At 36.5% G+C, this 71,296-nt stretch overlaps 8 protein-coding genes across 10 annotated transcripts; 6 read left to right on the top strand and 2 right to left on the bottom strand.

The window, feature by feature from the left end:
* Positions 1-5,045: 5,045 nt before the first annotated feature.
* On the top strand, positions 5,046-7,001 carry LOC112758244 (uncharacterized). Of its 3 annotated transcripts, none has more exons than XM_025806861.3 (6): positions 5,046-5,478; positions 5,570-5,674; positions 6,231-6,286; positions 6,470-6,525; positions 6,612-6,641; positions 6,713-7,001. In XM_025806861.3, the coding sequence occupies exons 1-6, from the start codon at positions 5,300-5,302 to the stop codon at positions 6,731-6,733; spliced, it is 447 nt and encodes a 148-aa protein (XP_025662646.1). In that variant the 5' UTR covers positions 5,046-5,299; the 3' UTR covers positions 6,734-7,001. The 3 variants fall into 3 exon arrangements, with proteins under 3 accessions (XP_025662646.1, XP_025662645.1, XP_025662643.1); XM_025806860.3 differs by having other exon boundaries at positions 5,132-5,478; positions 6,740-7,001; XM_025806858.3 differs by having other exon boundaries at positions 5,132-5,478; positions 6,737-7,001.
* Positions 7,002-7,260: 259 nt separating this feature from the next.
* On the top strand, positions 7,261-8,875 carry LOC112758243 (uncharacterized). Its single transcript, XM_025806857.3, has one exon. The coding sequence runs from the start codon at positions 7,743-7,745 to the stop codon at positions 8,703-8,705; it is 963 nt and encodes a 320-aa protein (XP_025662642.1). The 5' UTR covers positions 7,261-7,742; the 3' UTR covers positions 8,706-8,875.
* An 11,945-nt stretch (positions 8,876-20,820) lies between these two features.
* On the bottom strand, positions 20,821-22,733 carry LOC114925442 (uncharacterized). The gene is made up of 2 exons (XM_029293523.2): positions 21,466-22,733; positions 20,821-21,397 (listed from the first exon to the last, which is right to left on the bottom strand). Exons 1-2 carry the CDS (start codon positions 21,826-21,828, stop codon positions 21,341-21,343), a joined length of 420 nt encoding a protein of 139 aa, XP_029149356.1. The 5' UTR covers positions 21,829-22,733; the 3' UTR covers positions 20,821-21,340.
* A 1,120-nt stretch (positions 22,734-23,853) lies between these two features.
* LOC112758242 (DNA damage-repair/toleration protein DRT102) lies at positions 23,854-24,968 on the top strand. Its single transcript, XM_025806856.3, has one exon. The coding sequence runs from the start codon at positions 23,854-23,856 to the stop codon at positions 24,772-24,774; it is 921 nt and encodes a 306-aa protein (XP_025662641.1). The 3' UTR covers positions 24,775-24,968.
* A 670-nt stretch (positions 24,969-25,638) lies between these two features.
* Positions 25,639-29,933, bottom strand: LOC112758241 (FLUCTUATING-LIGHT-ACCLIMATION protein 1, chloroplastic). Its single transcript, XM_025806855.3, has 6 exons — positions 29,058-29,933; positions 28,164-28,266; positions 27,698-27,753; positions 27,168-27,332; positions 26,150-26,263; positions 25,639-26,063 (listed from the first exon to the last, which is right to left on the bottom strand). The coding sequence occupies exons 1-6, from the start codon at positions 29,700-29,702 to the stop codon at positions 25,971-25,973; spliced, it is 1,176 nt and encodes a 391-aa protein (XP_025662640.1). The 5' UTR covers positions 29,703-29,933; the 3' UTR covers positions 25,639-25,970.
* A 2,772-nt stretch (positions 29,934-32,705) lies between these two features.
* Positions 32,706-34,943, top strand: LOC112756778 (uncharacterized). The gene is made up of 4 exons (XM_025805398.3): positions 32,706-33,108; positions 33,387-33,574; positions 33,659-34,379; positions 34,477-34,943. Exons 1-4 carry the CDS (start codon positions 32,706-32,708, stop codon positions 34,941-34,943), a joined length of 1,779 nt encoding a protein of 592 aa, XP_025661183.3.
* A 3,262-nt stretch (positions 34,944-38,205) lies between these two features.
* Positions 38,206-39,867, top strand: LOC112758239 (small ribosomal subunit protein eS24z). The gene is made up of 5 exons (XM_025806853.2): positions 38,206-38,394; positions 38,470-38,511; positions 38,626-38,796; positions 39,365-39,451; positions 39,558-39,867. The coding sequence occupies exons 1-5, from the start codon at positions 38,323-38,325 to the stop codon at positions 39,597-39,599; spliced, it is 414 nt and encodes a 137-aa protein (XP_025662638.1). The 5' UTR covers positions 38,206-38,322; the 3' UTR covers positions 39,600-39,867.
* A 6,182-nt stretch (positions 39,868-46,049) lies between these two features.
* Positions 46,050-48,518, top strand: LOC112758238 (probable transcription factor At3g04930). Its single transcript, XM_072219937.1, has 2 exons — positions 46,050-47,668; positions 48,169-48,518. The coding sequence occupies exon 1, from the start codon at positions 46,364-46,366 to the stop codon at positions 47,648-47,650; it is 1,287 nt and encodes a 428-aa protein (XP_072076038.1). The 5' UTR covers positions 46,050-46,363; the 3' UTR covers positions 47,651-47,668; positions 48,169-48,518.
* The last annotated feature ends 22,778 nt before the right edge of the window (positions 48,519-71,296 follow it).

Below are 71,296 nucleotides of genomic sequence, written 5' to 3'. Positions count from 1 at the left end.
CCTGGGCAATATTAAAGAAGTGTGAACACAATCCTCTGAATAAGTTGTGGCTTTCATCCGATCGATTCTCGTCGTGGCTGCTCTTGATGTAAGTGTGTTTGCACTGTACATTCTTGCTCTATCGAGGGAAAATATAGCAAGATGGTACTCTGTCTACTCTGTAATATGAGAACACAGCAAGACAATGGCAACAAAGAATATCTCTTGATTCAAATATGTTGCACTCGTACCGAACCTTGTGTGTCAATGGGTCAAACTCGACACCATTCGTATAGTACCTAGACTCCCTATAAAGTAGGTATTACTCGTCCATGTTCACACAGAACAGATCACCCTCTTAACTCACACCACGGATTAAGTAATCCCTCTTTTTTCTTGAATTCCTATTAGACTTTCCTAAGAATAGAGTTTGTGTACTCACGTTGAAATTGTCTTTCAATTGTAGAGCTGGATGAGCAAGAGACAACTCCTTTAGAATCTGTAGCATCATCCTCCAGTTCCTTTTGCTCCTTGTTTTCAAGCACATTGTCATACTCATGTACGAACTAAACCAATCCACTCTTGAAATTTAAGAGACCCTCGTAAAAATCGTGCATACTTTCACTTCTCTCAGTACTCCTCAAACCAGTCCAAAATTCACCTTTGAAATAGACTAGAACCCACATTCATTGATCGTCATAAAGGTCTACAAAAATAAAAAATGCAAAAAATACCATCATGAACACTTAGCTACACCACTACACACATCTACAGACTTAGTGAACCAAAGAGCCATCGACCTTCAAATAGAGACATCCCATAAAAGCATCCAAATAAGTTATAAATCATCCAATGAGAACGGAATCTAAAATCGAATATACTCAAAATAAAGTTTCACAAGAAATCTACTCTCCAAAAAGAACATACAAGAACATGACAAAACGAACCTGATAGCCATCTGTTTTGCTTTAGGTTAAAGTTAGCAATTAATCCAGCCCAATCCTTCTCGAAAGATTCTACAGACCGGGCATTCCATACAGTGCCAGTCATTTTAGCATGTATTTCTCTGTACCGAGCATATCCTTTGAGCTTATGCAGTATCTTCTTCAATATGTGCCATATGCACCATCGGTGGCGAGTATTTGGAAGGACATTCCTAATAGCATTAAACATGGACTTGCACTGGTCCGTGATGATGGCCTGTGGAAAAGTTCCCATGCGCTTCAGCCATTGCATAAAGACCCACTCAAAGCTACGTATTTTCTCATTTCCCAACAAAATACATCCAAGCAGAGTGGACTTTCCGTGATGGTTGATACTAACAAAAGATGCAAACGGTAGTGCATGCCTACAATAAAAAGAACCACAAGTAAGAACTCGCGATATTGTCAAAACAATAAATCTTTCAATAGAGACACAAACACATACATACTTGTTTCTACTATATGTTGTATAAAATGATACAACGTCTCCATAATATTCGTAGTACGTCCTGCACCTTGCATCTACCAAGAGTGCACTTCTAAACTTGTTAGCTGCGTTGACATCTACTGCATAAAAAATTCGGGTTAATCTCTTTCATTCACAAGAAATAGCTCAACATTTCCTTCACATCCGCGTTTTTATCAGCACAGTGAAGATTGCTTGTAATGTAATTCTTCACGTCCTTCTTTGAGTAACCCAAATTTGATGACCCACCAATCTCGTTTGCCAGTGCGAGGTAAGTTTTGTTAGGCTGTATGCCAGTCTTATCGTTGTCTTCAATCACACACTTGGCATGCATGGTCAGTTCTCTGTACTCATAGTAATGGACAGATTGCTTAGCAGAACACGGGTGGGTATGCTTCAATTCTAATTTCGACGAGAATGGATCCTCTCAATTTTTTTTAACAATTGAGGGAGTAAAGTGTGATCTCTCACCATTAGTTTTATAACTGGGACCAAGAATAAATATGAGAGAGAAAGCAATGAAGGGTTAAAGATCACACTTTACACTCTCAATTTTTTTTAACAATTGAGAGGATCCATTCCCAATTTCGACACCATCCAATTATCCTTCTGCCTATCAAACATCACGTACATCCTTTCTCTGCATCTTGCGGTTGTTATTTTCTTTACCCGAGATATTGCTTTCACTCTAGACTCCCGATAACGTTTACGATTGCAATGTATCGATTGGTTAATGGGTATCCTTAATTCTTTCCTTGTCTTATCAAAATTAGTGTTCCTAATCTTCGTGACGAACCCAACTCTCTTTGCATAATTAGAATAGAATTCTTGTGCCTGCTGCAACGAAATAAATCGCAATCCTATGTAGGGGATTTTCTCCACCTGAATTCCAGTGTGATCCAGCAACTACAAGTTCATTCAGAGAAAATAACATTCAATGCCGAACACGCTTAAAAAAATAGCCTCCAATAACTCGTTAGTACTATGACAACAATCAAGTAAATGTCGCATCTCATGACTCAATTCCATATCATCATCCTCCAACTCAATAACGTCTACAGATTCTTTCCTCCGAAATCGAAAATACCCTACTATAGCTGAGCGGATCAAGCCAAAAACGTACCATAAAAGGAGATAAGCATCTACTATTCAACACCCGAAAAAACTCTCGCAACATTCACTTATTCATTGATAACACCAATGTATAAACAAACAAAAGTACAATAATTTCAAGCAAGAATATCCCTGTAATATTTAAAAAATAAAAATCTAAACAAAATTGCAAGAAAACATGCAACATGGAGAACAAAAAAAATTCAAAAAGACATAACATAAGTTGAAATTGTAGTATCGTGCTAGAATAAAAGAATATCTACAACAACTATACCTAAAAAAACAAAACCACAATAATTCCAACACAAGATTATCCCTGTGAATACCCCATAAGAAAATTTTAAACAAAGTTGCAAACACACATGCAACTTGGTTAACACAAAGAGACCAAAAAACACATCATATATCCAAGTTGCCCTATCAGGCTAATCATAGAGAAGATCCACACCAATTAAACTACTAACACACAACTTACCTTATTTACACGTTGAGTATCATCTTCACTCAATTATCGGACATTGACTTTGGTAGACTTAGAATGATCACTTACATCATATGAAGTGTCATACGATCCTGCTTCACAAATTAATGGATCCAACGATGCAAGGGAGCAACTACACTTTGTTCCTATGGAGGTGGAACGCTATGACTCCATGAGAGGGGTTGTTCACGTTGCCGCGGATATGTGAGGGCTGTTCAGTATAACGATAAAGGTGCATCCACGACGACAACGACAACTACGGTGGAGTTGGAATGCGATATCGGTGCGTAGGATGAATTTTTCTTTGACGGGAAGGGTTGTATCATAAACAGGATCGAGGGATTGCCCTCCGCGTTTAAACGGTCTCCGCGATAGCACAGTGACGGTGCAACTACTAGGACAGGAGATGGGAGAGAATGCGATCAAGGGTTAAGGGTTCGATGACTCCTTAAAGCGGACGTCGTTAATGTGCCGCGCAGTTACAATCCTAATGTTTGAAATTTCTAATTAATGATGATCAATACATCCCTATTTTTAATAAGGAAAAGTATAGGGTACCAATATACTATTTGCCAACTTATTGTCAAAAATAATTAATTATTATATTTTAAATACATGTATAAAGAGACACATCTAGAAAATACATCTATAAAGACACTTCCATTATACACAGTCATAAAAAAGACATTTTTATTAGACACATCCACAAAGACACTTCCATTAAATACAATCATAAACAATAGTTGGTAGAAATTGACAGAAATACTGTTGATAACGTAGTAAAATTGTTTTAATAAAAAATAAATAATTATTGTTGTCAAAAGTTGGCAGATTCTATCTTGCTCACCAATATTTTTCCATAGGAAAAGTATATAGAACCAAAAGGTTACCAGCCAAAAACTAAACAAAACTACATTAATTTATATTAATAATTAATTTTAAATTTTTTAAATTCAAAATTTAAAAAATTTAAAATTAATTAAGTAAACCTAATTAAAACCTATAAAAGCCTTCCTCTTCTCTTTCACATTAACCTACCCACCTCCAACAATCACACATACCTCTCTCTCTCTCTCTCTCACCAATGCTGTTGGAAGCGCCGGCGACTTCCATGCTCTCCGCGACGCCCTCAACAAGCGCATCCAAGACAACTGCTTCAACACGAGGGAGAGGTAGATGCCGAGGTCAACGCCGGCAAGTTTGGCGGCGGCGGAGAGGTCAGCAAGGACGTCCCCAGTGCCGGCCTTCCAGGGAGAGGAGCGGGCCGAAATCTCTGTGGCTGTGGCAATTGTGAGGGCTGCTAGAGCCACTCCCGAGGTTATTAACCGAATTAGTTTGTTTGAATTGTTTGTGGAAGAGGATATCTTAGTGTTATTTTGGCATTATTGGGAAATTAAATTCGTCTCTGTGCATCTCGAAGTAGTGTTTGAATTGTTTGAACCCCTACTATCACCAAAAAATTGAATTTGTTTCTTACAGGTTAGGGACAGTATGCTCTTCATTGAAGCAGTTTTGAGGGAACCGGATAAACACATTGTTGCACTGGCAGATGCTTATTTCTTTCCACCTAGCGTTTGGGAGGGGCAATATGGGAAGTGGCGGAGCCATTGAATAACAACAACAACATGGGAATAATAGTTCATCTTCAAAAAACATTCATTTAATATGAAAAAAAACATCCTAATACTTAACAAAAGAAACATTTAATTATATTTTAGCAAAAATAATTAAATATCTATAAAATTTAAAAAAAAAATATGAAATTTTTAAAGAAATAGAGACATTTACATTTGCAATACAAAAAAATCCGAAAAATATATAAAAGAACATCCATTTAGTATGAAAAAGAAACATTCTGATACTTAGTAGAAGAAACATCCATATATATTAATTCGTAGAGATTTTGAATTCACCCAAAGGTATTTGGCTGATTTTTGGCTAATATCTTTTTGGTTCCTAGCATTGTTATTTTCCATAATATATATCCCATAAATACCTACTATCCTTTTTAACGTTGAAATGCATGTTAAGTTGTTGAGATAAGATATCATATAACACGATTGTTAATACTTAATACCAAGACATAAGAAAATTGGTTTAAGGAAGGTACAAGAACATAACGATAACCAGCTGATGCTGACGGTGAGAGGCATGTTTGTGTTTCTTACCTAGTATTAGTGTTGTACTGAGATACCACAATATGAATAATAAACAAACAAATAAATAAGGAGCAAGAGATTTTTTTTTTTATGTCAAATAAAAATATCTGCGAATCCGATGATAAAGGATGCGTGGCTTACAGAAGCCCAAGAGGCCATAAACTCTTTGGAAGACTTAGAGACCAAACTCAATCTGAATTTCAATTCCAGTGCTGCTGAATCCATACTTGTGGACATTGGAGTGAAGCTCGATCGCCTTGAATCTCTGCTCCTTAATCCTCCCACTAGACCCATCTTGTAACACTATTTATTAGCACCAACCAACACATTACACATATCACTTGGTAATGAATGAGTATTAATCATATATGTTTCACCCAATTTGCAGAACTAATGAAGACCTGGATTTCCGTTGGAAGATGCTTTCAGACATTCAGCTAAGAACCAGAACACTCGCTCGTTCTATTTCTGCATCATTAACATGCCCAAACAGGTAGCCTTGTCTAGCTTGTTCATATTGAAACAAAGATCTTATATAATATTTTAGACTCTTTCATTACAAATAGATAAATGTTTTAGCTTCACACTTTTTTAGGCTAAAATAAATCTTAGCTTGTTTGGAGGGTGAATATGATGAGATGGGCCTACTTAGAAAGTTTTTGCAAACTGTTTTCTTGAACTTGATGCTATAATTCTGACTTAGCTGGTTCGGATGTAAAGGCTTACTGACATAATTGATAAGGTCCTTTTACTAAAAAGTGATACTTTGAGAATGCAAAATTTCCCCTTTACAATATCTATCCAGCATAGCAATCAGAAAATGATAGGAACACGATAATTAAAACGGAAAAGGGAATGATATTTGATGATAGGAAGGGGCTTAAAAAATTCCCTTGTCTTACAGCTTCATAAACCATCTTATGACTATACTAATAAATAACATAACACTAGTTAAACATGAATGATTATGTTATCATTATCCAGTCTACTACTGATTTTGACAGATAGGTTCACCTTTCAGTAATTGCACTACTTGTGCTTCTCTTTAGGCCAAGCAATGTTCCTGATATTGGTAGCAATGATAACACTGACCGTTATAACCAAGGTACAGTTCTATTATCTGCTAATCCAAACTATTCTGATTCAGTCAAGGAAGTCATAATCAGTCAATTATTGTTAATCTGCTATAGGCACCTTATAATTTGAATATTCACCCCCTAATCAGCTATAGGCTTTTAATTATCTTTGAAATTTAACAATATTATGTGTCCCTATATTCATATTGTAGATTTGATGAAAACCGTATACTCCCAAGATCAGAAAGAGTTGATGAAACCTCTTCTTGTAAGTTTTTTGCAACTAATAAACTAAACTATATACCACCATGAATTAAGGGCTACTAATTATTGCTTTTGAGTATTTTGTGGCAGTATGATGATGAAAACAGAAGTCAGGTAGAGGTGAGTACTCTAGACTTTGGTTATTTCGTAGTTAGTTATGTATTGAATATGTCATGATCTATTAACATTAGAATCTGTTTTTTGTGGCCTAACAGCAGAATGAACTACTCAGTTTTATGTCAATGATTTCACTAAGGAAAGCTTGCTCTACTTTCTTATTGTTCTTGGGACTAGTTGCACTCCTATTTCTTGTGGTTCTCCTCTGCGCAACTATGTAGCTTATCACATCCATATAAGAAGAATCATGATATGATGGATTTGTGCCATTAATATGTGTATATATTCTGTAAAGGGTATACATTTTATGTCCAGTATATTTTTCAGCTAACTTGAATGCAGAAAAACATTAACTTTTCGTTAGTCGTTATTGTAGCATCCAATTTTGAAGTATTCAACTTTATAACTATCGTTGTATACATCAACATTAGTCTCTTATTGTAGCATTGTTTAACAAGTTAACAATATAATATTGTGTGACAGGAACATACATAATTTTCTTTGGCCGTGAAAGAGAGAAAGTAATAAATATTAATTGGGGCAGTCCTTTTTCTTGAGGAGGGCCCATGTTCCACTCGGTTTTGAGATGAATATATGATGATTGAGAGAGCAAAATAATTTGAAAAAGCACCATTCTTTTATTATGCATTGAAAGAAAAATCGCCAAAGTGAGCAGTGGTGTGTGATGACTTGGAAAAGTGCCAGTGCAACACAGCTCACAAGCATAACACAAACACAAAAGATAAAGCTAAGAAGAAGCCATCATTCAAAGGCGTAAATCAAGGGATCATAAACATGAACATGAACCAATGAGTAGTTAAGTCTGCCCAATCACACACACATATATATAAAATTGAAACATTTCATCAATCCAAATCCAAATCATAACAACCCCGTTTCCCTCTCTGTGTATGTCTTACCAATCCCACAAGCATCCAAGTTGGAAATTTTCCATCCTACTCATTCAATCATCACAGAATAATTCAATTCAACAAGCTAAGCCAACTAACATCTTTTTCTATATATATATAACTCCATATATATTCCCTTTCTTCCTCTTCCTCCATCTATGGTTACAACTATTACAAACTCAAGAAATTAAAGATGATGATCCCTGCTTGTTTCAGCCAATCCACCACCACTTCTAATCAAACGCCGCCACAAAATGTAGTAACATGCATATACCAAACTCAACTCTTCAACTCATCATCTTCATCAACATACCTCACTCTCAGTTGGTCCAAAACCCCTTTCTCTCACTCCTTAACAATCTACGCTGCAGATATATTCACCACCACCATCTCCCTAAACCCTTCAACCTTCTCCTTCTTCCGATCACCGCACGGCTCCAAATCCATCTACTACCATCAAAACCACCGCCGCCACAAGATCAAGCTCCAATGGAACTTCTCCCGGACGAAATTCACTCAGAAATCAGCAGAGCCAGACTCGTGCTTCTACTTGGCGATCTTATGCAATGGGAAAATCAAATTCTTCATCGGTGACATTAATTATAACATTCTCCACAACACACAAGAGAAAAGCGTTGATCCGATCTTGCTTTCGAGGAGAGAGCACGTGTTTGGGAGCAAGAGTTACGTGTCAAGGGCGGTGTTCATGGGTTGCAAGCATGACATTGAGATTGAATGCAGTGGAGGCTCGCTCAGAGTCAAAGTTGACAGTCAACTTCGCTTGGTGGTCAAGAGGCTTGCATGGAAGTTCAGAGGGAATGACAAATTCTTCGTAGACGGCGTAGAAGTTGAGTTCTACTGGGACGTGCTGAGTTGGGTGGCCAACGGCGATAACAATGAAAATAGTAACAGCAGCAACGGTGGCAGGCACGGCGTTTTTGTGTTCCAGGTGGGTGGCGATGGCACCGTGTGGCCGGAAATGGTGGGTGCCGAGAAGAAGTTGATGAAGAAAGGATTGTTGCCGGGCTCCGGTGTGTTGCAGTGGGCGGAGGAGACCAGTGATGGTGGGAGAACCTCCTCTTCTTCGTCTGCAAGGTCTTCTGCCAGTAATGGCGGCGCTTTCTCCTTGTTGCTTTACGCTTGGCCCAAAAACTAATTTCATTCTTTTGCACATTTTTTTTTTCCTTTTTGAGTGGTTCTATAATTGAGCATTACTAACTCAAACTAAATTATCAAAATAGTCCCGAAACCCATATCATGCATCAATTTAATTTTTGAGATTTCAATTGTATTATTATCATTTTTAAAATTGATCTTCAGATATTACAGTGGTCTTCAATTCTTTTTCGACAATAATTTAATAAACAAAATTAAACAAGGCACTCTAACTAAACACTGGTGAAACCTTGTAGTTTTGTTTTTGATATCCAATAAAAACAAATACAATGTCTTTTTGATATATACAAAACCCGTTTTAGAAGTTAACATATATCAAATTAATACATAACGTAAATTTCAGGACCACTTTAAAATTTTAATTTGCTAACTCAATTCCAAAAACCAATTCCAAAGAAAGCGACTTACGAAATCGACTAATTAGAAACGTCACTGTCTTCTTCAACATAATTGTTTTTACTTACAGTTCGACCAACTTCATGGTGATGCTGATCTCTTGTGAGCATTTTACTGTTTGATACTTTATTTGCTATATTCTTTAATTTTTAATTTAGGTGCTTCAACTTTGGATTCTTCTTAGTTGGACTGTTAATAATTTTTTTTTTATGTATGTATATATTACAATATACACTACGCATCTCTTCTACCTGTACAAAATTATATTATATTGAATTGTTTATCTTCCATACTAAGAAATAGATGCCTTTCATGTTCAAATATTAAGGTTATTTGCGTTGGATACAAGAGTTGTATTTTCTAATAGCTGTCAGTACTTTGTGTTTTCTATTTTACCAGTGAATCATTTAGACCAAAGACAAGATTCCAACAAGGTAAAGTATTAAATTGGTCCATATATTTGGGTGTATTTATGTTTTGGTCCTTAAGGTTTAAAGTGTTCTATTTGAATTCAAAAAAATTTTATTTAGCATCAATTTAGTCCCACAGTAAGGTTAAAATTAAATAATTAATGAAATATCCTACATAACAATAGTATAAGAACAAAATCGATAATCTGGAGAACAAGTATAAGTTCTAGAAGCACAAAATCAACCGTTGATACATCAATACATTTATTTATTATTTTCTTTAGTTCTATAGAAAATATTTTATTTATATTATAAAAAAATAATGAATAAATATATTAATACATCCACGGTTGATTTTGTGCCTCTAGAACTTGTACTTGTTCTCTAGATTATCGATTTTGTTCTTGTGTTGTTATGTAGGGCATTCCGTTAATTATTTAACTTTGACCTCATTGTGGACTAAATTGATATAAAATGAAACTTTTTTGGATTCAAATAGAACACTTTAAACCTTAAGGACCAAAACAGAAATACGCCTAAACATAGGAGACCAATTTAATACTTTACCCTTTGAATAAAACTTATATTTTACCTCCTAATAATATAAGGAGAATAATTATGTTTTGCCTTGTTTTATTTTTTTTTTCTTCAGTGAAAAGATATTTTTTTTTATTAGTCATAATTTTATTGATACTGACACGGACACACGACAGGACAGGATACAGAACACGTTGACACATAAATTTTAAATTTTTATAAGATACAGAAACACGCATATATATATATATAATCAGAAGTATTTTTAAAAAAAATAGTAATAATATTTTGATATTTTATTGATATTAAAATATAAATTAATTTTTTTATTATTTTTAATATCTTATTTTAATTATATAAGGCATTTAAAATATTTTTTGTTTTAATAAATAATAATATATAATATTTTAAAATTTATTTTAACAATATATATGTTAAGAATAAAACTGGACACGCTGATATGTGATGGTAATTAAGTGTGTTCAAGTGTATCCGACGAAAAAAAATTTTATTTTTTATTAAGACACGGTTGGATACGGTAGACACGCGTGTTGGACGAGTATCTAAGAATGTTGTATCCAAAATATATTCGACATATAGATACGACAACTCAACAAGTTTTATAGATTTTATTAATTATTAGCTTATTGCATGTGTGTCATTATTGTCATTATTTAAGAATTATGTGTGTGTAGACATGTTTCAAGTTCACACTTGAGTGACAGTTAGTTGTGATGAGATTAAATAATCAATGATGTTTGAGAGTAATAGAGTAACTAGGCAAATTAATCAAGATTAATGTAAGATCACTTTATTGTTTCAAGAAGTATTTTTTATTATAAGTAGTTAACATTAATAACAAAATGCAGTTATATTCTATTTTTATTACTCATTCAATTACTATATATAACATCAAAATTTAAACTATGAGATAAATTTGACTTGTAATATTGCTCATATGAGTCATAACTCTATACGTTTTCGTAATTTCTTTATATTTTTATTGTATTTTTTTATCATTCATATTAGTTTACTTTCAGAAAAATAATAAAAAATTAATTAAAACAGTCAAAATTTATTTTATTATAAACGGGGCCATAGCTCCAAGAAAACAAAAAAAAAAAACTACATTAGATAACATCTATTGAATTTCATTCCGGTGATGCTGCAGTAGCGGAGGGGTCCTCAAAAAATTGAATTCCTTAAAGGTGGTTCTGTCCAGCTTTTGCAAGACAATCAAGGCACCTCGCAGAAGATATACCTTACTTCAATCCTCACAAATTTCACTAGGAGCTCTTGAATGGAACGAATTAAGGATGAGTTTCCATGTCTCTCTTGCGATACCTTCTGAACCAGCGATACTACTTTAGTGATATTCAACTCGGCAGTCAGTTTAACCCCAATATAGAAGTCCCATAACTCCGTCAAAGTTATAGTGCAAGTCCCAATATAAAAACGCCTTATTTAATATTTATTAATGATAGTTATAATTAATAAATATTAAATAAAGTAAGTTTAAATTATTTATTTTATTTTTCTAGCATTACCGATAAATAATTTAGAAAAATTTGTCATCGGTCTCTCTGGCAATCATTATTATTCATTAATCAGATCTAAGCCACGTTGAGATAGATCAGCAATGCTGCAAACACATGGTGTGAATGGACTTTGTGATTTCAATTATTAAATCATTGAATAATGGATTGCCTTTTATATTTTAATTAATTAAAACATGAAATGAAATACATGGATATCATAGAACACAAACAATTTTGGTCATGTATGGTGTGACATTTCATGTACCAATAATATATAATGGGGCAATACCTCCAGCGAATAGCATTATTGATGACAGCATATGATCCGAAAATTCCTTCCAAACGAGAAGAATGATGATCAGTGTTAAGAAAATGTAGATTCCGGGCGTGCCTTGTTACACTAAAAGACATGAAAGATGCACAATCACGAGAAATAATGGTTCCTATAATTTTCACTTATCACACGCTTAGTTTGCTGCATCATTTGCCACATTTTTCCAAGAACCATAAAATCCTGGTAGAAAATCTTGAATTATGTTAGTTCTATGACTGTAAATTAAGCCATTTAGGTGAATGAGTATGACAGACTCTTGATTAGTTAGTAATTCAAATATCTTTTATGATTTTCGTTGAATGAATGAATGTTCATCCCGTCAAGGGCGGGGAAAGGTGTCATTGCTTATATCCTTATATAGTTATTAAAGGTGTTATTGTATGATTCCCCTTATAAGGGGATGACTTCTGACTTGTGAGACACCTCATTAAGAAATCAAAGGTCTTTTCATAAATAATGACTAATATAAATGGTTCCAGCACATAGTCATAGCCCAGAAGACCGTTTACAAGCTAAGATAAACTTCTTTTTTGGGGCCTAGTTTACTAACTTGAATACAAAGCAACAGTGTTACCAGGTGTGCACGCTCCAGTACTATTCCACCTTGGAGTGCCATTTATAGAATAACAAAACCCTTTCTTATTATGCAGAGTACAGATAGAAAGGTGATCCTTTCTTATTTCTCTGCAGCATCAATGTGAGCTGTTTCCAATTCCCCTATCATTTTTTCTAATATCAAAGTAACCTTTTGCTGCTGTTGATATAAAATTGTTTTTAAAACAAAGCTGCTGCATTGAATAATCTTATGTGAATTTTAAAGCATAAACAATCTTGGGAATTTTAAATTGGTAATGTTTGAAAGAAAAAAAATCAGTCTAAAATTTATCTTATTTAATATTTATTAATTTTAATAACAATTAATGAGTGCAAAAAAAAGTAAATTTTGATTTTTTTTTGTTAAAAAATTAACTTGGAGTATAGCCAGTTAAAACCAACTAATTGAAAAATATGCTAGTTACATAAAAAAAATAAAACAACTCTCCACTATCCCTATTTTCTAGAATTTCAAAATTAAAAACAAAGAAAAGTTAACTAAATTGGTTTATACTATAGTCCGGTAACTTCTCTACTCTATTTAGTTCAGCTCGAACCCCGCTAGCTCATTCGTCCACGCCAAATGCATCACCCACGGCCACAACACTAGAGAAGGCATCTATTCAAACTTAGGGGAGCAATGGCGGAAGTACTCACCGCTGACTCTCAGCTGCTGAGATCAAGCAACGACGTGATAAGGGCCTTTGCTACCATTGTGATGAGAAATATTCAATGGGACACAAATGCAAATCAACATACTTTTTGCTCGTGAGTGGGGAAGAAATGGAAGAGCTGCTGCGTGGGGGACCGAGTGGGGAGCTTGGCGGGGGCCTGCCAAACCCGATAGCAACACCGACTGACAAGAGAGTAATAGAGATAATAGAGATAAGCTTCAATGCCATGGTTGGTGTGTATCATCCAAAGACAATCAGAATTGCGGCGACTTGTGAAGGGCAACCCATAATGGTGCTGGTGGATGGGGGCAGCACCCACAACTTCATGAAGGCCTCGACCGCCATGATGTTGGGCTTACCAATCACTCTGGTATCTCAGTTGAATGTTTATGTGAGCAATGGAGAATGTATTGGATGCATTTCTAAATGCAATGCCGTTCCTCTCCAGATGTAAGGTTTTAGGTTTCGCCTTGAGATATTCATACTTGACATCAAAGGGGCTGACGTGGTCTTGGGGGCATAGTGGCTGATGCAGTTAGGCGACGTCACTATGAACTATTTGAACTTGACCATGAAATTTAAGGTTGGAAATGTCCCTGTTAAGCTTCAGGGTGAGCGATTGTTCCAACATGGGGCAATTGGAAACAAGACCCTTAATAAGATGGTGACGGCTGATGTGATTGCTTCCTTCCTCCACTTACGAGTGCTTGAACCAGCTAACCCTGTTTCAGAACCACCAAAACAAGATGAGAAAGTGCTATAATTACTACATGAATACCAAGAGGTGTTTTAAGAACCTAATCAGTTACCGCCACCACGGGACATTGAACATCAAATGCATTTGCAACAGGATGCTGATCTGGTGAATGTTTGCCCCTATCGTTACCCCCATTACCAAAAAGAGGAGATTGAGAAACTAGTGGCAGAGATGCTGCAAGCCGGGATCATTCGGGAGAGTCACAGGGCCTCCTCTAGTCTGGTATTACTGGTACAGAAGAAGGATGGGAGCTGGCACTTTTGTGTTGATTATTATGCTCTCAATGCCATTACAATAAAAGACAAGTTTCTAATCCCCACCATTGATGAAATCCTTGATGAGTTGTGTGGTGCAGAATATTTTTCTAAGATAGACTTGCACTCGGATTATCACCAAATTCGAGTGCATGACAGTGACATTCCAAAGACGACTTTCCAAACTCATTTGGGACATTATCAGTTTGTTGTTATGCCCTTTGGTCTCACCAATGCTCCTTCCACCTTCCAAGCCACTATGAACAAAGTCTTTGGCCCTTACCTTCGAAAGTTCATTGCTATATTTTTTTATGATATTCTAATTTATAGCAAGTCCAAAGAAGAGCACTTACATCACCTTAAGACAGCCCTCGTTGTGTTGCAGCAACATCACTTCATTGCCAAGCTCTCCAAATATGTTTTTTTGTCAGCAACAGGTTGAGTATTTGGGGGTATATGGTGACTAAACTTGGAGTTCAGGTGGATAATTCAAAGATTGCTGCCATCGTCAATTGGCCTAGGCCTTCCAACCTGAGACAGCTGCGTGAGTTCCTTGGCCTCATAGGGTATTATCGTCGCTTTGTGGCTAAGTATGCGCACCTCGCTGCCCCATTGATAGAACTCCTCAAGCACAACAACTTCCACTGGGACCACACCACTAACCTTGCCTTTGAGAGACTCAAATCAGCCCTGACACACACACCAGTGTTACCTCTTCCTAATTTCTCTCTACCTTTCACGGTTGAGACGAATGCCTCGGGTCATGGCATAGGAGCAATACTCTCACAGTAGGGACATCATATAGCTTACTATAGTAAAAATCTTAATCAGTGCTTGTCAGTTGTTTCGGCTTATATTCGAGAGCTTTACGCTATTACCCAGGCAGTGGCCAAGTGGCGGCACTATTTGTTAAGGCGTCGATTCTGCATTAAGACTAATCATCAGGGTCTGCATGAACTCATGAACCAAGTGGTCCTCACACCAGAATAGTAATATTACCTTACAAAGATATCGAGATTCGACTTTGAGGTAGTGTATCGATCTGGCAAGACGAACTTAGCTGCTGATGCCTTATCAAGACAGTCATTGACTCCATCACTCTTACGGGCTACGAGGGATGACCCTGACACTCAGTTATTGATTGAGCAATATCGAAAGGGAGCGTTGCCTCCTGAGTATATATTGCAAGAAAGGCTCCTTATGTATAAAGGAAAGATATGGGTGCCGGATTTTGAGGGCCTTCATACCTAGCTACTTACTAAATTTCATGTGACGCCTATGGCTGGGCATCGGAGGGTACTTAAGACTTATAATAAGGCTGTTGGTGATTTATTTTTTTGGCCGGGCCTGCGTAGGGATATATATAAATTTGTTCAGCAATGTAACACATGCCAATCTACCAAATACATGACTTCCAAATCTCAAGGACTCCTCAATCCTTTATGTGTGCCGTGTGGACCATGGACAGAACTTTTAATGGACTTTATTGTTCAATTACCCAAGTTAGTAGGCTATACTGCCATTATGGTGGTGGTTGATCGCTTCAGCAAAATTGCTCATTTGGAACCCCTGAGAGGCGGCTTCGTTGCGAGTTCAGTGGTGAAGGTCTTTATTGCATCGGTGGTTAAATTACATGGATTTTTCTCTATCATTGTTTCTGATCAAGAGCCCCTCTTCCTCAATCACTTCTGGCATAATGAAAGAGTATTTTGCGTTGATCTAGAATTCCTCAATAAAATTGAATCACTTCATTGCAAGTATAGTCTAGACCAACAATCAATCCCCCATCAAAGTTTAATTTTTGGTTGTCACAAGTCCAACCCAATAAAAATAACCGAGAGTATTAGTCCCGGGTCGTTCTCCCTAAGAATCACAATCGAGTGCTCAATTATTGGTTATGAGTTTCACAGGTTGGGTTGATAAAACAAGAAATTAAAAAGGCAAGAAATGTAAATCAAACAACTAAGGAAAGTGATTACTAAAAAGAGGCATCCATGGCAAGGATTGAGAATATAGGCTTTCTATCCTAGTCATTAATCATAATACAATACTTAACAAGAGCTAATCCTATTTCGTCATTTCCAACATAGGAAGAAGGTATAATGTTATCTTCATATTGAGAGAAAGTCAAATAGGTCTAGTTAATCTCAATCCATAAGTCCTAATTAGCTTACTAATTAAATTAGCAAGAGATTAGAGTCAATGGAAACAATATTAACTAACAACTCTAGATCACCAACATAAGTTGGGTATTAATGACTCAAGATTTTCCAATTTCTCTTTCCAAGCCAAGAATGCTAAAAAACTACTCTAAAATCCAACCAAGCATTTTATCAAACACTTGGAAGGCACAAAAGGAAAGCATAATAAAATTGCAAGGAAAGATAAATTCTACAACTACCTAATGCAAGGAATCAACAATGACAACTAAAGAAAACATAAAAAGACATGGAAACATTAAATTGCATTAAAAGGAAATCCAAATCCAACAAGAGTTTATCAACATAAAAAGAGGCATAAAAAGGGAAATTAACAAGAAAACTTAAGAGAACAAAGATGTAGGAACAAGAAATTACAAAAAAAACTAGATAAAAACAAGAATTAAAGACTAAACCTAGAAGAGATCTACCCTAAATCTATCATAATTCTAGAGAGAAGAGGGGGTTTCTCTCTCTAGAAACTACCTAAAGCATGATCCTAACCTATCTAATTGCTCCCCCATTGTTCTCTCTTGAATTCTGCATCAAATAGCTTCAGAAATGAGTTGGATTTGAGCTTGGAAAGCTCAGAAATCGTTCCCAACATATTCACTTTAATGAGGTCACGTGGCCAGCGTCACGCGTGCGCGTGGTCGACGCGTGCGGGTCGCTGGCAAATTCCTTCCTCACGCGTACGCGTTGATGACGCGTGCGTGTGGCCTTGAATTCTACAAATGCTCATTTCTTCATGAATTCTCCACTTTGCATGCTTTTCTCTTCACTTCTTCCATCCAATACTTGCCTTATAAATTTGAAATCACTCAACAAACATATCAAGGCATCGAATGGAATTAAGTGAATTAAATTTAGCTATTTAAAGGCCTAAAAAGCATGTTTTTACTCTTAAGAACAAATTAGGAAGAATTCACGAAACCATGCTATTTCATTGAATAAATGTGGGATAAGTTGGTAAAATCTCCTAAACAGCACAAGATAAACCATAAAATTGGGGTTTATCACGTAGCCTCTTTGAGTTTAGCGGCACTTAATTACGTTATAGTACGGCGTATCATCAGCAGAGTGACGGCCAGACTGAGGTCACTAATTGTTCCCTTGAGCAATACCTACGTGCTTTCTCTCATTCGCAGCTGCAACAGTGGGTGGCCTTTCTTCCCGGGGCTGAAGTTTGCTATAATAGCTCATTTCACTCTACAATACAGATGGCACTGCATGAGGCATTACACGGTTTTCCCATGAACTTGCCCCCTGGCTACTGCCCTAGTGCGTCCCCTGTGCTAGAAGTCGATCTCTTTTTAAGAACTTGTGAGATATTAAATGATGAGTTGGGTTTCTACCTGCACCAAGCAAGAACTCGCATGAAGAAACAAGCTAACCGGCATCGTCGTGACAAGAAATTCAAAGAGGGGGATTGGGTTTTGCTAAAGTTGAAGCCTTACCATCAAATATCCCTCTTCCATAAGGAGCATCCAAAACTCAGTAGGCGCTTCTTTGGCCCTTTTCTCATCCTACACTGTGTTGGAAAGGTGGTGTACCGCCTCGAGCTTCCGACCGGTAGCACGATTCACCCCATCTTCCATGTCTCCATGTTGAAGGAGTTTCATGGAGAACTACCAGCGGCAACCCCAATGCTGGCTACAGCACCCGCGGCATTTCAACGCGCACCTACGATGATTTTAGGAAGGCGCTTCATCTCAAAAGATGGGAAACAAGTGAAACAAGTCCTCGTGGATTGGGAGCGCTTACCACGGGAGGATACAACTTGGATGGACTTTGACCAGTTGTTGCATATGTTTCCAGAGTTGGACCTTGAGGGCAAGGTCATTGTTGGGGAGGGGATAGCTGATACAAGCACTCCAATAGCTGATACAAGCACTCCAAACTCAGCCCCACAAACTAGTCCAATTGAAGAGATTGCAGAACCTAGAGTTGGATCAACTAAGGAAGCAGGCCCAGTTGGCAACAGAGTGAGAAAGGCCCCAATTGGATAAAGGACTACCATATGAAGAGGTAAATAGGAAGCATTGTAAAGGAAGCTAAAGGAGTTAGTTAGGAATGGAATATTCAGGAAGGGGTTATATTATAATGGAGAAAATAGAATAAGGGTAGAACAGAATAACAACTTGAGAGTGAGGAGTCCAATTTTCCTAGACTCGAAGTAAGGAAAAGTGTGACCATCATATCTTTGCATTTTCTAAATCTTTCAATACATATTTTCACAGATTTCTTTATTCAATTATTGTTGCATCATAATTCTATTGCTAAGCTAACATGACACATACACTTATTCACACCTGCAAGATGGTATGCTAACTTAAAACAACAAGTATTAGTGAAGAGATTTGGATGCTTCTGAAAAAGGTAGCTTGGGATTACCTTGTTGAGGGTTATTTTAAGCTTAGTAACACTCGGTGACACAGATGAGATACCTGAAGGTTATTTTTATAGTAGTCGGTGATAAAAAGAAAATGGAGAATGGTTGAGGTTAAAGTTGAAATTGAGGTTGAGGTTAATTTTTGTTGTGCTGTGTAGGAGTTTAGATTTGCATAACCATATTAATTTACAGCATTAACTAATACTTATATACACCCTCTTTTTTTCAGTTAAAAACTCACTATTCTAATTTTTTTATTATTTATAAATATTTTTAGCTACGAACATCTAAATATTCATAATATAATCTCGCTCGTATTTTTTCTTACCCTTATTTAAAAGGTCCTGACTCCTGAGCAGTAACTCTGTTTTTTTTTTTTTTTCTGAAAATGGTAACTGTATGTTATTTTATTTTGAAGTGAAAACCTATCCACAGCTAGCTGAGTGGTGAGGGACACAATTCTAGAATATTCACACATACATAAGCAAGACGGGATATTTCAATATACAAAATAAATAAACAAATAAAATTACATTTTTTTTTGTGCAATTAATTGATAAATATGTTACAATTGAAGCAAATAATCACATAAAATAAGTTTGAAATTATCTCAAATAAATAAAATTTTTAAAATTTAAAAAATAACACATTTTTAAAATAATATATAGGCTCATTATATTGATATGTTTGTGTGATAGATGTTAAATAAAATAAAATAAATAACTAGTTTTAATCTTAAAACACTAAAATATTCTCAACCAACTAATAATAATAATAATAATAATAATAATAATAATAATAATAATAATAATAATAATAATACATTCTACAAATATTAACTAAATTATAAAATAATAAGAGACTTTTTAAATAAATAAAATAAATATAACATTTATCAATTTATATAAATATAAGAGTATTTATATTTTTACAATATATATATATATATATATATATATATATATATATATATATATATATATATTGATCCGTATCGCACAAATCGATCTGACGTTATACCATACATAAACCAAGTCAAACTCGTTTGCATCAACCAAACAAGATACGCGCTATACTTCGATTAAAATTTCAGGATTTTTGGAGTCACAACGGCGGCACTCGTTCAAGCATAAATAGGCTAATACGTGTAACACACAATAGTTACACACAATCACAACATATACACACAAAACTTGGATTAGTTTCATTAGTATTATTAATCACGAACTGACTTTGGCATCGGAATTTTTTTTGCAGGTTTTTCACACCGCCCAGACGAGGAAGGAATCACGGTGCAGCACTCAGGAGAAGGATGTTATCAGCGCTCTTCCAGCTGTCACCGATCTATACCTCGGAACCCAGTTCTAGACAAGAAAATTTGGCACTCATCGTGGGGCACAAATTTTTTCAAGTTAACCCCCACATACACTCTACTCTATTATTTTTTGCAGGATCATGACTGACAACGCCGTGCCTCAAACCCCTCTGACTAATGACGAGCTGGTGGCTATGAATGCTACCCTCCTGGCTGAGGTCAAGCGAATGGCTGACCTTTTGGAAGCATCCCAAAATGGGAAGTCCAACACGGACAACCCTAAGAGCGCGACCCCAAATGGTACGCGACTTCAAGACTCGAGTTCCCAGGAGGTCACCCCACCAAAAGAAAAACTGACGATAGATAATCCCTTTTCGGAAGAAATCTTCAAGTTCCAAATGCCAAAAAACTTCGTTTTGCCTACAGCGCTCAAGCCATATGAAGGGTTTGGAGATCCCCATGTCCATATTAAAAAGTTTCAATCCATGATGTTCTTTAACGGTGCCTCTGACCCTATACTCTGTCGATCTTTTTCAACCTTTTTAGATGGTCTTACTTTACTTTGATTTTCTAAGATTCCTGCAGGTTCAATCTCTTGCTTCGAAGAATTGGCAAGATCCTTCATTGACCACTTCAAGACCATCAAACAACAATCAATCTATCAATTCATATATTTTTAGAAAACAGCAAAAGTGCAATCAAAATAAGCAACAAAACATGTTGCAATGACATACGAGGTCATAAGTCGTTCTTTACAGAAAATGTTCGCATAAACAAAACTAAAGTCTAACTGTCAAACCCATACAAAATATAAACTAAAATCAAAAGTCATTTATCAACTGCATCTACAGTCTCATCCTAGGCCTCACGCTCAGGTTCATCATCAACCAATTGTCCATTTACCATAATCTTTGTGACATCAAAGCGACTGACATCTAGATCAGGAGCAAACACACCAACTTAACCTATAGCATGGTTAAACCCTGCAGCAAATAATTCCAAACCTTCCTTTTCGAGTTCTCGGATCCGAGACGCCGACTTGCCTTTCTCAACGTCGACTTCCTTTAGCTACTCTTGAAGAGATCGGATCTGTTCTTGCAGAGTACTAACTTCATTCTCCATGTCCTTCATCCTCTTAGTTAGATTGATGATGACCTCATCCCTCTCAGCATTTGACTTCTCAAGCTTGTTAACCTTATCTGCTTCCTTCTTTTCCTCAAACCCCCAGCATCTCAGTGCAGCGACCAACACAGAGTAACCTAGTAGCCATAACCTACAAACAACTCAAGTTCAATTAGCTAATTGAAAAAGGAAACAAATACAAGCGATGAGGAAACTTACTTGCATATATTGCCCAATGATCTCTTTACCAATAGTCCTCAGTAGTTGGACATCTTGGGTGTTTTGCGTAACCCTATATGCCAAGGCGGCAAAGGGAAACTGATCACTCCAAACAGATTCAGCACTACTACCAGAGACAAATCCATGCAAACACATCTGTTTCTTCACACCACTTCTAACCCTAGAACTAAAAACCAAGTTAACACCAAACAGAACCTCAACCGACCCTTCAGGTTCATGGCTTTTTCTTTTTTCACCTCGAGGGTGAGTAGTAAACTGAGCGGCATCAACATTGGACTCCTTAACAACCTTATTCACTGAGACCTCCTTCCCCTCCTTCTTCTTCTCCAAAAATGACCTCATTTTCGCCGAGGATAAACTCGGAACTCTTCCTCCCACGATAAACAGAGTACATCAACATAGGCAACAATGTAACAAACCAAAACAAAACTATCAAATCCCTTACCAATATATCCTTTCAAACCTTCAGGATCATTTTCAAATTTCAAAACGTTGTCAATACGCAAAAGTTTCCCACAAGAGAAACAGTCAACATAATCCAAAAACAGGTCCTCTTCATCAGACCTACTCACTGCTTCCAGAATCTGCATAGGTTCAGGACACCAGTAAAAGGGAAAGTATTCTCCTAATTCTGAATCTAAGAAGAACGGATATTCCGTCTCACGAGAACGAACCTTCGCAAATATCTCTTTGAAACTCTTAAATGATGATTTATATAACATAAAGATGGAGCGACCAGGAAAACTACTTAAGTTTATCCATAGGCCTTTACGGACCCCTTTCGCTTGGAAAAGTGAGAAGAAAATATCCAGTGTAAGAGCAATTTCCAGGAAATGCATTATACACTCAAAAGCACACAGAAACGCCCAAGAATTTGGGTGCAACTGTGATGGAGCACAGTTAAGCTATGTTAACACTGAACACTCAAATTAAGAAAAGGGAAGTTTCACACCCAGTTCAGTAAACAAACCGGTATAAACATAAAAATAAGTCCAATCCCCCCTCTTTTCACAAACCCTGTCCTATGCATTGCAGGAAAACAGCTCGATGCCTATACCAAACCCACCCCGAACCCAGTTCACAGTATTAAAAATACACAAACTCTTTTCACTTTGGAGAAGGGAAGTACGACACTTAACATCCGCATGCACCCATTCGTATAAGTCGTCTTTTACCTTCATTACTTTATCCTCTGGTTTCTTCATGGTGAAAAATTCAGGAAAAACGCAGAAAAGAAATAAAAAAAACTAACCTTTTGTTGTCATCCTCCTAGACTTAGTATATTGTCCCAGCAAAAGTAAACTGAAGAGTGCCAATGTAAAACACTAGCAAGGAAGTAAAACAACCCGACCAAATCTTGGCCATCAGATCAAGAAAACTGTTTAGATAGCCAAAATCCTAGCGGTCATGATTATCTCAAAAAAATACCCCACTATCATTTAATGCAAAACGTGCCTTAGTGGGTTCTAAGGACCATAAACGTACAATAACCATTAAATGTCAACAGTAGCTGTTACCAATGGGTCGGCAGCAATCTAAGTTTGGGGGTTCAGATATAAGTAAAATAGGCGTAACATCGGAGATTCAGACAAAAAAGCTCAACTTGCTTCCGACATTAGCAAGTCAAATTTGGGAGTTGTGATCCGTACCGCACAAATCAGTCCGACATTATACCATACATAAACCAAGTCAAACTCGTTTGCATCAACCAAACAAGATACACGCTATATTTCGATTAAAATCCCAAGATTCACGAAGTCACAATGGCAGCACTCATTCAAGAATAAATAGACTACTACAAGTAACCTAACACACAACAGTTACACACAATCACATCATATACACACAAAGTTCGGATTAGTTGTCATTAATATTATTAATCACAAACTGCCTTTAACATTGGAATTCTTTTGGCAGGTTCTTCACACCGCCCAGACGAGAAAGAAATTATAGTTTAGCACTCAGAAGAAAGACATTATTAGCGCTTTTTTAACTGTCGCCGACCTATATCTCAAAACCAGTTTTAGACAGCAACATATTTTTTTTGGTAATTAATTTTAATATATAAATATAAATAATATTTATGTTGTTCGTAATATAAATATAGTTTAATCACTTATCTCTTTTATGTTATAAATGAGATAATCATAACCAGATATATGTATTGTATCCCTATCTCAGATCGAAATTAAATTTTTATTTTATTTATTTAAAAAAAATCCAAAAGAATAACCACGGAGGAAAATATCAAAATAATCTTCAATTAATTAGGACGATAATAAGACCAGGTTCGGTCCCCTCTTCGTTACTTACTAATCTGTGACTGAGTGAAGGAATCACTGAGCATAGTTCAGTCTCCACCACCCAATGGCAGCAGACGGCACCGCCACCGCCACTCGCCCAGTCAAAATCATCGCTGGCGCTGATGACTTCGGCACGCCTCTCAAAGACGCTCTAGTCTCCCACCTCCGCTCCCGTAACATTGAAGTCGAAGATCTCGGAACTTCCTCTTACTACTCCGCCGGAGCCGAGGTCGGCCGCCTCGTCTCCGAATCCTCCTCATCCTCGGCCGTCGATGTCCGCGGTCTCGTAGCGTGCGGCACCGGCGCCGGCGTCTCCATCTTCGCCAACAAATTCCCTGGTGTGTTTGCCGCAACATGTCTCACCCCTGCCGACGCGATCAACGCCCGATCCATCAACAACTCCAACGTCCTTGCGGTCTCCGGAAAGTCCACTACACCGGAATCCGCCATTGAGATCGTCGAGACGTGGCTCAAAACTCCGTTCAAGTCCCCTTGCCCGGCAAACGACAACAAACCTTGGCCGGAGGAGATCCAGTCGTTCCTGGACAACTCGCTCAAGGAAATGCCGGAAATCGGGAAAACTGGAACGGTGCAGGACACGTGCGCGGTTTGTTGTCTGGTGAAGAATCGGGAACTGAATCCGATCGATATAATTCCGGGCGGGTCGATGAAGATCCTGAGGGAGAGTCCGACGTCAGCGTTCGTTAGGTTCAAGGCGGGAAGCGTGGAGCCGGCGCACCACCACACATTCGGGCATGACCTGGTGGTGATTGAAGGGAAGAAGAGCGTTTGGAATCTGACGAAGGAGGAGAGATACGATCTGACGGTTGGGGATTACCTGTTCACTCCAGCCGGTGATGTTCATCGGGTTAAGTATTATGAGGACACCGAGTTCTTCATCAAGTGGGATGGCCACTGGGATATGTTCTTTGATGAGGATCTTGAGACTGCTAAGAACGCCATTGAGAAGGAGTTAGCCAAGTGAAATTAAATTCACACTTCAAGTTGCTCTTTGCTGTGGATGATGATGTATCATGTATGTATTAGTGTTTATATGGATTACATGAACTTTTGTATGAATAATCTGTCGAGTGGTATGGATTTTATCTTTGCAGGGATGTTGATGTTGAATCCTTTACTAAGGTTCATGAATTCATTGTGTGTGTGTTTGATCCCAAATTCGTATCCTTTCCTTTATTCTCTGTTTACCCATTCTCTGGGGTTATCGCCAATAAATTACTCGTCTTGATATAACGAGAAATTGCGTTTAATTTAATGTAAACTTTATAGTAGCAGAACACATACCCAAGGAACGCTCCCTTTGCCTTGTCAATTTTGAGTTGTATTGTGCTGATTTGTGCAATTAGATAGTGATTGGTGATATCTTATGCACACATCACACTTAATTAACTCTTCTTTAAAGCAAAGCGAAGATATGAAAATCAAAATGAATGGCAAATCGAAGCTTATATAGCTGAAACATCCAATTTATGTGTGCCAAGTAAAATCAGTGCTAGACTGCTAGGAAATGGACGCTATTGATGTCTTTCAATCAAAAATAAAAGGGGGCAAATTTTTTCTGAGTTCAAAGAGCCTACTTGATAAGGCCTTCTAACAATGCTCTCAATAGATGAGATTATATACTTTGTCTTCATTAGTGCGTGGATCAGACATTAACTTGCTTAATAACGCCTCATTGTAATCATTCATCGTCAAAAAATCCCTTAAAATTTCATGCACAAAAGCCTGTGTAGTTTCCGTGTAGAAAAAGGCTATTTATAAAGAATATGTTCCAACAGCATACACGACCAAATCCGGGAAGAGATCACCGAATTTAAGAGCAGAGCAGTTTCAAGACAAAAAGAAAAGACATTATTTTCGATTCAGATGAATAGGTGATGAAATAATTCTCTATAAATAGTGTATATATTCTTTAGAATTGATCCTACTGGTAATTTGTACAACTAATAACATCAAATTGTAAGATTGAACCTTTTCATTGTGACAGTCCGGCATTACTTACATTGGTTGCAGCTAGAAGAATACACACCTTGCAGATTGAGTAGAAAGACAATATAAGTTCATAACATTGATCTTTATGCATAATTACCGTCAATGATACTCAATCCACAAATTCTGCTCGTAATCCCATTGCTCGCACATATGCAAGCAGATCAGAATTCACAAAGGTCGCAACAGTGGGTAATCTTCAAGTAACTCCCGTTCTGATAGGGTGTCATTTTCATTCTGTGGGGTCCATAACACCTCAACTGCCTGTATACAACCATATAATTATATCATGTTAAAGAACATATTAATGAAATCTGTAAAGGATACTATCAAAATATCTTAGCTCTTACTAATAATTTGCTAGATGGAATCGATCCAAGTTTTTGTAAAGCTTCCTTCAAGTCTTTACCACCATTGATGGTAGGAAGTTTATGTTCTCCTTCAGCAGCTGCCAAAATTGTTATCTGTGGTATATAAGCAAATGGGTTAGCAAAAAGACATAAGAACTGACCCCATGGAGCTTCAGCCTTCCTAGTTTAGAGAAACACTAGAGGGAAAAGTTGCAACCAGATGACACCTATATACACTCAAAATGTAAACGTTAAAACAAATTGTTTCTTTATCTTCTCTTTCCTTTTCCATAAACAGAAATGCAGAGCTTAAATTCAAAATTTCCTAAATAAACACATATTACATCTACCAACAGTTTGAACGAGTTTAGTTCACTTCCATTCTTATTTTTTTTGGTAAACAGGGGGGGGGGGGTTGAACCCAGGGACATGGGAAAGGGGATACCTAATCTAACATCCGACACCAACTGAGCTAGCCTCAGTTGCCCACTTCCGTTCCTATTGAATGAAGGTGAGATGTAAGCCAATTAATGTAGACCGATATCATTTACAAGAAAGAGACACTATGATTAAAAAGTGAGATCAGTAACCACCAAAGCTGGGGACAACATGAAGGAATCATTAGTCATTACAACCACACAATTATCAAGAGAGGTAAAGGAAGAACCAAAGTTTCAACTCTCAACTAGAACTTACAGTCTATAGTCGTTCTTAATGCATATGTTACAGTAAGAAGCAATTAAAACATCATAATTATCCAACAAGTGGTGACCCGTGACCACACTGAAGTATGCCATGTTTACCACCAAACACCACCATAGAACCAGTGGTTTCTAAAAAACACCAATGAAAATAATTTAAGTCGTTACAATATGGTTTGATTATGCTGCCTTGGTTTCAAAATTATTTAGTAACAGAAATAAAGAACAGTAAAATGCATCAAATTAACTGCTTTGTATGCTGCAATACAAAATTTTGAATCACAAATTAAGCAACTAGTTATGAAAGTAAATGTTACCACTATGTACTCATTGCTAAAACCATTTGCTCTCTGGCTTCTTGAGCTTTGCCTTTTTATGTTATTCACATTGACAAGTGTCTCTTCATCAAATTTTCCTCGTTCTTCAATTGAAAGTTGATTGAAACGTTTCTCCCCATCTTCTATACCCCGCTTTACATCCACCTGCAGTTGTGTAAGGAAATCTATGTTAAAATCAGTTGCAGTTTGGTCTACTGCTACTGCAACAGATGTTCAAGCTTCAAGCTAAGATCAATTTTGGGTATAATTGAACACGAGTAAGGTTGAAAAGGATTTTTTAGGGGGTTGTATGATGAGATCAAAAAATAAATAATTTATTAAGTGAAAAAATAATGTACTCCGAAAGGTATTAGATCAATACAATCAACTCAACACGCATGTGGAGACCCCCAAAAAAACATCTCTTTTATGCTAAAAAAAGGTAGCACAACTAACAGAACAATAGAACTTAGTTGTTTGCATTAATATCAAGATAGCAATGCAGTATATTAGACATAAAAGTCACTTACAGCTGAGTATGCTGAAATACAGTAATCAGGATGTCGAAGCAAAGCTAGAGTGGTCTCTGTAAAGAAAATCAGATAGAAAAGTACATTAGAATAGAAAGATCATATAGCCATCTTGATGTATGTTACACCACATAACAAACGCAGAAAGATGATCAGAGAGTCACCATAAGGTACATTACATATGAAATCATAGGAGTGACCCAAATTTTGAAATAGTTACGGATTTAGCAAAGTTCATAATCATAAGTTCTAGTGCTAAGAAGAGGGGAAACTAAAATTATATAACACTCGTTTTCACTAAAATAAGCCATCAATCCTTTGTCAGAGCATATTTCTTTGAAAAACAATATATACAAGATACTAATCATGTTCACATGATAGGTAAACCAGATATACCATAATCACCTGTGCTACAAAACAAATAAAACACAAGTGACGAAAAAAATCCCATATTAAGGAGCCTCACCTGTCAATACAAAACGCAAACCTTCAGGAGTTGATGTATCAGCAACTTCTGCAATCCTATTCAAATCCCTCTGAAGCGTGCGACCCATCCCCAACAATCCAACCTGAAGGAACAACTCCTCCATTAATATTTACCAAAGATTTAAGAATCATTAATGAAATCACACTTCAAGAGAAAGCTGACAAACAAGCATTGTCAGATACTAATTCAAATAACAGTCTTTCACGCACACACTTTGGTTGAGAAATCCAAAAACTAGCCTAAATCAAAGAAAAATTTCAACTATCAATTATCAAACGTCAAGACATAAGTAGGAGAGTAATATTTTAGATCTAATCTACTTATGAACACAGTTCGTGTATTCCAATTAATTTAACCTGAGCAGTATCGCCTATCAAGGGGGAAATATAAAACTCTTAGTACTATTTTCTTTTTTCACCCATTCATACTAATCAAGTTGAGACGTAGCTTAAGAGAAACAAGTGGCAAACCATTTGAACGAATCATTCGCCAAGGAAAATCACTTATACCAATACCTACAATCAACTAAGTAAGCAACAATAAACCAAAGTGCCAATAATTAATCTCACATAAAATGAATAATCCTTGGACAAAACAACTCTTTATAGAGTCAATTACAAAAGGCAAACCACTTCAGCCATACACACACGACCCTTTGGGTTCAGAAATCTAAACCAACAATGTAACGATGCATTGGTAAGAGATAATAAGCAAACTCCCAAGCCTAAGCCTATATCAAGTCATACTTTCCATTGGCAGAAAAAACAAGAAGCAATGTTATATTATTATCCATGGCAATGCCAGCAAAAGAAAACAAAACGAAAGCGCCAACACTTTGTGTTCACGTAATTCATGTGAGCAACTTGACCAAACCTGAAGCTTGAGCACGGTCATTTTCTCAGCTGCGGTGAGTACACTACCCTCTGACCGTTCGGAAAGAAATCCAGAGACCAAAATGAAGGCAACGAAACCAGCAAATATGAGGAACAAGCTAGAGCCTGCACCCACCCCAACGGCGGGTCCAACGTAAATCCCGCCACCGCCAAAACCGAAGGGAGAAGGTGCGTAATAGGGCGCAGAGTAAGAGAAGCCCGGCGTAGGTGCCGAAGTTCTAGGCACAGAGTAACTTCTCGACGATGAAGAAGAAGAAGAAGAACGTGAAGAGAAGGAAGAACCACCTATTCGACCCCCAGATGCGGCCAAAGCAGAAGCGTTGGGGTCGTACATTAGAAGCAGCCCCATCAACACGGCGGCTATGGCGGGTTTCCGCAACGCGGTCAAGGTGTTTGATAAAGTGTCTAAGAGAACATCGAAAGGAGATTTGGAGGAGGAGGTGTTTTGGTTGTGGTTGTGATTGTGATTTGGGGAGAAGAAACATTTGAGGGTGTATGAGGGAGAGTGTGGGGGTTTGGTGTAGAGGATTGGAGAGAGCTTAGGGGGTTTAGTGAGGAAGCTGGTGCGGTGATTCCATTTGAAGGAGGTGACGGGACTGGCTTCGAGTATGAGAGTTGTGGGCATGGTTATGGATTGTTGGCCTCTATTGAAGTGAATTAATGGATCGTTTTATTGTTTCTGAAGATGATTAAGAAATGGAAAGGAGGTTTGGAGAAAGACGGTTATGTGAATGGGATGGAGGAGGGAGAAGTGGGGGCGTTATTCGGCCAGCTAGGCAGTAATGGGCCATGCCTTCTGAGCCTCATCTTATCATTCATTCATTCTCCAGATTTCCTAAAATCTTTGTCATTATCAATTATCAACTTATACTCTCTTTCTAGTTCACCCCATGACCCTAGAAAAAATAATTCTAACAATTTTTTTAATTATTAGTAGCTAAAATTGATATCTTAAAATAAAAATCAAGGAATTTACTATTTTAAGAGGTTGCATTGTTATATTTTGGGCGAAAATAAGAGTTTATTTCTGTTTAACTGGAAATTAATTTGATTAGATTAAGTGATTAACTATTATCCAACAACAAAATGTGAGTTAAAAAAAAACATAAACCACTACCCCACCTTTGACCTGAAAGAAAAAATTGTTTTAGCAACATTGAACATATCTGCTAAATCCTATCGTGTTGTTAGGATATGAAATTCCAATTATTGTACCTAACATGTTTGAGGCTTTGAGCACAAAATAAGAACAAAGCATTATGGTATGTGAGTCTTCTTTCTATTATCTTTTTCAATTTTTTTTTTGGTATTTTTTGTATTCTTTATGCGTTTTCTATTTGTGATCGAACCAACATTTGATTGTACAAATAATCGAAGATCCTTAACCCTCATTCTTTCCTTTTCTTCTTCTTATAGGTCTACTTTTTCTATTTGGATATGAAAAATGATTATTGTTTTTACTACATATATTTTTTTAAGGTAATTTATCAAAATAAATAATTTAACTTTTTTTACAAAACGAATACTAAAATTTATTTTTTTTATAAATCATGTAAACCGTGATAGGGAATCTACGGTTTATAAATGAACGTAAATCCGCGATAAAAGTGTTGCGGTTTGTGTATAAATTGCAAACGTACATAAACTGTTATATCTGTACAGCGGTATATGTTGATATACAAAATGGCTAAATTCCGCGATTTTTGTGTACATATGTTTTTTTGCTCCCAATTAAACATTTTTCCAACCTAGACCTTTAAATTTAGCATAGTTTTCACCAGCTTCAGTGTTTCACCCATATCTGACATCTTATTGTGGAAAGAGAGAAGGGAATTGTTAAGAACAGGTTTAGATTTCGTTTTTTATTTTATTTTTTTAAAATAATTTTATTTTCAATTTTTTACATTTAATTTTTTTTAAGATATTATATTTCTAAATGTTGAAAATAATAAAAATATGTTTAACTAGTCTATAATAAAAATATTTTTAATTTGTTAAATTTTTTTATTTAGTATTGAGTACGTACTACCTAAATTAAAAGAGTTATGGTAAATAATAGATTAACTTACTTATTTTTTAATAGTTGATCTATATAAATACAATTAATTATTTTAAAATTGTAATTTATTTCACATTTGATATTATATAAAAATAAATTGTTCTTAAACTTGAAGGAAAAATCAGGAACATCATTGAGATTTCCTTGATCAAATGACAAAAAGTTTAGCTAATGAAATGAGCCAATAGTTAGAGAAGGCATAGTCTGAAAAAAAAAGAAAACAAAAATAAATAAATAAACACAACATCCAGGACCAAAAAAATTGATCTTTTGATAAAATTGAAACAAAATAATTAAAAGGGTCGCTGAAAAAATCAACAAAAAAATATATATATAAAGAAAAGAGAAACGGAAATGATGAGAATTGGAGAGCATGATGGGAGAATAAGCAATGCAGTGGGACTAATGCCAGCGGCATAGTGATGCATGGTGATGCAGAGCGAAGATGGAGAGATGTAGATGCGAAAAGGGTCACATTTTATGCACGTCTGTAATTCACACACAAACCGCGACACCCCTATCGCGGATTATGTGCACTTTGGCCGTAATTTGCAAGACTCCTGTAGCGGTTTACGTTCATTTGTAAACTGTGGTCCTCTGTCGCGATTTATATAGTTTATAAAAAAATATATATCTTGATATCCATTTTGTAAAATGTGTATTCTGGTAAAATTGGAAGCCAAATTATTTATTTTAATATTTGTTTTGTCTTCATCATTGTTGTATGCACAAAACAATTTATCCCTCTACTATTTATTTATGAACTTATCACTCGATGAATTCAAATGATATCTTTTGCTTATAATTCAAAGGCTCAGTTTTTTCAATATTGGAGGGGTTGGTGAGTTGTGCAGGGATATGGAATATGGTGGTGTTAGACAATGGTGTGGGGCAACTTTTTCTGAGCTATGGCAGGGGAGAGTTGGACCGAGCGATTACGTTGCGCGGGAAAAAAAATTTAAGTTGTGTATGAAATCGTAGGGTCCGATTCCTTAAGGGACCAAAGTTAAGATTTTTTTATTTTGTGTATGAAAGTGGAATCGCAGGGTACGTTTGGGGTTTTTTTTTTTTTTGTTAAGGACTCGTTGGGTCCGTTTCCTTCAGGAAAAATTTTTTTTTTTTATGGACTTGTTGGGTCCATTTTCTTCCAGGAAAAAATATTTTTTTTTATGGACTCGTTGGGTCCGTTTTCTTGCACAAAAAAAAAAAATTTTTATAGGATGCGGAGGGTCCGAGTTGAGTATATATATATGTGTGTGTTCTTCTTCTTCCCCAGATCTGATTATTCGTTGTTCTGCGTCTTCTTCTTCCCCCTGTTTCTCTTCTACTTCTCTCTGTGTCTCTTTGAGAGTATAGTTGATATTTATATATGAGAGTATGAAAAATGGATGATAGAGTTGCACTTAGAGTATATTATTTTGGTCAGATTCTGTTACAAACATCTGAAGGAGTGAGATTTAGTTGCGAGAAGCCGTTAGATATTGTTATTCCGTTCACAATCTCATTTGAGGAGCTAAAAGGTGTGATTTGTGAGAAGATAGGTTTTCAGATATAAAAAAAATATCATGTATGGTATACAGATATCCCATACCGGTATTTGGTGGTTTCGTGCAGTATCAAACCAAGTATGTAACCGACGAAGCGAGTATGCAGGAGATGTTTTCAATGTATTTTGAAACTCGCGGTCAGATATCGGTGATAGAGTTGTACGTCGAATTCGAACAATCTGAAGCGGACCGAAATATTGAAGGGGAAGAATATGATAGTGACAGTGAGGAAGAGTTTGAAAGCAATTACGAAGCTGTTGCTCCAGACGGAGAAGAAGATCAAGGTGACGGGGTGGTGGCTCCAAATGTGGGAGACGTTGCAAATGCACTCGCAAACGAAGATCCCTTTGAGGAGCCGTCCTTCATGCGGGTTCTGGACTTGGAAGCCATGCATGCGCCGGAGTTTCCGGAATATATGAGTGCCGGTACGTATTAACATATAAATATAGAAAGTATTAGACTTTGGGAAATAATCTATGTTGAGTGATGTAAATAAGAATATAAGTCACGTGAATATTAATTTGTGTGCATTCGGCCAAAGTTTTTTATGTGTTTATGTTTGTATGATGTTAAAAGTGGGATGACAACATGATAGGAATAATATTTATATTGATGTGGATATAGGGAGCATTGACGTAGTCTTAATTTCAGTTATTAAATGTATTTGTGTTAAATTATTTTGATTTGGCTGTCGTTGTGGTAGAAATTCCTATGGTCGCAGATGGTGAATTTGCAATCGGAATGGAATTCAGTTCTAGGGAAGTTGTTATGATGGCGGTGAAAGATTATACCATCCGAAGAGGCGTAGACTACCGTGTGTATGAGTTGGAGCCGTTGACCTTCTATGCGAAGTGTACACAGTATGGATCAGGGTGTGATTGGCTTATCAGGGTTAGCATGATCAGCAGAAAGTATTGTTGGGTTATAAGGAGGTACAACGGTTCTCACACTTGTACTAGAGCCACTATTTCTCAGGATCATTCAAAGCTGGATTCGAACACAATTGCAGAAGCAATAAAGCCGTTGGTTGAGGCTGACCCGTCGATAAAGGTGAAATCAGTTATTGCGGAAGTGCAGTCGAAGTTCAATTACACCATCAGCTATCGGAAAGCATGGTTGGCGAAGCAAAAAGCAGTGAAAAAAATATTTGGAGGTTGGGAAGCATCATATGAAGCTTTGCCTATATGGTTTGAGGCCATGTGTAACAAGGAGCCATCAGCAATCGTCCATTTCGAGACTATGTCTGCATATCAAGGTGATGAGGAAGTAACTGATATCCGGGTATTGCACAGAGTCTTCTGGAGTTATTACCCCTACATTAGAGCGTTTAGACACTGCAAGTCAGTTGTCCAGGTTGATGGGACTCACTTGTACGGAAAGTATAAGGGTTGTTTGTTGGTCGCAGTTTCACAGGATGATAACAATAATATCGTCCCTATTGCGTTTGCAATTGTGGAGGGGGAGACTTCTGATGCATGGCACTTTTTCCTTAGTAACCTGCGACAACACGTTGTGACTCGGGATGGTGTGGGACTGATTTCTGACAGGCACGAATCCATCAATGCAGCTGTGGCCCGGAGCAACGGAGCTTGGTCGCCCCCGAGAGCATTCCACATGTTTTGCATCAGGCATATAGAGTCGAACTTTTTGAGAAAGTTCAAGGCACCGTACCTGCAAAAACTTGTGGTCAATATAGGTAAATTTTAATAATTCGAATTTCGTTATTAACCAAGTTACCTTCAAGCAGTGTTTCTCATGAATTCTTCTCTTGTGTGGCTTTGATTGTTGTGTAGGTTATTCGAGGACGGTGCGCGAGTACGAAGTGCGCTACCAGCGTTTACGTGAACGGGGCGAGGCTTATACGAACTGGCTTAACCGAATCCCACGCGAACAGTACGCGTTGGCGTATGACGGTGGCTACCGCTGGGGTCACATGACGACAAACCTAGTGGAATGCATCAACTCAGTGTTGAAGGGTGCACGCAATCTTCCGATAACTGCACTTGTCAAAGCCACATTCTACAGGCTTAACGAGTTGTTCACTAGAAAAAGAGCCGAGGCGGAGTCGCGGATAACAGCTGGACATGTTTTTTCTGAGGTTGTCACGTTGAAATTGAATGCAAATCAACTTGCATCATCAAACATCCAGGTTAATTGCTTCGACAGGATGAATGAGGTCTTCGAGGTTCGTGAGATGCCAGGTGGAACTGAGTATGCCGTCGACCTCCGTCGACAACGATGTGACTGTGGTGAGTTCTAGGTGGATCGGATTCCCTGTCGACATGTTTTTGCATGTTGTGCAAATCAGCGACTGGATTGGCGAGTGTATGTCCACGAAGTTTACAAGATGGACCAAGTTCGGAGGGTTTACCGAGCTAGGTTTCGGCCACTGGGGAATCCCACAACGTGGCCTGTGTACAGCGGCCCTCGATTTGTCCCGAATCCGAACCTGAGACGGGTGACGAAAGGTCGCCCGAGGATGACACGTTTCTTGAACGAAATGGACACACGAATGTTACGTGCTCCTAGGCGTTGTAGGCAATGTGGAGCCGAGGGACACAGCCGAAGTAGATGCCGTCGGTCAGCCGGTGTAGGTCCCAGCAACCCAGGACAGTAGATTTATGCCCGGATCAATGCGATCCACACCATAAGCAACCCACACGAACTGCACACAGCACAAGACACACATGATTACAAGCCAAATAACAGTCAACCTCAGTTCGAGACAAATACTTTTCTAATAAAAACACACCTGCCCTTCCTAAACCTCATCTAATGCCTTTCTAAAGTGGGCGAGGCTAAGATATCTATACCGATTGTCACCACGCTCCCAGTTACGCCACCTGAAATTATTTATGTCAGTAGCACATCTTAAATAGAATTATGAACATACCAAGTAAGTTGCCAATGTTACCTGTTTGCAAGCGGAAAACTGCGGGGTTCCCTAGTAGGGGGCGCAAGATAGGGTAGGCGGATCCAAAACCAAGCTAGCAGAAGTGTTAACGGACCATCGATTTCTTTACAATCAAAACGAGATGCCCGGCATAAGGACTTGTATAGGTGCGCCAAACATGCCGATCCCCAACTAAAATGACTGATACTATGAAAATCCCGGAGCAAAGGTAGAAACTTCCAGTGCACAGATGCCCCTGACTTGTCTCCAAGTAAGATAGTACCCAATAACAACATAATGTGGCACTTGACGTACCTCTGCATACTGTTTTCGTCAGTCAGTTGTATACATTCTTTCAGATTCCTAAGCCATGTCAATTTTATGCCGCTCCCTCTGCAGTCGGCCTTCCTCGGTGCAACCCCAAACTGATGGAAACACTCACCCTCCAATGCTTCGAAGCTGCTCAAGGTCATCCCTGTCACCGGAAGGCCGTTCGTCGGGAGGCCCAAAATAACGGCTACATCCTCCAGCGTCACTGTGCACTCACCAATCGGAAGGTGGAAGGTGTGTGTTTCCGGCCGCCACCTCTCCACTAGAGCATTTATCAATGCTTTCTGGCATTGAACTACTCCAATCTGAGAGGCATGATAAAATCCAGTAACCCGTAAATGATCCTCTACACTCGGATGGTACCGATCAGGAGGCAGTGGGTGGTCACATGTCATCATCCGTGAACTCTGCAAGAACATAATATGTTACTAGTCAAATCATGAATGATTACTAATTTACAACTTAAATTAATCATACTATTTAATCGATTAATCATAATTTCTAACCCAATTACAAAAAAAAAAAACTACCAAATGATCAAACTACAGCATGTAAACATAACTTCAAAAGATTATCATAAGTCCTATAATTATAATTTCCAAAAATTAATCATAATAATTAATTAGTTAATTATAACTTCTCAGCTATTTACAAACAACATTTGAAAAACATTGTCTAACTAACAACATACAAAATTAACGTTACTTTAGTATTCTTATTTTATTTACAATTGAATTCTTATGATTTACCTTTCTTCCCAAATGAACTATGTATTAAGTAAATTGGCCTTGCAATTAATATTAAAAAATATCGTTATTACTTATTAATGATGCAGTTCCAGATTATAAATTCTTAAATTAATAACAAAAGTAAATTAAGTAATTCTAATTTCTAAATCTATTACAAAATCAGAATTATAATTTCCAACATTAATCACAAAAGTTAATTAGTTAACTACAATATCTAATCGTATTACAAAAAAATTTCTAACATATTCTCCAACAAAAAATTATAATAAATCCTAAATATATAATTTCCAACAAAAATGTGTCATAATAATTCCTAAACTTATAATTTATAACATGAATCATAAAAGCTAAGTTACTAATTATAATTTCTAAATCTATTCGAAAAATAATATCTTACCTTTCCTCTAACTAACTAACAACATCTATACATACATAATAACAAACAATTTACAATCATAATTTATAAGTTTAATCATCAAAATTTATTCATTAATTAAAATTTCTAACCGTGTTACAAAATTTTTTTAACATATTCTCCAATTAACTAAAAATATCTAAACATAATAACAATAAATTATCATAATTGCTAATATTATAATTTTTAAATTATTCATCAGATTTTATTAATTAATTAAAATTTCTAATACTACTCCGAAAAAATTCTTACAAAATCTGTAACAATCAACATTTACATATCTATCTACCTAACTGCAACATTTAACCATAAAATATAAAAAAATTTCTTACAAAATTTAATTAAAATACAGAAATTTGCAAAAAATTAAAAAATTTAACTTACATAATTAGGATCAGACAAATAATTTACAATGTGAAGCTCAGGACGATCAACATCTCTAGCTTTGTGTTTTTTGGCCATTTCCACAGATTTTATTGCATGCAAAGTTCTTGAAGAAGAAGAGAGGAAGAGGATGAACACAGAGAAGAAGAAATGGGGTTTGAGGCTTGAAAATGATGTTTCGGACTGAGGGAGTGGGGGAATGGGGGTATGCTGGCTGCTGGGGCACCATCCTGGGGAGAAGCTGCTGTCCGACACGTGGAAGGGGGCGCAATCGCTGGGTCCGATTCGTGGAGGGGGGGGGGGGGAATCGCTGGGTCCGATTCCTGTTATGGCATTCTTCCTGACACCACACCCTTGTTAAGCACCCAGTCACCCCATATCCACGCCTAACACCAACTACTCTCCAATATCAAAATTAAAAAGCGTAATTCAAATGGGTTTGATCCTATTTTTCTTGGACATGTTTTTTGTGTGAGTTAAGTGGATTAGATAACCCCAAATTTTAAACATTACATTGATGCATAACACATCCATACAACACACTCACACACACTATATGGATACATGGATATGCACTATGAATTCTTAAACAACATCCAGCTTCAGCTGGCACATGTTTAAAAATTTGAAATAGTTGTTAGCAACTCAATTTAATAGTTTTTTGTTTTATGTTAGTGGGCCAGAGAAGAAAAAAGAGAAGATAATGGACCAAGCCCATAGTTTAATGCTTAATTGGCAGCCCATTATGTATAGAGAAAACCTTATAGAAACCCTTTGTTGTTGTCATCCTCTGTGCCTTGTGAAGCTGCTGCTGCTGCTGCTGTCGTATTTCCTACTCTTCCCTTCGGAGCTGCAGTGAAGAACCATCATGGCGGACAAGGCCGTTACGATCCGAACCAGGAAATTCATGACGAACAGGCTCCTCTCCAGGAAGCAATTCGTATGTCTTCTCCCTTTTCATTGTTTCTTCGCTTAATCTCATTCATGACCTAACTTTTCCCCTATCATTATGTAGGTCATTGATGTCCTTCATCCAGGAAGGGCAAACGTTTCCAAGGTGCGTTGTTTTTTCAATTTTTTTTGTATTTAGATATTAATATTAATATACTAGGTGACTAGAATAGTGCATTTTTTTTTTATTGATTTGGTTTTGTGTGTTTATGGTATGAAGGCCGAGTTGAAGGAGAAGCTAGCAAGGATGTATGATGTGAAGGATCCAAACACTGTGTTTGTCTTCAAATTCCGTACAAATTTTGGTGGTGGCAAATCCACTGGCTTTGGTTTGATTTATGATTCTGTTGACAATGCAAAGAAGTATGAGCCCAAGTACAGGCTTATCAGGGTCAGTATATACCCAACACATTCTACTCCTGTGGATTTTGTTTGTAATTTTGTTTACTTTATTGGTTTATTTTATTAATGCTTGTTATAGACATTGCTCCCATTTTGTTATGTTACTTGTTGTGATGGAATTGGTAGTTCTTCAAGTTATAGACCCATATACTTGTCAACATATGCGCATAAAATTTTCATTTTATTTTTTGAAAAAATGGTGATGAAGGTATATAGGTTGTTAAATTTCATCATGTCGTTTAGCACCTTATGATTTTTATATTCAATTAGCTTTTTGCCATATACGTTATTGTTATACAAATTTTTTTGAGTAATGTTGGGCAATCAATTTTTTTAGCCAACATAAGTCAACTTTTTAAAAATGTATATTGTTTATCTAAATCTAGCCCCTAAATCATAAATCCTTAATCCTAAATTATAAATCTAAACCCTAAAGTTGGCTAATGTTGATTAACTAAAAGTTGGTTTCTTATATTTTCTCATTTTGTTTCCCTATATTGGCATTGGTTATTTGTTTTGGGCGATCAAAAGCTAAATATATACTCTGTCTATTTCAGAATGGGCTTGATACTAAAGTAGAAAAGTCAAGGAAGCAAATGAAGGAGAGAAAGAATAGAGCTAAGAAGATTCGTGGTGTCAAGAAGGTATTTAAGTAGCTTACAATTATTCTGGTTTATCGTTGGTTGTTTAGCTTTAATGCCTTCCCTGTTTGATTAACTTTTAAAAAATCTTGCATTTTTTTTTGTGCAGACCAAGGCTTCTGATGCTGCCAAGGCTGGAAAAAAGAAATGAGTCTTGAGTTGCCCTGTTCTGATCCTGTGCTGTTTTGCTCTATTGGTATTATCCAACACCTATTTTCTTTTGTGTTAGGTCTATAGAATGATATTGTTAGTGGATCTTGGTTTAATTTGTGTTCCGTTTTAACCGAGTTTCTGAGTACTATTAATGAACAATTTTGAGAATTTTTTTTTGTTTGTCATTATCCTTTCAATACTTACTAGTGACTACTTTCAAGTTTCAGTTATAGTGAAATATCGTGCTGTGCGATTTTTGGGCTAAACAGTCTCATTCTTCTCCATGTAGTCCTCCTTCTGGATTTGGATCGTAGTACTAGTATACCAATAGCATGATCTCGTAATGACATTTTGACCCAAATTATTTTAATGTTAGATGTCATTGGAGAATGAAATTAGAAGTCCCTTTTATCTTCAAAATCCCATGCATATTACTCTATCAATTTTCTTCTTCATATCTGCATTAGAAACAGGTGAATGTTACCGTGTTTCTGTTATCTTTGGTGAGCCAATAGTCTGAATTTTAAACTGAAAAAATTCTGTTGATTCTTTATAAAATGTTATGTTACTAAATTATCCTTCTTTCTTATTAATTTTCTTTTTTCATCAATCCTTCTTTATCCTTTTAAATCTCAGATATTATACTAATCTTTCTCCAAACTTTTATTTTTCGATCACAACGTCACCGTACCGGTCATTACTGGAAGTCATTTTCATCTCCAAAATGTTTATTTTGTCATATAGTAACTTGATTTATTAGCCGAAATTGCCCTTGCCGGTGAAGGTAAAAAAGTGCAGGAGAGGAAGATATCTCCAATGGCGAAAAATTTTTAACTGCAGTAAGTCTTTGTGGGTCGCAAAAAATATACCTTAACTAATTCTCTTAGAAATTAGATGCAACAGTTATAACTAAAGATATCAAAACCAGAATTGGAGACATTATCACATTTAAAGATTCAAGTGTCCTAATTGTGGAATTGATGATTTTGACAGTATGGGTCTTAATAGAGATTCTTGAATCTAATTGTCCAGAAGTAAAAGAAGTGTGCAAAAATTCACCTTTGTTCTCAACATTAATCTTCTCAAAAGTTAGTTGATCATGGTAGCTTTGTCCTGGAGTAAAAGGCATTGTCGAAGGCAATTGTATTGGGAGGAGGAGCTTATTAGGGGAGTTACTATTGAGTTAAATTAGGAATTTACTTTTTTAGTCAACAATAATTTTTTAAAAAAAATATAAATACTAAATTTTAAATTATAAATCTTAAATTTTAATCATAAACTCTAAATCTTCTTTAAACGGAAGTTAAAAATAATTTTATAATAAAAAATAACTAATATTAACTACTTAAAAATTAATTTTTTATACTTCTTTATTGTTATATAAAAAAATTACGACTGGATAACAGATGAATTTAAGTGTGTCTAATATGAAATAATCTATATGGATGAAAAAACATATTTAAATTAAATATAATATTCTAATTTTATTATCGAACAGAGACTTTTTTTTTTCTAAAATAAATTTAACTTTTTTATTATAATTGTTTATTATAATATTCTAATATATGAATGATAATTTTTTTAGCTCTACAAATTTTGTCCTACTTATGGTTATATTCATATTTATGCATGTATTTTATTTATATATTATATACCATGTGCTTCGGTTATTGTTTAACAAAAAGGAATCGTTTATTATTATTATTATTATTTAATTAATTAAATAAATATCATTAATCATTTCTGTCTTACGTGTGTGTATATATATAACTAATAATAGAATTCGAAAATTTTCACAATTATATTCCACTATACGCTAGTTGTCATTCAATAAATAATAACGTAAGTTTTTGTAATCTTTTTTTGGTACAACACTTGAATTTTATATTATTTTTTTATTACCATTATAGCCCAGTACCAAATTTTCAGTATGGCCCAAATATGTCATTTGGTTAACCACATATTATATCTAATAGCTAGTCCAAGAAAAAATACCTAATAGGTTGCTGCAAGGAACGGGAGACATTTTTTTAACAAGAAACAGAAAGATAGCCCACTAGTTACTCCATGATAGTCAATGAGATCAATAGTCACGTGTTGCACAAAGACGTCATCACATGTTTATTTTATTTTTGCTATCAGCACCATAAAAATTTTCTTAAAGAAAATGAGTCTGGCTTAATGATTTTTTGGTCATATAATCATATTACAACAGGATAACAACACTCATCACTCACTCACATTACATAGTCATGTCATATGACATAAGTCACATAACACTAAAAATTCTCATTCACAATTGGTCGTTAGCATTTGCATGTCCTAGCATGCTACGTTCAAAACAAAATTTGTGAATCCCTTCATAATTCCTCTGTGTCACACTTCATTATTAGACTGTTGGCCAATAAGTGGTTTTGTTAAGTCAAGTTTTAGATAGGCTTGATTTGGTAATTTTTTTTAAATATAATTTTTTTATTTTGTGTTTAATAAATAAAAAAGATTGTGTGTTTGTATTTGTAGTTTTTAAAAGATTAAAATATTTTTAAAAATACCTAAGATAAAATTTTTTAAAATTAACTTATATTTTTTAAAATTTAAAAATTTAATATAATCTTATATATTAATTAATTTTTAAATTTAATATTTAAATTTATATCTTTTATAACATTTTTAAATTTTAAAAACTATTTTAACAAAAATACTCAAGGCGACCCCAAGCGAGGAACTGCCACGCTGGACGAGGAACGGTGTTATTCAACAATTTCAGGGTGCTGTCACTATTTTATGGAAATTTCTATGCGATCTCATCACAAATAAAAAAATAGTGGAGGAAATTATAGAAGAGCCTTGGCCCTTGGGCATGGTGGCCAGGCCTTTCACTTGGTATAACAAGCGTAGAGGAGATGATGTGATTCAAGAGAGATTGGACCGAGTACTTTGTGGCATTGGCTGGATGATTAGTTACTTAAATTCAATTGTTCTCCAATTATCAAAATTAGGTTCTAATCATGCATCGTTATTGTTAGACACAAATTCACCCATTGAAAAATCCAAAAGAAGATTTAAATTTCAGAAGAGATGGGTAGTCTAATCCTGAAATTAGGCAAATTATCAGTGACGTATAGAGAGAGCATGTGAAAGGATCGACCATGTTTATTTTGTTTCGTAAGATTAAGAAATGCAGGCACAAGCTACTCCAATGCCAACAAATCACAACAGCACCTCGAAAAAGAAAATTGAGCAGCTACAAATGCAGCTTAAAGAAATGAGAATGGTGACTCATGGTGGAGCTGAATGCTGTGTTTGGTTAATGGGCTGAAGAGAATAACACATAAACATAAATACATAATTTTTTTTGGTTTATTTAATAAATAAAACACAATACAATACATAAATCATAATTATATTAAAATCTCAATATTATTTTTCTTTTTCATTATCAACACATCAGTAACCTCACATCCATGGTTCCCATTTTAATTTGTTATTTTTCTTCTAAAATTAGTGCCGTGACTACCAATATTTTCAACAACTTAAATATAAAAACAACAAAATCTATATATAAATTATTATAAAAAAATTTAAAAATAAAAATAAAATAAAAAAGTTATGGAAATGGCTATGTCTTATCCAAGAGATGATGGTGGTGATGTCTTCTTTTCTAAAGAGAGACTAGATTTGCAAGAAGATGACTTGGAAAACACCGTGAATGACTTGAATACGAGGGAGGGAGGGAGAGACATGTTGTCATGGGAGAGAAGGAAAAGAGAGCATGTTGGTGAGAATGAAACGGTTGTGAGAATGAGGGTAGATTTGGATAATTCACAAAATATTAAAGGTAAAAATGAATAAAAAATTTGTGTCGAACATAAAAAATTTGTGTCTCAATTTTTTAAAAGTGTATGTCTATTGTGTATAATAGTGTACTACTATGATCTTTAAAAAATTGTCTTTTCAACCAAACAGTAGACGTGTGTCACCATATTTATATATTAGATGGACACACCCACAAACTAGACACTATCTAATGAATTTGAAAAGATAATTAGAAATAACTTATCATAAAGAGGAGCAATATTAGAAGGCCAAATCAAGAGTTAAATAGTACCTAGTGAGAACAGAATGACAGCTAAACTTTTTCAGAATTACTAAGATATTATCAATAGTGATGTTTGTCGGGAAATTCAAAGTTTTTTTTCAGGGATTCAAATTCTCAAGAGCTTTAGTCACAGTGTCACACCCAAATCTGCTTGACTCTAAAGTTTCAGATACTAATCCTATGAATCGAGACCAATTACTCTCTGAAAGTTTCATATACTAATTCAGAGAATGATGACTAAGTTAATAAGTCTTAACTAGAGTCCTTTTGTTAAGGAACACCTAATTTTAGATAATATCCTTATTGCATATAAATGCATGCATTATTTGAAAACAAAATACATGGTGTGGATTCGAAAATTTTTGTTAAACTTGATATAATTAAAGTTTATGGCAGAGTTAAACGAAAATTTTTATGGTTTATCTTAGATAAACTTAGTTTTTATTTGAATTGGTTGGATTTGGTAGTTAGCTACCACTATTTCTTATTCTGTCATTACAGAAAGTCAACCTTTAGAATTCTTTAGGGCAAATAGAAATATCCGACAAGAAAATTCTTTATCTTCCTATCTTTTGTTATTATGTGTAGAAGAACTCTCCTTCTTGCTACATAAGACAAAACAAAATAGTTCAATCTAAAAAATACAAGTGACTAGGCATTGTCGTAGGATAAATCATCTATTATTTGTTGACGATTCCATTCTGTTTTGTAAGGCTAATATAGATAACTCTATTAACATTCTTAATCTACTAGAATCCTACAAAATCGTTAGTTACAATAGGTTAATTTAAATAAATTAATTGTATTTTTTAATAACACTACCCAACTTATTCCGCATGTAACCGGCAAAAACACCAAATATAGAATATATTAGTACACAAAACAAGTATTTTGACATTTTTTTTACTATCTTTAAATCGAAAAAAGCAACATTTAGTTTGATTAAAGAAAAAGTTCAGAAGAAGGTTTCAAGGGTGGAAATGAAACCTATTATCAGCAGGAGAAAGACATGTATTACTAAAAATTATTGGTAAAACTGTCTCTATTTATATTTTATCATGTTTTAGATTGCCATATAAATTAATTACAAATATTCATAATATCCTCACATAATTTTGGTAGAGACAAAAAGGATCAGAAGACGAATGATATGAATTAGCTTAAACACAATAACTAGACATAACTTAAACGGTAGATTAGAATTCAAAGACTTAAAACCTCAGAATCTAACATTACTAAATAAATAGTTTTAAAAAATTGTATAACAACTAAATTCTCTTCTAACCAGAATATTAAAAAAAATATTACAAATACAGTAATTCTTTGAGAGCAAAAATAGGAACCTCACCTTCGTGAGTTTGAGAAATCTACTAAAAGAAGAAATGTGATTGAAAAAGGAATCAGCTGGAGATCTGGAACCATAGCCTTCTCTTAGACCTAGTAGTGGGATCAACAACCAACAGCTTCTCCAAGTGGTGGTCAACAGTATGCAAATCCTTCGAACAGCCACCAACAGAACCAATCATCCCCAATTACTTGTGATTCTGCTATGGAATTGGAATATATGAAAAGAAAGAAACTCGTAGGTTTTTTAAAAAAATCAGGCGATGGTGACCTCCTCAATATGCCTACTAGTTGAGTTATTGAAGTTTCTTTACTTTTCTCTCTTTTAGCTCTGACAAAATTTTTTCTCTCTTTAATTTTTACTACTTTCTTTTCTTCTATTATAAAGATATATTTGAGATAATTTCCTCTTTTATTGTGGTCCTAGTGTATAGACATCTGTAAATCTTTCTTAATTAATGGAAGTTTAACTGTCTTGAAAATTAAAAAAAAAAACCCCCCACGTGCATACATGGGATAGACTTTGTAGAGGGGGAAAAGGCACAAGAGATGGAAGTTGCTTGGTAATGTACATACTGAATTGAACACGTTAATGGGATTGGTTAGCAGCAAATAGGAAGAAAATGAAATACGTGAGTTTCAAGGCATCAACAAACAAGTAGCTGGACACAGATAGAGAGCACACAATTAGCCATTTGCCCATTTAGTCCCCCAAATTTCGGTGCTGCTATGCTAAATAGTGAAGTTTCAAGTTTGAGCTCAAGGAGGTGTAACTAGAACTAGAAAGAAAATATACAGGGATCAACATTCAATACAGTATACCACATTCAACACAGTATACCTTTTTTACGGGATTTTTGTTTTAGTTTTTCATAGTATCCCTTAATCCGACAAAATCTGTCGTAGATCTAAGATGCATTTAAGAGTCTGTTGTTAGCCACTAAATTACTGTATACACAAAATAAAATTTAAATTTAAATAAACTCAACACTCAACCAATAAAGTTGATTACCTTTCTTACGGGATTTATTTATTTATTATTGAAAACGGACTCTTACACCACCTAAAACAGGTCTGTGGATTTAAAAAAGGAAAAACATACGGTAGGTTGGTCCACCACCTAAACCGAAGCGACTCTTACACAATTTCAATTGCTAGATACCACCAAAGGGCGGTCAGTCAGTCAGTCCAACAATAACCAAAACCAAAACCGAAACCGAAACCCGTGAGCCCACTTCACTCTTCGGCTTTGGCTTCGCCTAACCAAACTCCTTTCACTCTCCCTTTCTCTTTCTCTTTTCTCTGCTTTCTCTCTCTGAATGATGGCATCGGAGCAACACGACACCGTTTTCCCAGACGAAGACATGGACGAAGACGACGAGGAGTCCCAAGAGGACGAAGAAGAGGAAGACATCGATGACGACGACGTTTTGCCAGACGACGAAGAAAACGAGCCCTCTCCCTCTACCTCGTCCGCTGCCCTCGCCGTCACCGTCGCCGTTCCCTCCTCCGTCATCCCCAACGGCGAAAAGGCTCCAATTTCAACCCCCACTGCCAACGCGGCCACCACCGTGGTCGTTGCCCTCGAAGGCAGCTCCTCCGATCCGAAACGGCAGCAACAAATCGAGGAGAAGAAGCCGCTCGACGATTCACGGAGGCTGTTCCAGCGGCTGTGGACGGACGAGGATGAGATCGAGCTTCTGCAAGGGTTTCTCGAGTACACATCGCAGCGAGGTTCCTCTCACCACAACGACACTGCTTTGTTCTACGACCAAATTAAGTCGAAGCTTCAGCTGGATTTCAACAAGAACCAGCTTGTGGAGAAGATCCGGAGGTTGAAGAAGAAGTACCGCAACGTTCTCAACAAGATTGGTTCCGGCAAGGAATTCAACTTTAAGAGCGCTCACGATCAAGCCACCTTCGAGATTTCACGCAAGATCTGGAGCAACTTGGGTCCAGTGGCTGATAATGCCTTGGACGACGACGAAATCAACCTCAATCCCAATCCTAACCCTAACCCTAACCTCAATTTTACCTTCGCACTCCCCGCGCCCAGGACTGAGACGCTCTTCGGGAATTCCTCCGAGAAGAAAACGCCGCCTTCGCGGAAGCGATCACGGCCGCGATCATCCGCTGCGACGACGGTGAAAATCGAAGAGAGGCGCGAGTCATTGGATGGATCGGCGTCACATAAAGAGCATAACTTTAATCTCAACGCTGCCGCTACAGGTCTCCCTGCAACGCCAAACAATAACTGTGAGAGTAACAAGTGTAGCGGTGGATATGGCATACCGGGTTTGGTTGAAGAGACGGTGAGGAGTTGTTTGTCGCCGTTGGTGAAGGAATTGGTGGGTGGCGCTGCCATGGGAGGTGGTCACTTTGGCGGAAGAGGGTTTGGAGGTGGAGGCTTTTCACTGAACCCCATTCCATTGGGGTTCGGAGCGATGAATAATTTGGGTTTGGGTTTGGGTGGTGGAGAACTAGTGGATGAGAGATGGAGGAAGCAGCAAATATTGGAATTGGAAGTGTACTCCAAGAGGCTGGAACTGGTTCAGGAACAGATCAAAGCTGCTCTCGAGGAATTGCGTTCAACGGCAGGAAGCTGACTTTGTCTTGTTCTTGGGGTTAGTTTCATGTTTTCATACTGATTTGCTTGGTGAATTGATCAATCAGTGGTTGATGATGATAGAGTTTAGCGTGTAGCTGGTAACTAAGGATTCTCTTTTTCCTTTTTATATAAATTTAGTCTCTGCTGATTTCGTAGAACAGTTGTCGAATAAAAATGTTTAATTTATAGTGCTTTTGGGTAGAATTTCTTGTTCCCATTTGAATTATAATGTACAGGATCTACAGTCATATTGAAATGAATTGGTACAAAATGAAGAACTCCATCCATGGTAGGCTTGTATTATGATATGATATGTTGTTGTAAAAGATCAGATGCTTACTTTTCTACGTTAAATTTCACCTGTTACCCTGTTTCAGTGGGGTTTATTGTTGTACCTAATTACCTATCGTATTTGCTATAGCAATATAATAGTCAATAGATTGTAAGAGAAGGATAAAGTCAACTTCTGATGATTATTCTGCTATTGTTATCTGCTGATTCCTGCTTGCAATGCAGATAGGGCTTTGAAGCTGTTCTTGAATTTTGTGTCGGCTGTTATGTTACTGCCGGCACAGACAAACCTGAAAAAGTTTGGGAGAATTGTAGATAACGAAGTAAACAACTAAACATGGAAGATAGAAGAATATATAGAATTTAGAAAGTTGAATTGGCCTAAAAAAGGGTTGTGAATTGTTTTCAGCTTTTTGGAAAGTTCCAACAGAAGTATGGGTAAAAAACTTTGCCCAATCGTTGCTTGAAACTAATATGCACTAACAGGAGTGGAAATGCTTTCTGCACCCTGTTATGCTTAACTTGTTTAAGTTATGTCTTCGAACAATGATCAATTATCACTTGTGGTTTTTTTCTCTGGGAGTCCTCATATCCACTTTCATTTGTTTGAAAGAGGGAAGTTTACAGATAAAAGCATGTCACTGCGTCTGCAAGTTCATTTCTTTCTTTTAAGATTTATATGCTATTTAACAGAAAGAGGTGTAAAGAAAGGTCTGCTGGGAGGTGTTGGAAGACAAGGCTTGTTTGTTTGAGATTTGTGCGATGGATAGTTTTTCCTATGTAAACTGTTTCATTTATATGGATTAAAAAATCCCACAATTTCACTTCTAAGAACATAATAAAATAGTCATAGTGCCAATCATGTGTGAAAAGGAAATACCGAAATACCACCAAAATGAGAAGGCACTCTAGTCAACCCTGTAAAAGCAAATTGTTATATAGTTTTTGCAGAAAAAAGAAGGGGGGGGGGGGGTGTTGGGGGGAGGTCAAAGTCAAACATTCATTTTGTGTTTGATATTGTAGATCATTTGTTTAACAACGCAACAGGTTGGGTCGTCTTATTCTTCTAATGTTAACGGTTCTGTACAACGAATGTGGCACCACTGCACCAGAGAATTACTTTGGATACAATTAATGATGAGGACTGATGACTTGCATTTAATTTAAGCTAAACCCTTTTTCCAAACACCGAGCGAATATAGTAATTAACTTGAACTACACGGCAGAAAGAATTGGAATTGATGCGTATGGATATGACAAAATGATGCGGTGTGTCTGTTAATAATCAACTATCCATCTACTATTATTAAGTGGTTCTCGGGGGGTTTGTTTATGATATTGAGTATATGACTCTTTCTCCATCACTTCTGGCCGACCCCTCTGATTCGGCAGTGCATTTCTCTCGCTCTTTTTATCTTTATGAAAAGCTATACTATACGTCTTGATTAAGAATTAGGCAACCCGAATATTATATACTATGCGTTTCCTGTTTCCTTTTTTAGATTTCTGACATAGGCTTGATAAAATTTTTGAAAAGGTGATTGTGTTTTTAAAAAGTATAAATTCTTTGTTTTATATTTGGTAAATTGTAAAAATTATATATTTGTATTTGTAGTTTTTAAAAAATATAAGTACTTTTAAAAGTATTTAAAGTAGAATTTTTTAAAGTTCACTTATATTTATTAAAAAAAAATTTAATATGACATTATACATTAATTAATTTTTAAATTTTAACTCATATATTTATGTTTATTATAGTATTTTTAAATTTTAAAAATTATTTTATTAAATACAACTCTTGCTTATATTTATTAAAAGTCATCTTAATTTAAGGCAAAGACACATCCAATTATTTTTACGTGAAGTTAATAATTGAGAACCATTAGATAATTTGACAAACTTGACTAAATTGTTATCTAACGATTTTTTACTATCAATTTTACATAAAAACAACTGCATACAAATTTTTTTTAATTTAGTTTATCAAACATAAATACTAAAATTTTTAATTTTTTTTTTAAATTTAACTTTTATAAATTATTTTTAAAAAATAAAAATTTTACCAAATCAAACTACTTTTGTCTTCTAGCGACAATGTCTAACAAATATTCTAATTCAAATTCCGCTTACAATAACATGTGACATGTACTATCATTTATATATTATCAAAGAATAATTCAATATTTATAACATGAGTTTAATTAAAGTGATGTTTAAATTATGAGGATTTATTATTTAATCTCATCTCATACACTCATGCTATACTAACACTAAAGCTCTAATGTAATTGCACCCACACATTAACGATTAAATCTCTTGTATCTAAATTTTGGATTTTTTTTTTAGATTTTTTTAAGGTATTTTCTATCTTAGCAGGTCAAAGATTAATTTGTCATAGATCAAAATTTTATTTAAAATTTTGTTGCTAACAGTTGCTACATGTATAAGGCGAGATTTGAACATTGACACTTAAACGTACAAATAAACTAATTACTAGACCAATCCAAATTGTTTTGTTTCGTATTTTCTATTCAACTCTAATTTTCTTTTTATTACTATTTTTTCCGTCTTTAAAAAAAAAACAACGATTTCTTTTTTTTTCTTTTGTATTGAAATGGGGTTAAAAACCTAAAAAAAATTACATACAAACTAATTTAGGTAAAGTAACCCCCTCTTTCATCCTCACTAATAATCCTCCCTAAGTTAGGTGGAGGCATATCCCAAAAAACAAAATCAGACTCTAAATTTATGCTCTTTATAGTTAGGTAATCTGCATTTTTATCTGCCAATGAGTAATAGCTCAAATGACATAATCTCCCCATACTCAATTAAAAGGTTGCGAGTTCGAGTCTCCTATCTTTGGTAAAAAAAAAAAATCTGCATTTTTACCTTCTCTATAAATTTGTACAAAAAAATGTTCCAATCTTTTTTTTTTTACCTCATATATCTCTCTAACCAGAGTATTAGGGTGGAAGACCAAATTCTCTCCTTCGTTTAAAAGCTTCATAACTGCTCCTGCATCAACCTCCAACACAACCTTACAGAAGCCCATTGCCCAAGCCAAGTCCAAACTCTTTTACATGTTCATATATATCTTAATAGCCAGGTCCTCAGATGCTCCTTTTTCTTTCTTGTTTAAAGCATGAAACATCTCTTATACAACCACAATATTATCTTGAATAAGCCTGTCCGCCATGAATGCACTTTGAATAGGGGATATGATTTTATCAATAATCTTCCTTAGTCTCATGACCATAACCCTGGATACAATTTTGTAAATAAAATTGCAACAACTAATGGGGATCACATTACTAAAAGTCTCAAGATTCTTAACATTTGAAATTAAAACAATACTTGTTTCACAAATGTTATGAGAAAGTTCTCCTTTCTGAAAAAATTTTTAACCACATCACATACCTCTCTCCCAATGACATCCCAATATTTTTGAAAAAAAAAATCCGTTCAGACCATGCAGACCTGGTGCCTTGAGACCTCCCATGCTAAAAGCAATCTCCTTGATTTTCTTGTCAGTGACTTCCTTCATAAGCTCTTGATTCATTTCTGAGGTAATTTGATAAACCTCAATTTTGTGGTTTATCTTGTGCTCAATTTAGGCGATTTTATCAACTTATCTCATATTTATTCAATGAAATAGCATGGTTTTGTAATTCTCCCTAAATTTGTGCTTAAGTGTGAAAACATGCTTTTTAGGCCTTAAAATACCTAAATTTAATTCACTTTAATTCCATTCGATGCCTTGATATGTATGTTAAGTGATTTCAGATTCATAAGGCAAGTATTGGATGAAAGAAGTGAAGAGAAAAGCATGCAAAGTGGAGAATTCATGAAGAAATGAGCATTTGGAGAATTGAAGGCCACGCGCACGCGTCATTTACGCGTATGTGTCAGAAGAGATTTGCAAGTCACGCGAAGGCGTCATCCACGCGTACACGTGAGGAGGAGTTTTGGCCAGCGACGCGCACGCATCGCCCACGCGCGCTGATCACATGACCTCATTAAAGTGGATTCGCTGGGGGCGATTTCTGAGCTGCACAGGCCCAAATCCAACTCATTTCTGAGACTATTTCATGCAGAATTCAAGATGGATCAAGGAGGGAGCAATTAGATTAGCTTAGGATCATATAGGCTAGTTTTCTAGAGAGAAAAGCTCACTCTTCTCTCTAGAATTAGGGTTCTTAGGTTTATTTTCCTCTTAGATCTAAGTTTAATATTTTGTTTTCATCTTGTTTTCTATATAATTCCTTGTTCTATTGTCTTGATTTTCCTATTTCTTCTTGTTAATTTTTCATTTTGGTTGCTTTTATGTTCATGCACTCTTGTTAATTTCCATTCTCTTTAATGCAATTTTGAGGTATTTCATGTTTAATGTGCGCTTTCCTTAGTTGTTATTGTTAATTTCTTGCATTCGGTAGTTGTAGATTTAATATTCTTGCAATTTTATGATACTTTCCTTTTATGCCTTCCAAGTGTTTGACAAAATGCTTGGTTGGATGTTAGAGTAGCTTTTTGAACATTCTTGGCTTGGAAAGAGAAATTAGGCAATCTTAAGTCATGAATACCCAATTTAGATTGGTGATCTAGAGTTGTTAGTTAATATTATTTTCATTGACTCTAATCTCTTGCTAATTCAATTAGTAAGCTAATTAGGACTTTTGGATTGAGATTAACTAGTCTTATTTGACTTTCTCTCAATATGAAGATGACATTATACCTTCTTCTTATGTTGGAGATGACGAAATAGGATTAACTCTTGTTAATTATTGTTATGATTAGTGACTAGGATAGAAAGCCTATATTCTCAATCCTTGCCATGAATGTCTCTCTTTATTACTTGTTTTCTTTAATTGTTTGCTTTACTTTTGTTGTCAGTTATTTTCTTGTCTTTTTACCAACCCACCCCTTGGATACCATAATCAATAATATGCATACCTCACTATAATTTGTTGAGAAGACGATCCGGGACTAATACTCTCAGTTATTTTTATTGGGTTGGACTTGAGACAATCAAAAATTAAACTTTGATTGAGTATTATTTGTTGGTTGGGAACTATACTATCAACGGAATTATTTGTGTGAAATTTCTAACTGACGATAATACTCTTTCAAATTTTTGGCGCCGTTGCCGGGGAATTGCAATGTGTGCTTGTTATTGGTTATTGTATATATGTGAATATTATGAATATGTTTGCCTTTTGTTTCTTTGTTAGTTTTTGTTAGTTTTAGGATTTAATTTTCTTTGTTTCTTGTTAGTTTTTGTTTTCATTTTCTCTTGCTACTATGAATTCTCACCCCTTTGGTTATGAGTCTGGTTCTAACTATGTTGTAGGGAATAGAAGCTACAATGACAACATGCATCAAGGATTGGACAATCAAAGGTGGGAGGAGCCTCAAGCATTTGATCAACCTTCATGGCAACAACCTTCACCAATGTACTATGATTAAGAGCTATACCATGATGCATACCAATCTAATATGTGTGGTGACCCTCATTGTGGTTGTCAACCACAATCACCATATGCCTATGAACCACCTCCTCAACATAGTTTTGAACCGCCATACTCACAAGCCCCCTACCACCAAACACCTCCATATGACCCTAACCCATATCCACCATACCAACCACCTTATGAGCCATATGAACCATACATAGAACCACCACCATTCCAACACAATTACTTCCAAGAACTACTTCGATATACACCATCTCCATACCCTTACCAAGATGAACCACCTTCCAATTATGAACCCTTTTCCTCAAACAATGAACCCTCTCTCCCACCACCACTTTCATTGGACCAATCTCTCCAACCCCTAATGCAAGAACAACAAGAACTTCTAATTCATTGCCAAAAGTAAGGGGAAGCCGTGGTTAGTTTAACCAAAGTGATGAGCCAATTGGCATCATTGTGCTCAACTATCCAAGATACCTTTATTGTTAAATGTGGAGGATTAGTTGAGGAGCACAATGAGAAGGAGAATTTAGAGCTTCAAGGTAGAGAAGAGGAGTTGAAGCAAGAAGTGCAACAAGAGGAGGAGGTAGAGATGATTGAAACGGAAAGAGTGGTTGATGATTTAGGAGATGTTGAAAGTCTATGGAAATGTAGAATTATAGAGCCCTCTTCCAAGAAGCTTGATATTGATGTTGAGGAGGGTGTACAACCTCCAAAGCATATCATGGTTGAAGATTTTGAAGAGGTTGATCAAAAGATGGATTCAATCATTGATGAATTCCTATCTACAATTGAATCCTCTCCCATTGGACTTGACATAGAGATTAAAGAAGAAGATACACAACCTTCCATACCCTTGGTAAGCAATGAAGAAGAGATTGAATTGGAAGAAAGCTACCAAGAGGAAGAGGTTGCAAGGAGGCGAAAGTTGTCAAGGAAGAACACAAGGGAGTAGAGCTTGCAAGGACATTGGAGACACCTCTCCCCAAGCCATCACCATCCATCCTTTCATTCAAGTGGGTAAAATTCTTATCTCTAAGCTTTATTATCCCACTTGAATATGCTTGAGAAGGATGGTCAACTTAGAGCTCTTTGTGGCTTAAAGAGCAAAAGGGAGATGGTTAGTGGTTGAAAACATCACTCTAGGTTCATTATGGTTGGAAGCTCAAGGTTTAGGAGCAATAGTTGGTGTGGAACCAAAATGGATGGGTCTAGGAGGATCGTTTGGTGCCTATATGAGAATTATATGTGCTTGCCACCCAGAGGGGATTACCGTGATCAACTTAAATACGGGTGTCAAAACAAAGTGTGGGATCCCGGATTACAAGGAGAGGATCACTTTTGGGAGCTCATGGTTTGTGAAGAACTCCATCAAAGCTTGGAGATATTAATTTTGAATGATGGAGCTTATTGGAAGTATAAGCATTGGTGGATATTCAAGGATGGATTCAAGCACAAGCCACCTTGATAAGAGCTCCCCATAAGTCCAACTTAAGGACAATAAATAAAAGTACTAGGTGGGAGACACCCCACCATGGTAACATCTTTTTCATTTTTCTCTTTTGTACATATTGGTAAATTAGTTTAATTTCATGTTTGATTTTTGTTTGTTGAGTTTATTTAGTAGTCTAGTATGTTAAATAAGGTTTTATGGTGTTTTGGAAGCTGTTTGGAGGTTTGGAATACTTGGTTTGGTACAAGAACTTGGAAAAATTTTGAAAAACAGAGCACCATGCCACGCGTATGCGTCACCCACGCGTACACGTCACTCCAAGTTTTTCGACCACTCACGCGTACGCCTCGCCCACGTGTACGCGTGACATCTAAATTTTTCAGGGCCAGTACAAAAACTAGAGAGTTGCGCGTGGAGTATGCTGGAATTATGCCTCTGGCACAATTTTCACCCACGCGTACGCGTCACTTATGTCTCTCTTCACTCACGCATGCACGTCGCCGATGCATACGCGTCGCCAATGCATACGCATCGCATGCCATTTCTGCCATTCATGTGTACGCGTGACCTAAAGCGTACGCGTGACCCTGCCATGTTCCATCCACCTCCATTTCTTCTCTTCTTTCCATTTCTTTCCTTCTTCTTTGTTCTCCTCTTTTCTTTCCATCTTTCAACCATCATCCAACACTATCAATCACCATTTGTTTTTCATTATAGGTGTTGGATTATTAATCTTGTTTGCTATCTATTGCTGCTAATTACTGATAGGATGTTATCTTAACATCAATGTTGTTAATTTTCATTGTTGGACTTCTTTTATTGAGGTTACCTTTTGTTACTTGATTTTGAATTTTTCATGCTTAACACCTTTTTGAATACCAAGTACATGTGATATTGCCTTTAAGCTTTCTAAATCTTTTGAATTGCATGTTTTGGCCACCATGCATTCATCATCCATTGTTAGGCAATTGTGTATTATCAATGCATTTTTTTTCTAGGTGACGCTTGTTTATGATCGACCCTTATTCACATCACCTATTACATGCATTGAGATTTCGGAATTGTGAAATTGGATCGAAAGCGTACCTAGTGGCATATTTTTGAGCTTTCTAAACTTTGTGGACCATGCTTGCTTTGTGATTGATTGTCACTTCTATCTTCTTTTTCCTAAGTTCTATAGCACCCATGTCCTCCACCTCTATGTCACTTAGGTGTTGCAAACAAACTTCAATATGTGTCATTGTTTGATGTGTGAGTTCTATATTTCATTTGGTTCACTAAGTTTACTTACACGTCAATCAATGTCCATTCATTATCCAATTTACAATTGCTTGATTTTTGCTTGAATTCTTTTATGCCTCTTTATTGCTTGTTTGTATCTTAACCTACAAGTCTTTTAAAGTATCTCAAGCACACTAGAATGAGTGAAGTGCATATTTTCTTTGTGTAATTGTGACATAGCTCTCTATGCTAATGTGTGTGTTTTAAACGATGCCTAACTTAGAACTCACACACTATCCTTCCTTAATATCACACTAATTCACTCACTCAATTCTAGTGATTCTTACCTCATTCCAACAATCCATGCTTCCTTGCTTGTGCATTTACTTGTCTTATTATATCATGTTTTCTATTGTTCAGGATGATTTATCATAAGCAAAAATGGAAGTGGGAGAAAGAACATGCAGCAATCGGTTGATCCACCAGCTGAAGGTGGCAATCTGAAAAGTCGCCGTACCCCTTTGCTCATCTTTGAATGCACTGAGGATGGTGCAAACTTTTAAGTGTGGGGAGGTTGTTCGACCAGTAGGCATTTTTGGGCGACAAATTTCTAATCCCAACACTTTCGCATTTCATTTTTAGGTCTTTTAGGATTTTTAATTGCATTCTCTTGTTTTGCATATATACATAATAAGCTTAGTCAAAATAATAAAATTTTTCAAGGATTTTATCTATAGGGCACCCCAATTGATTTGGAAAAAAATATTTTTTGGAACTTGCTTGAATTATACACATTGTGGAACATGTTTTGAGCTAAGAACACATAAGCATGTGAGATTTGAGCCTTAATTGTGTGGTTACATCACTATTTTCATTCTTGTGTGTATTATTCTCTTTCTATGATTGTAATCTTTGATTTGTTTGATTCTTTATGTCCATTATTTTGTGTATACATGTACTTATATGATTGAGGCCATCGTTTCAAATAGCTCACTTACCCAAATAGCCTACCTTTTATCTTCCTTTGTTAGCCAACTTTGAGCCTATACTAAACCCATTTGTTCTTAATTTCAGCACATTACAAGCCTTAAAGCAAAAAAAATAAATATCCCTTGTTTGGATCTTTGATTAGTGACGAACGAATTTTTACTGGTAAAGAATTTCACAAATAAGTTCTCGTTGCTAGTATAGTTTCTAAACCAACAGAGAATCCTTTCGTACAAAAACTTGTTTGTCACTAAAGCAAACCCAATAAAAATAAACTGAAGTATTTAAACCTCGGGTCGTCTCTCAAGGAATTGCAGGGAGGTGTATTTATTATTGGTTATGAAAGATTATCTTTTTGGGGTTTTTGAATAATGAACAGGAAAAGTAAATTGCAAGAATTAAAGTAATAACTAATAAAGCTCTTTAGCAAGGTATGAGAACTGGAAATCCTATCCTAGTTATCCTTATCAATTGTGATGAGAATTGTTCATTACTCCCACTTAGTTAACCCTTACTAAATAGAGGAAAGTCAAGTGGACTAATCAATTTGATTCCTCAAGTCCTAGTCAACTCCTAAGGAAAGACTAACTTTAGAGGGATCCAAATCAACCAGCAAATTCCAATTATCAATCAACAAAGGAGTTTGATAACTCAAGTGTCACCAATTACTCAACCAAAGCCAAAAGGAGAGAAATCTAAATATTGAAAGCATCAATCACATAAATTAAAGAAAGCAACCATAAATCTGAAAATATCAAATTGCATTAAATAAAGAAATCAAATCTAACATGGAGTTCATAAACCAAATTAGGAAAATAAACAAACTAAAGTAATAGAATAAATAAAAGTATAAGAGAAACTAGATTAAAGGAACATTGAACCTAGAATGGAGAAGAAGTAAACCTAACCTAAGAGAAATCCTAAATCCTAAAATATAGAGAGAGGAGAGAGCCTCTCTCTCTAGAAACTACATCTAAAACCTAAAATTATGAATAATGAATGAATGATCCATGATTCCCCCATTCTCCAGCCTCTATTCTGTGTTCTTAGGCTTGGAATTGGGCCAAAAGGGAGCCCAGAAATCGCCCCCAGCGCTTTCTGCAACTTTCTGCACGTGGCGCATGTCACGCGTGCGCGTCATTTGGCGAAATTCCTTTTCACGCGTACGCATCGTCCATGCGTGCGCGTCACTGCCAGCTCTTCAAAACTCCATTTTCGCGTTTCTTCCACTTTTGCATGTTTTCTTTCCATCCTCTAAGCCATTCCTTCCCTTATAAAGCCTAAAAATACTTAACACACAAATTACGGCATCGAATGGTAATAAAGGGTATTCAAAATTAACAGTTTAAAGGTCCAGGAAATATGTTTTCAACTATATCACAGAATAAGGAAGGATTTGTAAAATCATGCAAATTATATGAATAAGTGAGCAAAGATTTGATAAAAAATCACTCAAATGAGCACAAGATGAACCATAAAATAGTGGTTTATCAATCTTCCCACACTTAAACATTAGCATGTCCTCATGCTCAACTTAAGAGAAACTGAAAAAGAGTGAAGGCAGAATGGTGGAATCCATGCAATGCAATCTATCTAAATGCAAGCTACCTATATGAATCATGCAATTCTAATTACTATCCACCTATATATATAAAGCTTACATGTGGTTAAATTGAGTCAGATTTTCAAGGAATCATATATGCACAACCAAGGGCTAAATCATGTTAAAACACATTCACAATTGAATTGAGTTAATCAAAAGAGTTCACAAACTTGCAAGATAAACAGTGATCAAACATAGATATATGGAGATGAGCTATTGAACCCTCACTGGATTTGTATATGTACTCTAATCACTCAGTGTTTGGGGTTAATCACTCTACTCTTCTCTAGTCATGCTTTCTAAGACTTTGTTCTTCATCTAACCAATCAACAAATATTTAATGTACCAATGCAAACATCATGAGGTCTTTTCACGGTTGTAATGGGGCTAAGGTAAAGGTGAGGGTATATATATGGCTAAGTGAGCTATAAATTGAATCCTTGACTAACCTAAGCTCTCACCTATACACACACTCTATATACTTCTAAAATTATGCCTAACTACCCATAATTCCCACTTTTTCATCTCACACTCATGTACCAAATTATTTTTAATTTTATTACATATGGATTGATCTTTTACTAAACTTAATACTGGGGTAATTTTGTCCCCTTATTTATTTATTTAATTATAGGGATTTTTTTTAAATAAACATAACATATCAATGCACATGGTATTTTAATTATTTTGGTTTCATATGAGCATGCACCCAAATTCCAAATAATTTGTCAATTCAATACTTTCCTATCAACCCAAGTTCCCACGGTTCCCCACACTTAATTGATACACAATCTCTATCTTAAGCTAACCAAAGATTCAATTTGGGGTAATTTGTTTTTCTGCTTAAGGCTAGTGATGTGGTAAAATGCAGAATAAATGGGAATAAAAAAGCTCAAAGTGGCAAACAAAGGTGATTAAAAGGGCAGGTTGTTTGGGATAAGTGAGCTTTTTAAAGAAACATGGCCTCAATCATATGCAAGCATGTAAACACACTAAACATTGGACATATAGAATGGAACAAAAGTAAAGTCTACAATCATAGTGAAAAAACACACAGGAATAAAATATTATGGCTAAATAATATAACCATGTAATTAAGCTCAAATCTCACAGGTTGTGTATTCTTTGGCTCAAAAATCATATATCAGTCATGTATATCATGCAAGTAAGAATAAAATTTTCAACTCAAATCAATGTGAATCTTTAAATGGCTTTTCTAAAAATAAATATATTCCTTAAAAATGTCATCCATTGACCAACATTTATTACTATATATATATATATATATATATATATATATATATATATATATACTAAATGGATTGTTGTGATTATAAAAACTTAAATATTTTCTAGTTTACTCCCTATTTTCAATCAATACCAAATTCTCATATGCTAAAAAGGGTAAACTAGACTTAATAATCCATATTTTTCTATATCACAACTAATAACTAAGAGTGCAATTCAAGCTAAATATCTAAGATATATACAGCCCAAAGTGAAAAATGTAATAAAGTAGAAATAAACAAAAAGTATAGTAAAAGAAAATGTGCAAGCACTGAAAGGAAGATAAGATAAAATAAAATAAAATAAAATAAAAATACAAAAATGAAGCAAAATAGGATGAAAAGGTCTAAAATAGTTCACCAAAATAAGATCCGCCAGAGATGGCGACCTCCCCACACTTATATAATAGCATCGTCCTCGATGCTTAGTCAAGCCGGGTGTGAAGGGTCGTCACCTCCTGAAGGGTGTGCTGCTGCTGGCTCTGTGGGGCCTGTGGCTCTACCTGTATAGGGGCCTGTGGTTCTTCAGACTGCTCCAAATGAGGCTCCTCCTGCTGGGGCTCCTGGTGCTGATCCTCTGCCTGTGCATCCTCTTTCTGCTTATCCGCCTCCTCCTCAGAGGGCTCCGATGGTGTGTCAGGCTCGGAGGAGATGTCAGTATGTCGCAACCTGATCATCAGCTTCAGATACTCATAGCGTCGCTTACTGTGACGCTCAGACCGCTCATAACGCCGCTGGTTATGGCGCTCCATCTGATCTAGGTGCTCAAAGAGTCGGTGAACTAGGTGGTAGATGGGCTAGGAAGCGGGTGATGGTGCTGTGGATGTGGGTAGGGCAGCAGGTGCTGCAGGGGCTACAGAGGATGTGGCCGCGTCAGTGGAGGCAGTAAGAGATGGTGGTCTGTGACCTAAAGCTTCAAACTGCTTGTCATGTGGAATAATCTTTTTGCATTCGGCAGCTGGTGGCTTCTCATCCTCAGGCTCCCAGGGTACCTCAGTCCGGCGGGCCATCTAGGTAATCAGATAGGGGAATGGTAGAGTGCCTCAAACATGGACTCTAGCCATGTAGTGCCTGATGAACCGTGGAAGGTACAAGTCCTTGCCTTCCATAACGCACCAGATGAGAAGGATCATAGCAGCTGACACCTCGGTCTCGTGAGTACTCGGCATAACATAATTGCTCAGGATTTGTTGCTATAGCCGAGCCTCATCATTAAGATAAATAATCTTGATGCCCTTTGGATTTACTGTCGACTTTTTCATAACCCAGGGAACAGCAGGATCAATGGCTATGGTGCGCCTCACAGCATCTCAGTCAAAGCTCATAAACCTCATGGACTCCTCAGCCTTCTGATAACCATATGGCTTGTCTGATTTAGGCTGGAAATGGAGGATATCCTCAATGGCCTCCTCAGTAACTAAAATTTATTTTCCTCTTAGCTGTGCTGCATCCAGGGTCGTCTTGTAATAGTTGCAGTAGAATTCCCGGACCCAGGATGCATTAACCTCAGTCAAATTTCTTTCTAGAAAGAACCAGCCTCTCTGTTTGATCTGCTCTGTAGTTACTATTGTAATTCAGTTGGTATTCTGAGGGTCTTTTCCAAATATAGGTGCCTCTTATCCACAAAGACCTAATATTTCAGTTCATAGTAGCAATTTACAAACTTGATTGGATCAATCGTAGGCACTAGTTGATCTATTTTTTCCTGCGGAGTGAAGTTCTTCTCACGCCAGGAATCATCATGTAGAATATCTGACAGAGCGACAAATAACTGTCCTCTTTTCCTTTTACCCATGCTGGCTTTAGCCTTGCCTTTTCCTTTTGGGTCAGACATCCTGAAAAATAGAAATTCCAGGATACAATTTATCAAACTAAAGCAGAAAAATAGGAAGGCAAATAGTATGCAAGCAATATAAGCAGTAGATGGGCAAAAGAGGAATGAAAGCCAAAGCATGAAGTGAGTCAGAAAGATATAGAATGTTGGACTAAATGCAAGATAAAATTCAAAGAATTCACTCAAAAATCACAATCCAAAAACTATTAAATGAAATACGGAATGCTTGTTTGCCAAGAAACAATAATAAACATGCCTTGAAAGGGGTGAAAGGAGTTATTTTTAAACTAAAAGAGAAGTTAGGAAGTCAAGGAATTCAAGAGTTAGAAAGGTAAGTTAAAATTAGTGGCATGGTATTGTGGTTCTTAGTTAACAGAAATTCACAAGTTTAAAGAACAAGCAACTCACGTTCAAGCAGAAAATACAGATTATTGATGATAACTCAGGTAGTAAAGAAAGCAAAAGAGAAATAAAATCATCAATAATGTAATTTAATGAAGAAGGGAACCAATTGGGATGAAAATGCTAGCCCAGCATCTCATGAAATGGCCTTGGTGGAAACCAAGTAAATCGCAATTTTAAAAGTACTAAAGTCAAGTCATGAGTGGAAGTTAAGTAAAACAGTTTTCAGAAAAATTGGGCAGCATTCCAGCAGTAAAAGGAACGTTCCCGTAAAATCAAATAGCAGAATAATGCAAGCAGTAGCAATGTCAAACAGAATATGCAGATTAATTGAACATAAGAACAAGTTGTACCAAACCGGCAAGTAAAATGGCATTGAGCATAAATTTGAATCAATATAAACTCAAGGCAGATTACCAACCAAAGCAGCAAAACACTAAGGTAATCAACAATCAAGCACTGTTGAGTTTAAAGATACAGGTGCATAATTGAAACGGAAATTGAATGGGTGCACTTGATGAAGTTTCAGAAAAACAGCAACAGAATTCATGCAATAAGCCAGCAATTTCAATCAGCACATGAAGTACAATATACGGCAGCAGCATGAAGAATAGGGTAGTTCATGTGACTCATACATTATAAAGCAGAAGAAAGTAGCAGGCTAAGCCTAAACTCATTTTATCAGTTTGGATTTCTTATGAAAGCAGTGACCATTACAAGCACGAAAACCATATGTAAATTCAGAAAAAATGTAGCAATTGAGCCAATCCAAAACAGCAATTGATAGTTATATGCAATTAGTCGGCCTCATCAAATTCAGAAAGCAAGCAATAATAAGGGGTATGGATGCAAGGAAGTGAATTCACTGAATCAACAATGAAGATCAACTTGCAACAAGAATGCAATAGCAATAATAACCCAGATTTGAATTTTACTAAAATTAGACATGAAGAATCCAATATCAATGAATCAAATCGACTCAGATAGGAGCTCAGCAATTGCAGATAATACTTAGAAACAACAAGAAACCAGTTTAGCACAGAAGCAAACAATGAAGGATGACATAGCATCAGCAATAATTCAGCACAGGGCACATCATTACCAGTACAGCCAATAGAATGGGCGAACCAATTCAGACAGCAAGGCAAGGGTAGAAATCAGATCATTCAAACAGCAGGAACGGAGCATTTATCAGACCTAAATGCTCTAACCACAACCTATCTACCTAACAACATGTATTTCTATTTAATCCTAACAGATAAAGTAATTAATTAAACTGACTAGAATGAACAAAAATTAATTAAAGCAGTAAGTAAACAGAGCCATGGAGGCAAGGAAACCTGGAGCAGGGTAGAAGAGGAGGGTGTTGGAAAATGGAAAGGGGAGAGGACAGTGGCGCTGCCTAGTAGCAGTGGTGGCGGTGATGGTCAGAGGTAGGGGCTGAGAAGGGAGATAAGGAGGAGAAGAGAAGAAGAAAGGAGGAAGAAGGGGGCGGTGTCGGTGGCGATTCTGGTTTCGCCGATGGTGGCCGCAGTGGTGGCTGGTGGCAATGGGGGTTGGAGAGGGGAGGAATAAGGAGAAGAAGAGGAGGAGAGGGGGGAAAAGGGTGAGGGACGGTCGGCGGCGGTCTAGGGTTTCTGACGGTGGCTGCGGTGGGGTTTGGTGGTGAGGGTTGCTGCGATGGAGGTTTGGGGGAGGAGAAGGGGAAACGTTGAGAGAGGAGAGGGAAAAAACACGCAAGGGGGCTAGGGTTCTCGCGTCAGGGGGTTATCAAAATTTAAATCCACACGTACGCGTGGATCACGCGTGAGCGTGGATGAGGCAAAAATCCATCGACGCGTGCGCGTCATGGACGCGAACGCGTGAGACGGGATAAGTGGAGATGACCCGTACGCGTGAGGCACGCGTATGTGTCGACCAGAATTGTGCTAAACGCACGAGTCCAGCGTCATTTTGGCGCAACTCTCTGTTCCATTTGAAGGGGCAAAAATTTGTATGCAACGCGTGCGTGTTGCTCACACCCACGCGTGGTGTGCTAAAACGAAAGTGACACGTACGCGTCATGGACGCGCACACGTGGGCCAATTTGTGCCTATCGCACACCAGCCGCATGATGCCAGCTCAACTTTCTGGTCGTTGGATGGAGACGCCGATTTGGGATCGATGCCCACGCGTGGCCTTCGTGCACACGTGGTGTGGCTCTTTTTTTTGTGAAGTATGCAGAATGCAAAATGCAGATGCTGATGCAGACATGATGACTGACACTAGGGAAAATAGAATAAAATGAAACTAAAAATAAAAAAAACAAAATAAAACTAAGACTGAAAAAGAACGATCATACCATGGTGGATTGTCTCCCACCTAGAACTTTTAGTTAAAGTCCTTAAGTTGAACATTTGGTGAGCTCTCTGTCATGGTGGCTTATGCTTGAATTCATCCAGAAATCTCCACCAACGTTTGTAACTCCAATGGCCTCCGAGGTCCCAAACTAGGCACATAAAGCCTTCGAGAAAGTCAAAGCAAGTGATCAGGCTCCAGGAGTGTTGATTATCAGAATGAATTCCAAGGTCCCAAATCTTGCTTTTGTACCCGTCTTCGCTCTGATCTACGTTGTTCCAACCAGGTGGTACACAATCTGAATTCTCACTAAAATACCCAAACATTTTCCGAGACCCATTCAATCGAGCTCTATATCAATCCTTGTACTTCAATTTGGAGCGTGGAACCACATTGAACCGTGCATGCCAACTCCTATTGCTAACCATCTCCCTCTTACTCTTAAACCCACAAAAAGCTCTAAGCTAGCCATCTGTTTCAAGCAAACCATATTCAAGTGGGAAAGTAAAGATAAAGGCTAAGGATTTTACCCACTTGAAGTTTGTATTGGGTGGTAATGGCCTTGGGAGAGGTGTTTCCAGTTGTTTTTCAAGCTCTACTCCTTTGTGCCCTTCTGTGAATTCTTCCACCTCCTTGTAAACCTCTTCAACTCCAACCGTGTCTTGATCAAAGTCTTCGACTTCTTCCGCATCACTCATGTCATAAGTTGGAGGTTGAAAAAAGTCTACCTCCACATCATCTTCATATTCACTTGGGGAAGGTTCTTCAAGCTCAAGGAGTTCAATTGTGGATGCAAGTTTATCACTAGGAGAGCTTGATTCATGATCATCATTGCCAAGGAAACTTGCTTCTTGATCTATTCCGTCCAATTCTTTATAAGGCTTATGCCTTGGAGGTTGTGCACCATCCTCTTGAGCACCAATCTCAAACTTCTGGGCGGAATTCTCTACAACTCTCGATTCCCATGGAGGTTCAGCATCTCCTAGGTCTTCAACCACTTCTTTTTCTTTGATGATTACGGCTTCCTTCAATTGTCCCAATACAAAGTCACGTTCCTCATTGTCCACTGGAGTTTCTAGTGTCTCCTTCATGATACGTTCTTCATTAGATTCTCCACATGAAGCTATGGGAGTTCCTTGAGTGTCCAACCGTTGGGAGGCTAATCGATTTACTACCTCGGTCAAGGCAGCCGTGAATTCTAGTACCTTCTTAGTCATCCTTTCTTGCCCTTGAAGAAGTATACCAAGGGTTTCATTCATTGGGGATTGGGGTGGTTGGAAGGGTTCGTCGCATGGGAAGAATGGTTCATGATAGGAAGGTAGTTCTTCTTGATAAGGATAAAGAGATGGTATATATTGAGGTGGTGGTTCTTGGGAGTAATTGTGTTGAAATGGGGGTGTTTAGTGGTAAGGTGCTTGTGAGTATGGTGGTTCAAAGCTATGTTGATGAGATGGTTCATAAGCATATGGTGGGGCTTGTTGGTAACTACAAGGGGGTCCACCATAACCGTCATCTTGGTACGCATCCTGGAATGGCTCTTGACCATAGTAATTTGGTGGAGGTTGGTTGTCACGAAGAGGTCCACCATAACTATTGTCTTGGTATGCATCATAGGGTTGTTGTTGGTTATAGCGCATTGGAGGGGGTTGTTGCCGAAAGGGTTAATCAAATCCTTGTGGCTCTTCCCATCTTTGATTGTTCCGACCTTGATGCATGTTCTCATTATAGCATCCATTCCCTGCAACATAATTTGAACTAAACTCATAGCGAAAGGGGTGAGAATTCATAGTAGCAAGTAAAAATAAAAACTAATAAAAATTAAAGAAAATAAACTCCTAAAACTAGAAACACTAATAAAGAAACGAAAAAGCAAATATTTACAATAACCAATACTAAGGCACACGTTTGCTATTCCCCGGCAACGGCGCCATTTTGACGAACGAATTTCTGCTGGTAAAGCATTTCACAAATAAGTTCTCGTTACTAGTATAGTTTCTAAACCAACAGAGAATCCTTTCGTACAAAAACTTGTTTGTCACTAAAGCAAATCTAATAAAAATAAATCGAAGTATTTAAACATCGGGTCGTCTCTCAAGGAATTGCAGGGAGGTGTATTTATTATTGGTTATGGAAGATTATCTTTTTGGGGTTTTTGAATAATGAACAGGAAAAGTAAATTGCAAGAATTAAAGTAATAACTAATAAAGCTCTTTAGCAAGGTATGAGAACTGAAAATTCTATCCTAGTTATCCTTATCAATTGTGATGAGAATTGTTCATTACTCCCACTTAGTTAACCCTTACTAAATAAAGGAAAGTCAAGTAGACTAATCAATTTGATTCCTCAAGTCCTAGTCAACTCTTAAGGAAAGACTAGCTTTAGAGGGATCCAAATCATCCAGCAAATTCCAATTATCAATCAACAAAGGTGTTTGATAACTCAAGTGTCACCAATTACTCAATCAAAGCCAAAAGAAGAGAAATCTAAATATTGAAAGCATCAATCACATAAATTGAAGAAAGCAACCATAAATCTGAAATACCTCAAATTGCATTAAATAAAGAAATCAAATCTAACATGGAGTTCATAAACCAAATTGGAAAAATAAACAAACTAAAGTAATAGAATAAATAAAAGTAGAAGAGAAACTAAATTAAAGGAACATTGAACCTGGAACGGAGAAGAAGTAAACCTAACCTAAGAGAAATCCTAAATCCTAAAACCTAGAGAGAGGAGAGAGCCTCTCTCTCTAGAAACTACATCTAAAACCTAAAATTATAAATAATGAATGAATGATCCATGATTCCCCCATTCTCCAGCCTCTATTCTGTGTTCTTGGGCTTGGAATTGGGCCAAAAGGGAGCCCAGAAATCGCCTTCAGCGCTTTCTGCAACTTTCTGCACGTGGCGCATGTCACGCGTACGCGTAGGTCACGCGTGCGCGTCATTTGGGGAAATTCCTTTTCACGCGTACGCGTCAGTCACGCGTACGCGTCGCTCGTCTTCTGCGCTAGGCACGCATGCGCGTCATCCATGCGTGCGCGTCGCTGCCAGCTCTTCAAAACTCTATTTTTCGCGTTCCTTCCACTTTTGCATGTTTCCTTTCCATCCTCTAAGCCATTCCTGTCCTTATAAAGCCTGAAAATACTTAACACACAAATCACGGCATCGAATGGTAATAAAGGGTATTCAAAATTAACAGTTTAAAGGTCCAGGACACATGTTTTCAACTATATCACAGAATAAGAAAGGATTTGTAAAATCATACAAATTATATGAATAAGTGAGCAAAGATTTGATAAAAAACACTCAAATGAGCACAAGATGAACCATAAAATAGTGGTTTATCAATTAGTTTAGGCTAGTGAGAGTGTTTATCATTTAATTATGGGAGAATTGGAAACATTGGTTGGGATAAAAGAGTGTTTTTGTATTTTTATTGAAAATATTAGAAAATTGATACATACTCATGCATTGAATGTTATAGCATATGCATTGATACTCTTGTATATATTTTAGTTTAAAAAAATGAGAAAAAGAAAAAAAATGTTGAAAAAGAAAAGAAAGAAAAATATAAAAAGAAAAGAAAAAGAAAAAGGAACCAATAAAAAGGGGACAAAATGCCCCAAAGTGAAGTTTAATAATATTCAATGTATATGGGTTGTGATAAAAAAAAGAGAATGCATGAGTGTGTGAAAAAGTGAAGAATGGGTAGTTAGGGTAGCATTTAAATTGTATAGGTTGTCATAGGTTAGGTGAGAAGTTTAAGTTAATCAAAGATTCAAATTCTAATCCACTTAGCCATATGCATCCTACCTTGACTTGGTTGTTAATACCTTTATCCCTTATGCTTATATATGTATTCTTGAAAATTGATTTTTTTTGACCAAGTGGTTGCATTCATTTAGATAGGTGCATGTAGGTAGATTGCATATAGATAGTTTGAATTGAATAAATGTCGATACCCTTTGTTTCTTTCTTGAGTTTAGCATGAGGACATGCTTAGTTTAAGTGTGGGGAGGTTTGATAAACCCCAATTTTGTGGTTTATCTTGTGTTCAATTTAGGGGATTTTGTCAACTTATCTCATATTTATTCAATGAAATAGCATAGTTTTGTAATTCTCCCTAAATTTGTGCTTAAGTGTGAAAACATACTTTTTAGGCCTTAAAATAGCTAAATTTAATTCACTTTAATTCCATTCGATGCCTTGATATGTTTGTTAAGTGATTTCAGATTCATAAGGCAAGTATTGGATGGAAGAAGTGAAGAGAAAAGCATGCAAAGTGGAGAATTCATGAAGAAATGAGCATTTGGAGAATTGAAGACCACGCACACACGTCATCCACGCGTACGCGTGAGGAGGAATTTTGGCCAGCGACGTGCACGCGTCACCCACGCGCACGCGTGACGCTGATCACGTGACCTCATTAAAGTGAATTCGCTGGGGGCGATTTCTGAGCTGCACAGGCCCAAATCCAACTCATTTCTGAGACTATTTCATGCAGAATTCAAGATGGATCAAGGAGGGAGTGTAACACCCTACCACACAAAGCTTTACGCTTAAGTCGTAAAACAGAGGTGATGTGGTATTACGACCTCTAAAATAAAATAAGTACATATAATAGTAGAAGAGTTATAATATACTAGGAGCCTTGAAGGATAGGGGAAATAAAAATCGCGAGATAAGAGCGCAACGCTCAAGGAACGAGTTAACTTGCATGCTAAGAAAACCGTAACTGTCAAACATAAGATAACAGAAGTAGGAATAGAGTGCCAAAGATACAAAATAACAAGCTCCTAACTCAGCCTGCGAAGTCAAGACTGGCCGGAGAATATTTACACATATATACATACATATCCAAAACCCAAAAGTACATACACACAATCCTGCCTCTCCATAAACCTCTAAGAGGATCAAAAAGAATAAGTCATGCGGAGAGAAATCTAAGTACATATATATACATCATAACATAACAAAATATCCCAGTAACCACTCCGCTTCAAGAGTCCAGACGCCTAACGAGATGCCTCTCGACCTGCATCTGAAAAATAACAACATAGTATGGAATGAGAACCGGAGGTTCTCAGTATGGTAAAGGTGCCACACACATAATATATAAGGTCCTGGGAATGCCAGAGGCAATCCTAGAACGCCGACACTCAGATTGTAGAGCTTAAAGTATTAAACAGAAGCCTTAAAAGGTGGTTTCCTAAAAATATTTAATCCTAACTTAACTTAACCTTAAATCTAAATCCTATACTGCCATTCCTCCATACCTCCAATTCCATCATGCATTTTCACAGACAAATAAACAGATAAAGGCAAACACAAGAAAGTTACAATTACTGCAGGTAACAAATACACATTTAGCATGGCAAATACAGATAGGCACACCCAATTAGAGCATAAGCACGTAATTCAAGTAATATGCATATGATGCATGCCTGTCCTATGGCTGATGAGGCTCATCTGTCGGTTATCCAGCCAACCCGACAAGTCTGAATTGTCCTTAGACGGTCCCCCGACGTGCATCCCCAAGAGTCTATGCATAGATTTTTCTCAAATAATCAATATTGCTCAATGGGGGTAACATTCCCGGGAATTTATATAGTGCCCGGTCACACTTACGTCGTAGGGTCAACAGAGTATCGAGTTTTCAACCTGGTACACGTGGTGGCAAGCCACGGCACTTAATCCAGGGAATCTCGTATCTCAGATTGTTCAAATTCATAAGCCATATAAATAATTCAATTAAAATTCATCAACATCCACATCATTCTCAATCACATCTCATTCATCATTATATGTCAATCATATTCAATCATTATCCTTCATTATCACACCTCTCATTCCGTCCATCAATAGTTCCAATTCAAAACATAATTCATTCTTTTCCAAATGAACTAAACTTAAAACATGCTCATTTTCTTAATAACTCAAAATCAAACCTTTAAATCTAAATCTTTTTAGATAATCATATAAACAAAATCTCTAATTTTTATAAAATTTCGGCAGTATCTCCTCTAAAACTCGGACTTTGCCACCCTGTTCGGGTCCAAACCTGTATTCTTTTCAATTCAACATACCCTTTCTCATCATCATAACAACCACCACAATAAATCTACCTCAAATCAACAATTAAACTCATACAACATTCAAATCCAACAACCAAAATTCAACTAAGGATCATAGTTCACAAATCCTAGGCTTTTAACACAAAATACCTCAAATCAATAATTCACCAAATTATTAGTTAATCAACAATAACATTCAACCATAATTCTCTCCAAATTAACATAACAACATTCACCATCCAAAATTAAAAACTAATTATCCAATAAACTTCAACCAAATATATTCATCGATAAATTACTAAACATTAAACATACACCTGCATTCCAACTTATCCAATGGTCATCTAGCCTAAGTTTTCACAGAACATTATATATTAAATGCAAGAAACCTAAACCATACCTTAGCCGATTTCCACGTAACGACCAAAGCTATTTATTCAAAACCAAAACAGCCCCTCAAAACTCAACTAATCCGCTTCCTCCAAGTTCCAGTATTCACAATTTCAAGCTCCAATTATTTATTTTCAACCTAATACACATTCATAATACATATATACCCAATTTAATAATCAAAGCTCAAATTTAATGAAATTAAAATAGAATTATCGTATCCTCACCTTACCCAAGCTTCACATAAGCAAGAGTGAACGTTTCTCTCAAGCTAATTGGATCCTAAAACATCA

This window comes from Arachis hypogaea, chromosome 16, assembly GCF_003086295.3.
Source record: "Arachis hypogaea cultivar Tifrunner chromosome 16, arahy.Tifrunner.gnm2.J5K5, whole genome shotgun sequence".
Classification (NCBI taxonomy): Eukaryota; Viridiplantae; Streptophyta; class Magnoliopsida; order Fabales; family Fabaceae; genus Arachis; species Arachis hypogaea.
This window is presented reverse-complemented; position numbering and strand designations above follow the sequence as displayed.

Coding starts and splice junctions, on each gene's coding strand:
- LOC112758241 (XM_025806855.3), bottom strand. CDS start 29,702: ATGCCCACAACTCTCATACTCGAAGCCAGTCCCGTCACCTCCTTCAAA. Junction 27,754..28,163: donor TTTGCGTTTTGTATTGACAG/GTGAGGCTCCTT, acceptor TTTTCTTTACAG/AGACCACTCTAGCTTTGCTT. Junction 26,264..27,167: donor TTAGCAATGAGTACATAGTG/GTAACATTTACT, acceptor TATATACCACAG/ATAACAATTTTGGCAGCTGC.
- LOC112758239 (XM_025806853.2), top strand. CDS start 38,323: ATGGCGGACAAGGCCGTTACGATCCGAACCAGGAAATTCATGACGAAC. Junction 38,395..38,469: donor TCCTCTCCAGGAAGCAATTC/GTATGTCTTCTC, acceptor ATCATTATGTAG/GTCATTGATGTCCTTCATCC. Junction 38,512..38,625: donor GAAGGGCAAACGTTTCCAAG/GTGCGTTGTTTT, acceptor TATGGTATGAAG/GCCGAGTTGAAGGAGAAGCT.
- LOC112758238 (XM_072219937.1), top strand. CDS start 46,364: ATGATGGCATCGGAGCAACACGACACCGTTTTCCCAGACGAAGACATG.
- LOC112758244 (XM_025806858.3), top strand. CDS start 5,300: ATGATAAAGGATGCGTGGCTTACAGAAGCCCAAGAGGCCATAAACTCT. Junction 6,287..6,469: donor CACTGACCGTTATAACCAAG/GTACAGTTCTAT, acceptor TTCATATTGTAG/ATTTGATGAAAACCGTATAC. Junction 6,526..6,611: donor AGTTGATGAAACCTCTTCTT/GTAAGTTTTTTG, acceptor ATTTTGTGGCAG/TATGATGATGAAAACAGAAG.
- LOC114925442 (XM_029293523.2), bottom strand. CDS start 21,828: ATGAGGTCATTTTTGGAGAAGAAGAAGGAGGGGAAGGAGGTCTCAGTG. Junction 21,398..21,465: donor TCATTGGGCAATATATGCAA/GTAAGTTTCCTC, acceptor AGTTGTTTGTAG/GTTATGGCTACTAGGTTACT.
- LOC112756778 (XM_025805398.3), top strand. CDS start 32,706: ATGGTATACAGATATCCCATACCGGTATTTGGTGGTTTCGTGCAGTAT. Junction 33,109..33,386: donor TCCGGAATATATGAGTGCCG/GTACGTATTAAC, acceptor TCGTTGTGGTAG/AAATTCCTATGGTCGCAGAT. Junction 34,380..34,476: donor AAAACTTGTGGTCAATATAG/GTAAATTTTAAT, acceptor ATTGTTGTGTAG/GTTATTCGAGGACGGTGCGC.
- LOC112758243 (XM_025806857.3), top strand. CDS start 7,743: ATGATGATCCCTGCTTGTTTCAGCCAATCCACCACCACTTCTAATCAA.
- LOC112758242 (XM_025806856.3), top strand. CDS start 23,854: ATGGCAGCAGACGGCACCGCCACCGCCACTCGCCCAGTCAAAATCATC.